The following is a 72,089-nucleotide window of genomic DNA, read 5'->3' on the forward strand; positions in this document are numbered from 1 at the left end:
CGGAGTCTTTGGCGGTGGGGCCGTGCCATGACAGGCATAAGAAGGGAGTGGTGGTTCTCCAGTATTAGGGGTGTCTTTCATAGATTCACATGCTTGAATATTCCCCGTCGTCGAGTTGGGAGTCCCACGGTACATAAAATAGCAATAATGCTAAATATATATATGTAAATATATGTGAAAACAACATAATAAAAGAAGAGGTAAATACAAATGAAAAAACCTCTAGAACAATATCTACATAGGAATGCATGGTAAAGAGAAAAACCACTTGTAACACATTAGTGTCATTATGTTAGTCCAAACTACAGCCAATCAGGCGCAAGCACCCTCTAGAACCTTCTCCTCCGAAGTCCAAGTCCTCAGATTTTCTACCGCACGTTGTGTGAAGGGAGTCTCCCTAAGCTCTACTTAGTTCTTTGCTTCTAATCTTCTGCTTCCAGTCTTCTCAACATGTCAATTAAGAAGTCTTTATTCAGACCTTGCTCTTCTTGTGGGAAGCTGCGTCTTTTTGATAAAGACCCCCACCAGAAGTGTATTTATTGTTTATACCCTGACCATGAAGTTGGCAGCTGCAAGTTCTGTAGAACTTTTTCTTCTAAAACTTTGAAGGACAGGGAAGGCCGGCTTCTCCTTTGGCTCCAGTGTCTTAAAGACAAGGACTCTGTTCTGTCAGATGCAGAAAGTTTTCACTCTGGTCCTTCTTCAGCAGCCTCTAAGCGTGGTAGTGTTCAGGATGTTCCTTCTCCTTTCCTCAAAAGAAAGAAACTGGCCTTGCCTCTGACCTCTGCGGTGTCTCCTACCACTTCTACTACCACTGCGCCCACGAGACCTGGCTCTCAGACGTCTTCTGCTGCCTCTAGGAGTGTTTCCACACCTCTTAAGGTTCCGTCATCGACGGGACCGTCTACGAGCGCCCCGACGACGAGAGCCGCAGTGTCTTAATCGTCGACGACGACGTTGACGACGACATCAGCTTCTGTTTCGTCGACGACGGTCTCGTCATCAGCCTTCACGTCGACGAGAGTTTCTTTGTCTTCTCAGCCTCTATCGTCGACGATCCCCATCACCTCGTCGACGAGGAAACATTCCTCGTCGACGAAAACAGTTCAGAAATCTTCGTCGTCGACTAAGATTCCGTCGACCAAGGCTTTGTCGACAAAGACTCCGTCGACCAAAGCCCCGTCGACGGGGGCTCCGTCTACGGAGATTCTGTCTGCGTCGACGACTGCACCGTCGATGGCTGTACCGTCAACGACAACGTCTACGATTCGCCCGTCGACGGTAACTCTGACGGCGACTCCGTCGACGGCTACACCGTCGACGATGGATTCTTCAAAATTGACTGTCAAATCAACACCGTTGACGATAGCGTCGACGGACCGGCTTCCTTTGCCTCGTTGCCTTTGGTGCCTTTGAAGTCTTCAAGATCCTCTGGAGCTGCTGATCATTCCCAACGTCGAAATAAGGCTCCATGCCACCAGTTATCTGCTCCAGAGCTTCAACCACCTTCTCCAATGTTTGCCTCTACCTCTGAGCATGACACTGATTCTGAGAATGAAGATGACACGTTTGGGGCAGCCCATAGTCCCTCTGATTTGATCAGCAAATGTCAGGAGTCTGACGCTGACAACGATGGCGGAGACCAGGAGTCTCAACCTGAAGAACAGTTTGTCCAAGTCCCTATGGCTACATTACCATTGTCATTGATTTCCACTCTCCAGCATATGCTGGATGATTACAACCGTTGTTTCTCAGCAACGCCGCAAGGTACTCCTGTGCAATCATCTGCTGCCGTTGCACTACCTCCACCGTCTCTTCCACCAATTTTAACGCCAACAAAGTCGTCTCAAGTTCAGACGTCCATCAGAATTCAAACGACTGTGTATCCGCATTATGTGGATGATGAGGTGGTGCCGGAGCGAGAGGATGGAGAGGTCACTGAGGATTCGGATGAGGATGCAGTCGAACCCAGTATGGCGGAGTGGGACGACTACCGAACGCAGGCGCCATCTCCTCAGCCTGGAGACTCTGGTGATTCACCTCCAGTTGATATCGCCAGTTTTCATCTTCTAATGGACAAAGCGGCTCAGCGTTTCAAGTTACCTAGAACACTTTGTGAGGAGGGCTGTTTCCTTTACGATTTAAAAACATACACCTCACAAACAGGTCCACACAATTCCAATCATCGATTTTGTTTGGAAGGAAGGACTTAAACTCATGCAGGCTCCAAACTCTTTGCCTGCTCAGATAACGCGCCTTGAGAAGAAATACAAGGCCCCAACCGGTTCTCCAGCATGCTTGATCTCTCACCCTAAGCCAGACTCAGTAGTGAGTCAAGCTGCGCAACGTAGAGCTCGGAATCCAGCGTCTCCAATCACCGCGCCTCCTGATAAAGATGGTCGGCGCCTAGATGCTATTGGCCGCAAGTTTTCTACCATGGCTTCCACTTCTGTTTGAGCAGCCAATGCCTTAGCCATTTTGGGGCGCTATGACCGACAAATGTGGTCGGACATCTCTGCGTTAGTGGATTTAGTACCGCAGGCCTCCAAGGCGGACGCTCAGCAGTTTCTTCAAGATGGGAAGAGAGCATCGGAAGAAATGATCGACTGTGCAGTCGATATTGCTGGTACAGGTTTCCGTCTGCTTGCAAGTAAAGCTGCCCTCTGACGCCAGGGTTGGTTAAAATCCACCTCCTTCCGGCAGGAAGTCCAATCCAGGATCCTTGACATGCCGTATGATGGCGAGTCGCTTTTCGGGTCTCACATAGATGACGCTCTGGAGTCCATTAAGAAGGACACCGATGCGGCCAAATCATTGGGCATGTTATAACAGTACCGCTCATACAATCAGGGCAACCAGCGTTACGCATCCAATCAGCAGCAGTCCAATCGTCAGCAGTCCTCCAGACCCTATAGGGGTAAATCCTCCTATCGCGGATCCACTCCGAAGCGCCAATGACTTTTATATTCCCCAAAGTGTTGGAGGTCGAATCTCTCTGTTTTATTCCCAGTGGTCCTTCATCACCTCGGACCGCTGGGTTATAGACATTGTACGAAGGGGTCATACCTTAGAATTCGTCGAGATTCCTCCTCGTACTCCACCATCTGACCCGCCTCCTCCACACCTCAAGGAGCTTTACCATCAAGTCAGTCTTCTTGTTCAAAAAGGGGCAGTCGAAGTGGTCCCTGTGCATCAAAGAGGAGAGGGATTTTACTCTCGATTCTTTCTCATACTCAAGAAGACTGGAGACTGGCGGCCCATTCTGGATTTGAGGGCTCTCAACCAATTCCTCAAGAGCCAGTCTTTCCGCATGCTGACATTACTAGAGATCCTGCGTCTTCTATCCAGCGGGGATTTCATGACCACCATAGACCTTCAAGACGCGTACTTTCATGTCCCGATTCTCCAACAGCATCGCCAGTACCTACGTTTCAAGGTGGGACAAACGCATTATCAGTTCAAGGTTTTGCCCTTCGGACTTCGATCAGCTCCTCGTGTGTTCACGAAGGTACTGGCTCCTGTAGTGGCTCACCTGAGTCTCCAAGGTGTTCAAATCTTCCCATACTTGGACGATTGCCTCCTCAAATCCAATCCCGCCATCAACTATGTCAGGACACTTGTCTTTGTCAGCAGGTATTTCAATCCCTGGGGTTAGCCATCAAAGTCGAAAAGTCACAGTTTGCGCCACTGCAAACCAGAAATTGATTGGGAGCTATCCTAGACACGAGACCATCAAAAGCGTTCGTCTCGCACGAGCGGCAGCAGAAGATCCTTCGTCTGGTCTCCCTCATCCGAAGAAAACAGTCCATTTCTGTTCGAACGTTAAAATCATTTTTGGGGATGTCATCATCTTGTATCGCACTGATCCCAAATTGCAGGTTGCGAACCCGTCCCATTCAGGGGGAACTAGACGGACAGTGGCGTCAGGTCTCCGGGTCCTTCAACGACCTAGTTGCAGTCACAGCCCGCATGAGAAGGAGTTTACATTGGTGGGCGCAGCCAACCAACCTGGAGATGGGGACGTCGTTCCTCGTTCACCCACCAGATCTCACGCTCACAACGGACGCCTCTCTGGAGGGCTGGGGCGCTCATCTACAGGGCCTATCCATCAAAGGCAAGTGGACTCCGCCCCAACGCAAGTGGCATATCAACAGGCTAGAGTTGATGGCGATCTTCCTAGCTCTCAAATCATTCCTACCTGTAGTTCACGGAGAGTCAGTGCTTATCCAAACGGACAATACCACCAGCATGCACTACGTGAACAAACAGGAAGGAACCAAGTCTCCACACCTGTCTCTGTTGGCCCAGTCAATCTGGGATTGGGATCTCCGTCATCAGATCACCTTGACGGCGGTCCATCTGCCGGGCGTGTCCAACATACTAGCGGACTCTCTAAGCAGGTCCACATCATCGACACACGAAAGGGAACTGCACCAGCCGACTCTGGATATTGTGTTCCACCGATGGGGTTGCCCAACTCTGGACCTCTTTGCAACGCCAGAGAATCGAAAATGCCCATCCTACGCAAGCTGGCATCCCCACCCCGGTTTGTGCGGGAATGCCCTTTTGATCGATTGGTGCGATCAATTCGCGTACGCTTTTCCGCTGATTCCGTTAGTACCGCGGGTGCTGTGGAAGATGCGGAGGCAACCTTGCCACATCCTACTGATCGCACCTCGTTGGCCCAGACAGGCATGGTTTTTGGAACTGCTTCTGCTGTCCCAGTGCGAGCCCATCCCTCTGCGTCCTCGTCCAGACCTCCTAACGATGGACAGAGGCCAAGTGTGCCATCCAGATCCCTCCACGCTACAGTTATCAGCATGGAACCTGAGCACCTTGAATTCGCACACTTAAACATATCTCAAGAATGCAGGGACATCCTTGCTCAATTGGAAAAGATTCTGTCATTGGTGCGTAGCAACAAATGTCCATCCAATCCATTCTACTCCGGAGCAACTTCTTCCGTTCTTCTTAAGTCTCGCTCAGTCTGGACTTTCATATGCCACCTTGAGAGTTTTCCTAGCTGCAATCTCTCGCTTCCGACACGATGGCTCTTCCTCCCTCTGTTCATCCAGAATCATACGCCAGTTCTTCAAAGGACTCTTCCGTAAGTTCCCACCTGTTCGGCGCCCTCCTCCACCATGGCACCTCAATGTTGTACTATCTCAACTTATGAAGGCACCATTTGAACCTATCCATAGGGCTGATATCAAGTTCCTCACCTGGAAGGTTGCTTTGCTGTTAGCCTTGACTTCATCTCGTCGCGTGAGCGACCTTCACGCTTTCACTATCAAGCCACCTTATCTACAATTCAAACCTGACGGCGTGGTGCTTAGCACCAATCCCACTTTCTTACCTAAAGTGCCTACAGATTTTCATCTGAATGAGCCTGTGTTCCTAAAGACTTTCTTTCCGGACCCAAAGTGTCCGGCGGAGCAGCGCTTACACTCTTTGGACATCAAATGATGCCTTAAATTTTACATTGCCAAGACTGCCTCCTTCCGCAAGTCCGACCAACTGTTCATTGCTCATGGGCGACTGCGTAAGGGCCATCCAGTTACCAAACCAACAATTGCCCGTTGGCTTTCTTCAGCCATTACCTTCTGTCATCAACAAGCAGGCAAACCATTGCAGTCTTCAGTGAAGGCTCATTCTACAAGGGCGATGTCTTCATCCACCGCCTTGTTTGGTGGTGTGCCACTTCATCAGATTTGCCGTGCAGCGACATGGTCCAGCAGGCACACCTTCACCAAGCATTACTGCTTGGATGCCATCAATGAAGCTGATACCGCAGTGGGGCTGGCAGTGCTTCATCATCTTTTCAAATAAGGTGAGCCTCTGTTCCCTCCTCCTTGTATTCTCCTGTGATTGCTATTATTGTTACATGACTGTATTATTACTGTCTTTGGTTTTTTCCATATGTGCCTAGCAATCTCAGCTCTACGGAGGTTACTGCTTTCTATTCTATTCAAACATGTGAATCTATGAAAGACACCCCTAATACTGGAGAAGAACAATTGTTAGTGGAGAAGTGTGGCTCAGGGGTTAGAGGCGGCAGACCCGGAAGCTGAGATCGGCCCTGGACCAGGGTTCAATTCCCCGCCCCGACGGGGGTTGGGCTCAATAATTCCACGGACTCGATAATTCTCACTCCGGTGCCTACTCGACTCACGGGTTCACACTCTGCGACTCTGGGCAATAGCTTGCTTAATCTCCACAACGGCCCCTCGCGGCGGGATGCCTGGCTTTCACCTTGTGGATACCCTGCCGGGGTATCTCACAGGGGAATACCAGGACGGGTTCCCTAAGCAAGCGCATAGATGCCTGCGATGTGGGCGATTTGCGCTGTATAAATACATGTACATTTACATTTTACATTTACTTACCTGTAAACAGGCGGTTCTCCAGTATTGGTGTCTTTCATATATTCACATGCGACCCACCCTTCCTCCCCTCCGAGGCTCTCTTTTCCTCATGCGCTCTTTATTACTTGTGCTACGAAAATCTGAGGACTTGGGCTTCTGAGGAGAAAGTTCTAGAGGGTGCTTGCGCCTGATTGGCTGTAGTTTGGACTAACATAATGGTACTAATGTGTTACAAGTGGTTTTTCTCTTTACCATGCATTCCTATGTAGGAATTGTTCTGGAGGTTTTTTCATTTGTATTTACCTCTTCTTTTATTATGTATTATGTTGTTTTCACATATATTTACATATATATATATATTTAGCATTATTGCTATTTTATGTACCGTGGGACTCCCACTTTGACGATGGGGAATATTCAAGCATGTGAATCTATGAAAGAACCCAATACTGGAGAACCACCTGTTTACAGGTAAGTAACAATTGTTCTTAGCACTGCTGTCAGTGCGCATGATGGTTGGACAGGCCATCTTAGGACAGCCAAATCGCCATGCACATCGCCATCTCTCCAACCTGAGCTACATTGCCGGGGGCAGAGAACAGCCAGCGTAGACTCTCAGTCCCCTTTGGAGCCAAAAACGAGCCATTCAGGCCAATCCCAGTACTTCTGTCATGCTGGCCAGCATTAAAGAAGCTCTGGGATTGGCCGTACGGAGTCTGGGAGCTTCAGCACATACTATTCAGTTCAAGGAAAGAGAGGCACACCTGGTCATCTACATTTCATTTAAGTCTTTATCATTTTGTTGGTGGTCGCGGCGTGCATACACCTGCTTAGCGCTTCGTCTCAGTGCGCTGTATAACAGACTTTACACAAGAAATCTCCAATTCCGATTCAGTCAGGTTGCACGGCCATGTTTTACATTGAATCCAGTGAATCCATATTTTCTCCGCTTTTCTCTTGTTACTGCATCATTATTTCAACCATTTTAGTTCATTTCATCTCAAGTGTTAATCGATTCATTTTACTCAATTGTGAACGAAACTGTTTCAAAAAGGCTCGGGAGTCCAAAGTGGGTTCCACATCCCGTACTGTTTATTAAAATGGCCCAATGCATTTCGGAAAGTACATTTCCTTCTTCAGGGGCATCATGTTTAGTGCATCTCGTAAATGTTTAAAATCGCGTCTACCTTCATGTTTTCACAGCGTGTGCAATACACTTCTGGACTCTTCTCTGAAGCTTTCTGCGGCAGCATCATGCCAGCCAGGCATATGTTAACGAAGGCCTACTGTGCAGGTACAACAATAACCATAACAATATCTGCAGTGTTTAAAGAGCTTTAGAAATGATTTTAATATTTGTATATTGGAACCGCCGAAAACCCATCGACCATTCACCCCGCCAGCCCTTGAGTTGTACGCTGAAAGCCGTCTTGTTGTTGCGATGCTCACATTGACCTCAAACAGACTTGTGGTCATTCTGTAGTCTTTGTGCTGCCTTTCATCCCTTCCACCCCTATCTCATCCACATCAGTAAACAACAATTCTCCTGGTATTATTTGAAAATCTCTAGTTCCATTTGAAATTTAAATCCTATACACAACAAGTCGCAGTCAAACCGAAAGCAAATTATTCCTGTCACCATTTCTGTTCCTCTGCGTTTGTACTGTTTTTAAAGGAAATTTGTGAAACGCATCTCTCAGGGAGTTGTCATAGGAGAGTCTGGCTTCCTTATCGCTGGAATGTCTGATTACAGAATACCGCTTTCCTGCGACGAGCCAACAGCGCACTCAGGCCATCCAGGGCATTGCATCTCTTACCCACACATCTACCCATCCTCTCACCCACTCATCTAAGCACCATCTTACCCACTCATATCACCATCCTCTCATCCATTTATCCATCCTTTCACCCACTTATTCAACCATCCTCTCACTCATTCATTATTCTATCCACCCAACCATCCACCTTTCACCCACCCACATATGCATCCTTCTAGCCACCCATTCATCTTTCACCCACTCAGTGTTCATCCTTTCACCCAGCCATCCATCTTTTCACCCACTGATACACCCATCCTCTCACAAATGTATCCATGATTTTATGCACCCACTCATCCATATATCCTTTTATCAACCCATTCTTTCACCAGCTCATCCATCCATCCTTTTTCCCCTTTTTTTACTACTAGCCCATCTTTTTTCTTCTTTATTGTGTTAAAGTTGCCCGTTTATCTGCCAAGTTGCAGACAGAAGAGGTATATATAGAGCCCTACCCAGTTCTAGCTGCTAAAGTGGGGGGTTCACAATGCCAATGCAATAGATCTATGATCTGTGGCTCGGAAGCTGGGGTGTGGCATTTGGGGATGCTGCCCACCAGTTATTCGCAGCTGTCTCTCCCGTCTCCTTGTAACCCTGCCCCTCCTTTCACCAGAGGCTCTCTGTTTCTAACCCGGTCACTTATTTCATCTCAGCCTTTCAGTCTATCCTTGTGGCACTTCCCACCACCCCTCTAGGCTGTCTCTGCACTCTCCGAGTCACCCTGCCCCTTCCTTCACTAGAGTCTCTGCTTCTTACCTGTCTCCTCCATTCACTTCACCCCTTCAGTCTCTCCTAATTGCCCTCCCCATGGGCTGTCTCTCCCTCTCTGAGTCACTCCGTTCCTCCTTTCACCAGAAGCTCTCGACTTCTGAGTGGACTCCTCCTGCCACGGTCTTCTAGTGGTACTGCCATCCTGTACTACACAGGCTATCTCTCCCCTCGTCATTCTGTCCCTCCTTTCAGCAGAGGCTGTCCTTTTCTCAACCATTCACTCATTTCATCTGTCTTTCAGTCTCTCATGGTGATGATGGGGATGGAAGAAAGACTTGAGGGGACACCAGGGAGGAATAAAGTGATAACATTTGTGAACCTACATCATTCCTGTGCATAGAAGCAAGGTGACTGTCCGCCTTCACCAGCTGGCATCTCATCGTGCCAGTGCAACGAGGCAGGGTGACTGGCTGCCTTCAGCAAATGGCATCTCATTGTGCCAGTGCTGTGAAGCAGAGTGACTAGCTCCCTTCAGCAGCTGGTGCAGGGTGGCTGGCTGCCTCACACACACAAACACAACCACCACACACACACACACGCAACCACCCAACCACACACACACAACCACACACACACAACCACAAACACACACAACCACCTCAACAACACACACACACACAACCACACACAATCAAAACCACACACAATCAAAACCACACACAACCAAAACCACACACAACCAAAACCACACACACACAACCACACACAAGCAACCACAACCACACACATGCAACCACAACCACACACACACATACAACCACACACACATACAACCACGCACACACATACAACCACGCACACAACCACACACACCCACACACACACAACCACAACCACACACACAACCACGCACACACACACACACACACACACACAACCACAGTCAGTGCACACTTTCACCAGGCACAGACACCACCAGCCATCAGTGCATGCTTTCACCGGCGCAAACACCACCAGTGCACGCTTTCACGGGGCACAAACACCACCAGCCATCAGTGCATGCTTCCACCAGGCACACACCACCAGACGTCAGTGCACGCTTTCACCAGGGGCACACACACCACCAGCCGTCCATGCACGCTTTCACTAGGCACACACAAACACCACTAGTCGTCAGTGCATTCTTTCACCAGTCACACACCACCAGCCTTCAGTGTACACTTTCACCAGGCACACACGCCACCAGCCGCCAGTGCACGCTTTCACCAGGCACACACACCACCAGCCTGCAGTGCACACTTCCACCCACACACACAACCATGCACACACACAACCACGCACGCACACAACCACGCACGCACACACACAACCACACACAAACACAACCACAGTCAGTGCACACTTTCACCAGGCACAGACTCCACCAGCCGTCAGTGCACGCTTTCACCGGGCACAAACACCACCAGCCATCAGTGCACGCTTCCACCAGTCATACACAACCAGACGTCAGTGCACGCTTTCACCAGGCACACACATACACCACCAGCCGTCAGTGCATTCTTTCACCAGGCACACACCACCAGCCGTCAGTGCACGCTTCCACCAGGCACACACACCACTAGCTGGCAGTGCACACTTCCACCAGACACACACCACCAGCCATCAGTGCACAACTTCTACAGGCACACACACCACCAGCCATCAGTGCACACATCAATTGTTAACGCATCCACAATTAACTGTTGTAGCAATCGCGGTATGGCGCACTTTACTTTTAAACATATTCATCTAAAGTGCAGCATGCCAACATTGCCAAAAAAATAAACGCAAATTTTTTTTGGCCTACAATTTATAGACTTTTGTTGCAATTGGTGTTGCAATATTTAGCAATGCCAATAGCTCAAACTTAATTAATGTGAGACCTATTGCATTGCAAATGCTTGTTTTTGTTTATTATGTCATCCGTCCGTCTCCTCTCGCCCCATACCCCTCCCTGCCACTCTGCAGGGAGACCAGCAACTAGTGTGGATAAACACTTCTCTTGGCTTGGGCCTCACCATTAAACATTCTCATCTGTCCCTCCCACTTGCGGGCTCGCCGCGGGACTACAAGGTGACTGACCGCAAGCCAGACCTCACACACTGCTCTGTAGAGCAGAAACGCAGTGAGATAACATATCATCACAGTAGCAAACCCCCAGATTAAAATAAACTCTAATCCTATAAATACCAGCAGATCTCACAGGATTACACGGAACTACTTCTCATGGTTTTGTCTGTTCTCTTCAAGTCCATCAAATGTACGTGAACCATTTTGTGCTTCTTCTTTTACAACAGTTTTGTGTTAGTAGCAGTACCATGGGCCTGTGGGCTTAATAACGCCTTCTACAACATGCAAAACTATAAAGAACAAATGTATATTTTAAAGAAATATATGTATAACCCGGTTTGTTTTTTCTGTACACTGCCTCAAAAATAACTTTACGTTTCTAAAATTGCTTGCTTCGGTGTTGTGCAAAAAAGATTGCGTTGAAGAAGACACAATCTGGTTGGATCCTACCGCTCTGTTTTGTACATCCTTGTACATGATTAGGGTGCAAAGATACTATTCATATATTAAAAGTTATGCATTCTCTAACTTATACTTCCGCCATGCTAGAAAAACTCTAATCGGGTGATATTTCTACACGTGAGCAAGGGACTCACGTCTGAGCATACCCTGCCACACTTATGGCAGCCAAAAGCGGTACAAAAGGGAGTGGTGATGCACGGAGCATCTGAATCAATCAAACACTCACACCCAGTCAAAAGATCTGGGTTTAATCCATCACCGTTCTTTAGCCCACTCTGCCACCCCAGTTCAGACATGGCTATATGCAAATCAGTCTGACCCTGTGCCTCATGGGAACAGTACAGCCCGAACTGCCAAGCCATGTCTTCCCTGGACCGGAAACAAGCTTCTGAGGAACCTTTTGTACCGCTTTTGGCCGCCATAAGTGTGGCAGGGTATGCTCAGACGTGAGTCCCTTGCTCACTTTGCCACTGGATTCAAGCAAGCCGGGCTGAAGATGGCTGGAATGCCAGAAACCGGTCCTCGGAAGCTTGTTTCCGGTCCAGGGAAGACATGGCTTGGCAGTTCGGGCTGGACTGTTCCCATGAGGCACAGGGTTAGACTGATTTGCATATATCCATGTCTGAACTGGGGTGGCAGAGTGGGCTAAAGAACGGTGATGGATTAAACCCCGATCTTTTGACTGGGTGTGAGTGTTTGATTGATTCAGATGCTCCGTCCATCACCACCCCCTTTTGTACCGCGTAAGGGGAATTGGCACGTTGACAAACAGATATAGAAACTTCGCCAATATTGCCATTTTCATCAGCGCTATCTTCCCAGCAATGGCCAAGGGCACTTTAGACCAAAGTTCAACTTTACCCTCCAGCCACATGTATGCCATGCCAACATTTAAGTTCCAGATCTCCTGCAGGTTTCGGCTTCGCCACACCCCCAGATATTTGACTGCCTCAGCTCCCATCTCAGTGGGAATTCAGATGTCACTATGGGAGTACCATCAATCAGTGGAAAAATTACAGATTTCCTCCAATTAATGGAGACACCCGCTATCCCTCCAAATCTGATAAATTCTCTAAGGACCGGATCCAGATTTTCTTCTGGGTTGAGAATGTACAGGGTCACATCATACGCATAAAGCGAAATCAGGAGGCTCCGGGTACTGAAACCAATACCCCGTGCTGTATGATGTTGCCGGATTCTGGCAGCCAGGGGTTCCATGGCGATGGCAAAGAGCAGGGGCGAAAAGGGGCATCCCTGTCTTGTGCCATGCGATGTATGGAATGGGTTAGATAGCAAACCATTGACCCTGATCCGAGCCAGCGGCATAGTATACAATAACCTTATACGATTTATAAACTTGGGGCTTAATCCCATGTATTGTGAACAAATATGGCCACTCCAGCTTATCAAACGCTTTTGTTGCGTCTAAAAAAAATGGCAGCGGCGTCTACGTCTGAGTGAAGGTAATGTAACACCGAGAACAATGTACGCAAGTTGTGTGACGTCGAGGGATAAACCCTGATTGGTCCGGGAGTGCAATCATTGGAATGAGCCGCTGCAATCTATTTGCCAACAGTTTGGCATAGATTTTTACATATACGTTAATCAAAGAATGTGGCCTGTAGGAGTCAACCTCTGTTTCTGCCTTCTCAGGCTTCAACAGCGTTATGATTATGGCTTCCCTCACTGATGGTGGCAGAGCGCCCGATTCCAATGCCTCCTCATCCACTGCAAGCAATCTGGTGCCCCGTTCTTCCACATATGTCTTGAAAAAAGCAGTAGTCAGGCCATCTGGCCCAGGGGCTTTATCAAGCGGTAAACTTTTAATGACCTGGGTTATGTCTTCCACCGTGATGGGGAGGTCCATATAAACTCTGTGTATTGTTAAACCACACCAAGGCAATGAAGTCTAAAAAATCCTGCAGGCCTTCTGGGCTGGAAACCTGGGTGGCAGTGTACAGGGAAGAGTAAAAGCTGGAGAACTCGTTAAGAATCTCTGATTGGCCCCTAATAGTGTCTCCACTAGTGGTGTGGATCTCATGTACAAATGCTGTGGACCTGGATGGACGAATCATGCCTGCCAGCGCACGGCCCGGTCTGTCGCCTTCGTGTGGAAGAGGTGTGGTGCAGCGGCCGGGGCGACTGACGCTCGACGCGGGAGATCACGGTTCGATCCCCGGCTCCAGTGGCAGGGGTCTGCCCAGCACCATGTGACTCTGGGCAATAGCTCGCTTAATCTTCCCGACTGCCCCCAGCACCTTGTCACCTTCGGGTAATATTTGCGCTTAAAAAATACTGGACATTTACATTTACATTCTTGCCTCGGCATATTTGCCCAAAAATTTGACCTCTCGCTGCGATTCCTCAGCAAACACCAGTAGTTTTGCCTTTAGAAGTGCAGCTGTAGTGGAGTCGATCATAGAATAGAATTGTTTCTCTAGTTCCCTTACCTGTCCCTCCAAGGCAGCAATAGTACCCCTGATGGCCTTCAGCACCCCGGCCTGCCTTGCGAAGCATTGACCTCTTATGACGACTTTGAAGGCCTCCCAGAGCGAGGCTTCGGTGTTTACTGACCCAGTATTGAGAGTAAAATACTCAGAAATGTCGGATCGGATTTCCTCTTTGAAGTCTTCGTCTAGAAGCGCCTGGGGGGTAATCGCCAAGTGAAAGCACACGGGGGCACATTCGGCAAGTGCAGTTTGAGCAAACAAGGGGCATGGTCTGACAGCGAGCATGCCAGGTGGACCACTTCCAGCATCCAGGTAGCAACGTCACGCAAGACCAACCAGTAGTCCAAGCGGGACCAGGCACTATGATGGCTAGAGATGCATGTCCGCTCCTTGAGCCCCGGATGACGAACCCGCCAAATATCCAGCAAATCCCTGTCTGACATAATATCTTTTAGTGCTGCGCTAGCCTGCGGATGTAAGGTTCGAGCTGAGCCCTGTCTATCAATTTCAACGTTCAGTATGGCATTAAAGTCTCCACCCCAAATTACTGTATAGCAGCCAGTTGCTCTAATCCGTGACTAGAGATCGCGGAAGAACTCCGGGGAGTCGACATTTGGACCATACACGGCCACTAGTACACACCCAGCCTCCCATGTAAGATTATACACCACCCCCCTGGATCAATATATACAGTATCTTCTCGCCAGTCCACCCCTTTCCGAATCAACACCGCCACTCCCGGTGCGTAGTTGGAATAAATAGATGTGTGTTTCTCCCCATCTACTGTGGTGCAATCGGTGTGATGGTTTCACATTTAGATGCGTTTCCTGCTTGAAGCATTTGTCAATGTTGTGTCTAGCTAGATACGCATGCACAAGTCTGGCCTTCCTACCATCGTTCAACCCCCTAATGTTCCATGTAAGAATATTCAATGTGCTAGCGTGTGGTCATTCTTTAATCGCGTGCACCCATCCCTTACATCTAAACCATGCAGCTGTCTCCTACACCAGTGTAACACTCCAAAGTTCCCTGTAGAGGCATGCTGGCATAGAACCAAATAACCAAGCCCCAACCTCCACCCTCTACCCCCGCCAACCCCGCAATCAGGTTGTAGCATACCCCGCCCAATTCTAACCTGTGAAAGCATCTAACATAATAAAGGGAGACTTCCCATGAGGGCGAGGTAAAGCCGACGATCTACCCTGTCTGCACAGGGGGGTGGCCGGGAGTAATGCAGAAAGGCATTCAGCGGTAACCAATAAACATGAGGGATCAGTCATACATGTGCCCCAGGGCTGTCAGACCCCAACAACCGGTTATGTTGAGCTAATAGAGTGCAGAGCATAACAAGAAATCCGCTTTGTTCTGCAAAATGGAACATCTGCACATCATGCTAACTCCTCAACAAATAAGCTAAGCAGAAATCAAATAATAAATCAATCATTGTCACTAAGACGGCCTCCCGAATTTCCTTCAGCAGCACCAGTGTTCTTAGATATCTTTCCGCCGACATGTTTGGCAAACTTCAGAGCAGATTTCACATCTGTAAAGTAGTGGGCAGTGCCATCGTGCGAGACCTTTAGTTTAGCTGGGTAGAGCAGGACTGCCGGTCAGTAAAGTCAGGTTAGAAGGAGATAGTATTACATTTGTGAGTTATTTGTCCCTTTTCCCTCCCCAGGCGCAAAATGAGGTCCCTGTCCTGATAGTTCAGTAGTTTAGCCAGGATTGGCCTCGGCGTCCCACCAACAGGAGGTTTCGGGCCCAGGGACCTGTGAGCCCTTTCAATCACGAAGATTGGGGATAAGTGAGAGTCAAACAGCTCATGCAAGAGATCCGAAACAAAGACCTCCATTTTGGAAATAGCAGTTGTCTCCGGAATTCCGGTAATTCGGAGGTTACTTCTTCTAGACCTCGCCTCTAAATCACCGTTCTTGGCCCTAATAACGCCCAGCAGTTTATTCATATGTAGCAATTGTTCCCTAGTTTCCAACTGGAATTCATGGAATTCTGTGTGTCTATTCTCAAGACTGTCCAATCTGGTCTCCTGGGTAGTCACCTGGTTCTTCACAAAGTCTAACTACGCGGTCAAGGTATCCAACTTTGTGTCGATGTTTCACAAGCTGGAGCGCATTTCCAGCATTAGTGTCCGCAAGTCTTCCCCCTGATCATCTGCCTGAGAGCCTTGGTGCGAGTCGCTCTGTGTGTCAGGGTCAGGGTCTGTGTGTCTCATAGAGTGTTTGTTCTCAAAGTTCAGCTTGGGCTGCTTTGCATCAGGTTTCCCATGTCGCCGGTAACCAGCATGCAGCACAGGGCCCGCAATCCCACTCCTGTATTACTACCCACCACATAGTCAGCCGTAGATCAGCAGGCCAAACCCAGCTCCAAAATTCAGGACACCTCCACTGCAGCTGCGCACTTCGTATTGCCTAATCGTACCCCGCTGACGAACAAGTTGCAGCAGATCAACTGGCGGGCACAACTCAGGCAGGGCCTCACCTTAAGCAGCGCCAGCGCCCCATGCGCTATATGTCTTCAGCATGGGCAATAGAGCAGGCCGTGCATAGACCAGGCCGGGGCTCCAATCTGGCACCTACTCTCCGCCGCCTGGGCACCTCGTCATTCACATTCAGGGGTACACAGTGGCGTAGCAAACTTCCCATCCTGCGTGCCTCTTGGCATCACCAAGCACAACGACTTAATCCTCCGCAATTATTCTCAGACGTGTGCACACATCCCCCGATGCAGTATAATGAATGACACAGTCTCCCAGGGTCAGTGCAGGCAGTGTGGCCCCATCTACCGTGGTAGAGCTGTGCGTAACCTATATCTGCACTCATCTGACCCGTGCTCTTATGTGCTATGCGGGCCTTACGATCATATCAGCCGCCTCTGATCTCTTCCTCGCCGGGCTCCAGCTCCGATCGTGACCTTCTCAGTCTCGCCCCTCTGAGCCTTCCTGGTGAGCTGCTTCACGATGGCGCCACTTAGCCCCTCGTACCTGCAGGGATTGTTGTTTAGGCGGTGGCTACCACCCTCAGCCACCAGCTCTGCCCTCTGCCGCCACTCAAATCGCCCCAGGCGCCTGGCCGCCGTAGGGGTCGGGCTCCGATGTGCCAGCCACCGCTCGGCACGACCTCCAGTAACCTCGGCCAGGGCCGGTTCTAGGATCTGCAAGGCCCTGGGCTAAAAGGGAACCTGCGAGGCCCCCTCTAATTTAGATAAGTGGCCCCCTGCAAAGAGACCATTCACAGACACTGTGGGGGGCCCATTGTCCAGCATTTTGGCGCCCCCCACAGTTTTAACTTTTACTCCACAAGCATTTCTCACACCTTCAGTCCGCTAGGTGTGAGAATTGATTGTGGTCTAAAAGTTAAAACTGTGGGGGCGCCAAAATGCTGGACAATGGGGCCCCCACAGTGTCTGTGAATGGTCTCCTTGCAATTGAGGGAGCGTCTCAGTCTCCCTCCCCTATGCCACCGGTCACCATCCATGAGAGGCCCAGGGAGGGGGCCCCTTCCAATGGACCTTAATTGCAGGTGACACCTTTCTTTGTAATAGATCGCCAGGGAAACAACAGGACACATAACTGGTGCGTGGCCCCATGCTGGTGGGCTGAGTGCGAGGCCCTGTGCAGCCGCCCACACTGCCCATGCCTAGCGCCGGCCCTGACCTCGGCAGTCGGTGCGCTCCGCTCATGAAAGTAACAGCAACGTGGGAGTTGGTGTCCCCACAGCCCGAGGGGGTATTTTTGCACCATTACAGCCCTCCATGTGCAGGATTTTATCAGGATTTTCTCCCGGCCGGTGGAGCACGCTTACAAAGAGGTCATTCTGCGGCTCGGCTAGCCACGGCCCCACTACATAAATAATTAGTCCAATTTCTCCCCTAATGCCTTTTTAAGATCCAATGCGGCATTCCCCCTACAAACCCCAAAAGTTTGAAGGTGCTAAAGGTGGTAAAGATTTGTCCATACACATGGCTAGGTTTTGGAATCAACTGGAAAACCTTTGCTCTCATGCAGGTTTTAGAATCGGCTGTCAGCAGAGATTAAAAAATGTGAAAAGTGCTTAAAGTCTGACTCTTTAGTAAGCAATTCATTGTGATCTTGTCTTCAACACTAGGGTATGGTAATTCTTTCTCTTTGTTTGACCTTTTTCTAAAATATACGTCAAATACTAGCATTTCCTTCAAGGCCACTGATGCACCATACAAGTTTCCTAAATAAATAAAAGTGATCTTACTCCCCAAATATGAAGAAGCCCCAATATATACTTGAGCAATGGAAGCTGTACTTGGTTACATTTTGTACTTCAAAAGGATCACTACAGTACTGCAGACAGCAAGCAGCTGCCAGGATCAGCACTCTGTTGCGGTCACCATTGAGCTTAAAAGCAACCCTACCCAGCATTGAGAAGAGGAGGCTATGAGTGTCCCTGCCACTGGTCAGCTGTGAATGATCTTCATGGAGGGCTGACTCGAGGGAGAGCCAGCCTAGAAAGCCAAGAAGATCTGAAGTCCAGCTGCCTGGAACTGAAGAAACCCTCTCAAATGATGAAAGGCTTAAGGGTGTGCAGGTAAACCTAGATACAGTAGTTAGCTTCTGCTTCCTTGCATTAGCCCAGGGACTGACCTGTAGATGCTGTCTCCCCAAAGTGAGTCTGGAGTAGGACTTTAAAGATATTTAACTCCTCTCACATCTCTGCCAACACATATAGTGTATAATGAAAAAACCTTAAAGTATCAGACAGACTGGAATGGTAGGTCCTGACCCCTTATGAGCATGGCCTTGTGCGAGTCTTTCATTGGAAAAGCCTGAGGAAGCTGAGTTTCAGAGGTCAATAATAATTCAGCTACAACCTAGTGCTCTTAATGCATATTGATAGTTAAAGGTCAAGATATCATCATGGCATTAAACTAAGTTCTCTGACAGCCTGGCTGATGCCCCTGGTCTCTTGGTTAATTCAAACACCAGACCTATTGACTGCAAATTTGTAAGAGTGGGGATGCAGGCATAACATGGCTTAGAAGAGCAGATACATTATACCCTTATAGCCCGCCGTAGAGGGCTATACCAGCTATTAAAGGCCCTCTCCAGCGTTATAGGTCCCGAGCCAAAGGCGAGGGCCTTTAACAAGGGAGAGGGACTTTAATAGCGTATAGCCCATCTACGAAGGGCTATGAGGCTATTAGAACATTCTGTCACTAGAGGGCAGATGTTCTAACAAAAAAAACAAAGCCTTTTTGGGAGCGTCAGGGGATTGGAATCCCCTCAGGTTCCCTGAAGCCTTTGTTCACAGCCAGAGCTGTGAACAAAGAAACATTGGAATGTTGGAGCTCCAGGCTTATACCAGCCATTATAAGCCCAGAGCACTCCATTGTTTTCAATGGAGCTCCGAACACTCCAATGTTCTAATAGGACTTACGCTGAATGGAGTCTGGGAACCAAAATAGTAGGGTTCGTCAAAGACATAGCAGTGCCCTCAGGGCTCCAATAAGAGTGCAGAGGATATTCTCCATTCCAAAACACTTGCAGATCATGCTATCAAAAGAATATGTTACTTACATCTAGGGGGAAAGGCAGTTATCACCCCCTGATTCCTAGATTCCAGAAGTGGCAGGATGTTTGTGCTCATCAAACTGCATATATGTTTTTGATTGTTAATAAAGTCACATTGCTTTTAAAGCGCATCACTGCCTGGCAAATTACCATTATTGTGCCATAATTTAGTATGACTAAAACTTTTATCACATCTTACCAGTACAAACAGAGATCCTGTGAGATAATCACTAACTAACAAGGAACTTGATGGAAAGGCCTAACAGAAGGTAAGTAGTTCATCCGGTTAGCTGATTACTAAAACCTCAGCAAAATAGCATTCCCATTCTACATAAATCAAGGCGTTTAGCTCAAATGGATGAAAGCAAAATAGTAATGGGGAAAAAACAGCGAAAGGGAAACAATAAAAGAGTTAACATGGATTATGTGGGAGAAAACATTTACACAGTGCTCATTGAGTGGAGAATAAAGTGCCTCGTTATTAGTACACGTTTGCCCTTCAGATAAAATGACAACATTTTTCTTGACTTTTTTCTCTAGTATGGCAATTCATCTTTATAGTAAGCTCTCTGCTGAGTGCAACAATGCCTCCCAGGCAAATATACGCTGTAAAAGGGAAAACTTCGAGCAACATTGCTGACGCCCTGACAATCAGTGGGCTATTTATTTTGGCTGAAGTTATCTGCCAGCATGAGTCTGGTGTTGTGTCTATAGAAAAGAAATACAGACACAGTAATACAAACATTAAAGACGAAGAGACATGTAGGAGATACTCATAGTTTCTCATGATTTGACTTGATCATATGCTCCTTTGTTTCACATTTCAGACCAGACTTGTTACATAATGCTGCACTGAGCAGAGCGTTCCTTACTAAAATCTTATCATGTGCTCTATCCAGGCATGCCACTCACAACTTTCCATTTCTATAACTAAGGAGCGGGGTGTTATACAATCCTCATCACTATGTCCTCGTGGTCACATACTCGCATTCTGCCGCTGGCCGCGCGACACAGAGGGGAGCATGGGCGAGACAGCGTCTTAGTACCACACGACGCGCAAGAGGAGCCTACAGCGCACTAACCCCCCCTCCTCGCTAATGGCCAATGGGAGGGTGCTCCTAGGCAGGGGGCGTTCCCGGGGGGTTTTATAACTGTTTGCACACACTTCCAAATCTTTAAGACAGATTAAAAATTTCAGTGATCCCCGGAGGTGATTTCAAGGTTAATGTTGATGACAGCAAGCAGGCGTAATATATGGGCTTTATTGGTGTCTATTTTCATGAACATCTGGATGGTTTTCATTATGAATGGTCTATAAGACAGAGGGGCGCTCCAATAAACCAAACATATTTGGGGTCCAAGAGTCTAACCATCCTGATTACAGACCCAATTCATGGTACTTTATAAAACTTACAGAGCAGGTCCAAAGGACTTTAAAAGAAAGTTTAGGCTGTAGTTGTGTCAAATGGAAGTCAACAGATCCTTAACACCAGGTCGTTAGGCTGATGTGCACATTTATGGGCATTAAAACAAAATGGGCTACACCAGAAAAGTCAGAGCTGGGGTCAAAGTGCGATCTGGGAAATTACTACAGCTAAGAAATTGAAAAAAGGGTAGGTCCGAAGGTTTAGGTTAAGAGATAAAACATTCAAATTAGTTTATCTAAATGACAGACAAAATGAAATGGGCAAATCTACACCACAAAGCACCAAAACGGCAAATGTTTTAAAGGAAACCCAAAGAAAGCACATACTGCCTACGTGCATTTAACATGTTCCTGTGATACAACAGACTGTGACGATACTGCATAAACAACCCCTGCACCCCCAGCATGTTTAAAATATGTCATACTGCAATATTAGCAATAACATACTAGTTTTTGCTGCATTTAAAATACATCTGTCAGTACATTGTGTAGAATGGAGTTGGGGGTTCGGGCGGGAGATGGTAGGTGCAACTCCATACCCCCAGCTATTTGAGCGAGTGGTAAGGGCCAAAGAGGGCAAATCTGGGATTGGTATAAGGTGGAGATAGAGCCAGGGCTGTGAACGACCCCTTTCTTTTACGCACGTGTCATGAGCCGTACATACAGTAGCTGTTGCCAAGTTAGTGTACCCGAACACCCGATGTTTGAGGATATTATGGGGAAGGGTTGGTTCTTGGTGTGCATAACTTGTTCATGTTGGTTAATATTCATTAGGTTTGCATTTGATGAGACAGGTGCGTACAAGTGAAGAGTTCTGCACTCTCACTGATGAACAGGTGCGCTGTGGGGGGGGCAGATGGGAAGTTTGAGGACTCGTAACGTTACTGGTCAGGTGATCAGCTAGGGGGAGAGAGCAGACGTGGAAGCCTGGGCAAGTTGTGAAATAGTATGGAGAGGTTAGACATCACTTTGGTTAAAAGGTGTTGTACAGGTGGCTTGGAGCAAGGAAGTTGTTGGGTAGAGGCGATTATGGACAAGGGACCAATGGACGGTTTTTCACTAATGTTTAGTAAGGCCAAAATATCCTGTAAGGTGTGTGCCAGGGTTGTATACAGTGAAATACATACCTATTTAACTAAAGCAGCCTTTTTTAAACTGCATTAGGTGTCTTTCTTGGTTTGCACAAAGCTTATTGTGGCTCCTGCATTTTCATAAGCAATGTAGGAGCAAGAATGGAGTTTCACAACAGCAAATAAACCTATACGTGCAAAACACAACAAAAGTGCTACACTGCACATGCAGAAGCGACAAGATTAGCTGATGGGGTGATAAGCATTATAGCTTCTATTTAAGACAGTGCAAGCATTTCCAAAATACAACATTACATGAACCCCTCCCCAAAGTTTGAAGTAAGATTTGTAGCAGCACTTTTTATATTTCCCGAGTTGCACTTTAATTGTAAAAAAATATTTTAACACAAATTAACAGGGAAACAAAAAGTTTGCTCTTTCTGCTATTAAGCCTCTCTCCAAACTGCCCCAGTTGTGTGTCAAGCTTTGTTTCCATGTAGAATGGACAACATGCCCTCATGTGTCTTCCAAAAAGTCACTGACACCGGCAGCGTGCTCGCAATGCAATGCCTCTTTACCTCTGCTGAAGTCCCACCAACCCCAGGGTGATGACATGGGGCACATCTAGTTGAGTTGGCCACTCTCCAGCGGCGATGCAACCGAACACTCTGCATTCCTCCCTGATGCCCAGCTCTTCAAACTCCATGCTGCTGCTGTACTCCCACACCTGTGTGCACACACTAGAGCGAGAACTTTAAGAGACACGGCTTAACCTACGCTGGACTGCCTTCATTTAGTGGTGTTAATGCCAAAAAACAAAAATTGCCGACTAGGCTTACCATTCACTACTCAAAACATTTTTGGCCAATCATTGAGAAATTTGAAATATTATTTAAGGTGTCAAAAAAAAGTGTACTTTAAAGTCCTACGGTGTATGATTTATTCTACAATAAAATGCCTGTTTAAATAAAATGTCTAACATGACTAACTATTTAAAATTATGAATTTATTTTGGAAAGACAGAATGAACGTTTTAGGTTTAACCATGAATCGTCAGTTGTCTGGTAAACAAACTAACAACAAGAAGCAGCGATGTGGTAGAACAGTCCATGCGTGACCAAATGATGAGTGTTTATCTCTGTATGCGTCTCATCTTTTTTATTTTAAAAGCCAGGCGAACTTGTCAGAAGTGTAAGTTTTCTTCCGTGTTGCAAACGCCATCACCCTGTTTCTGTTGGGCTTGGTTGGTAACAATTTTCTATTAACAAGCATTGGCCGGAAGATTGCAGCTTTGCATGCACGTTCACACGCGCGTAACCGACAGCTGGTGGCCGGCAACAGCCTTTGGAAGCACTTCCAAAAGCCACTGACTAAATGCCTCTCCTACCAGCGCATGTGCTGACTCAGCGAGACTTAGTGAATAAAGCATTAGAATGAACAACCATTTAGATATACTTTATGTATGCTTAACTAGAACATAATTGATTTATTTGTTCCAGCACATCCGACTAGCCTTTGTATTCACAACTGATACTAAACGCAGCTTTTAGCTTAAGTAAGAAGGTTCTCATGAGAACTTTGCTCCATGTTGCTAACACTCAAAACAGTGTTTTGTTATGTATCGGTGTGAAGGTTTACCGTGAGAATCAGGAGAAGAAGCAACGGATGTTGACAACACCATCGGATGAGTGGTTTTCATTGGATGAGAGAATCGGACACCCACTAAGTTTCAATACATTAGTGTATGTTTTTATATTAATGAGTGTTCCGAATTAATTAGGAGGAGATACTGCATTACCCTTTATGACTCTGCTACAGGAGAGTCACTCTATTGAATCCTTACCCTCATCTTTTTTTACCGGCAGCTATTGCTAAAGGTGACTTTATTTTACCCGTACTCCGATATTCTCTGATCAATGCTACTGCAACAATCATTTCGCTAAAACCGGTATTCTGACTGTTGCTACTGCAGCTGTGGGGAACTCAACTGAGTTTCCAGAACAACTCTTTATGGGAAGATCTACTCTACTGCTCTGAAGTCTTGCTCTTTTCTGAAAAAGGAACTGTTCATGGGTTTCTCTGCGTGGGGTAGATTAGGCTCTTCAAGTAGATATTGACTATTTCCTTTATGGAACACTCTGTATTGATTTATGTTGTCACTAACCAACCTTTTACTTGAAATTTCTATACACTGAACTAATCTGAATAAAGATGACAAAACCATACTAATCCTTTAACACCTTCCGTGCGTGCATCGGCCAACGGCCGTCGCGAGCACTAACTCGGTAGTGCTGCGCACGTCTGTTGGCCGACGCAGCCCCACCGGCGCATTCGAACGCCTGCACCACGGCGGAATTGCCGCTGCGGTAAACGGGTTAAGATAAATAAAAGTTTAGAAAACTTCTTCAACCTTTCACCATTGAAGGAACATGCCAAACCCTTCAGAGATAGCGCATATTATCAGTCCTATTCTAAGAGCAGACTCAATTAGTTTGTACCAACTTTCTGTGACAGTGATAAATCCTCTGGTCTGTACCTTTATGACATGAAACATTGCAGGTCTAAAGGCAAAAAAAGATGATAAACAATGGCTAACGGTAATAAAGGTGGGTCACATTATTGCACATCAAGAAACCTGGCACACTTCTGACTCTTTTGTAATGGATGGTTTTGCCTCATTTTTTAAACCAGCATCCCCTTCAACGGTAGGAAGAGCAAAGGGTGGCTTGCTTACCCTAATATTGTTAAAATTATCATGCACCAACAAGGGTCTCCCTAGCCTCTCTCCACATTTATTAGCCGTAGAATAGCAGTGGAATTAATATTTCCAGGCAGTGTTACTTTGGTGATAGTAAACTTTTACAATTCATTTTGTAGGGATCATCAGAGTGAATACCGAACTGCTCTTTTAAAGCTTTATAGAGGATTTTGCACAGGAGAGAAAAGCTCCGTACAAAATAGTTATAATGGGGGATTTCAATATACATAGTTGCAAATTGAAATGCTTGTCAGACGGAGAGCTTTATGAAGATTTACCACCCATGGCCCATTTTGAACACTCTATCCAAAGTGCCCAGCTAGAAAGTTTATTAGCAAGCACTGATCTATACTGTTTAGAGTCGGGGGAAAAAGCAGAGGTGATACCATCTTTCTTTGGGAGACGATGCAGTTCTACTATAGATTATGTTGTAATATCTGCCCCTTTATACCAATATATACGGCAAGGTAGGGCGGCCCAAACCGGTTTTAGTGACCATAATCCCATAATTGCAGAGTCCAAAGGTCTTATGGTTTTTCGGGGTGCGGAGTTAAAAACCTTCGCTAATGGGGATTTTCGACCCTCGGACCAGGATCGAAAATAAGATGGGAGAAAATTGTCCCTGAATTCTTTTTAGTAGAGTTATACATGGAAGGCAGAGAGAACATTGAGCAAAGCCTTAATGAACATAGTAAGCCCACAGAAGTACTGGAGGCCTATGATTAACTAACTAAGCTAATTGGTAAAAAGTTAACCGGTAAAAAGATCCTGGTAGGCACTAAGGAGGTTAAGTGGTTTAATGCTGACTGCTCTAAAGCCCACGAAGCGCTTATGGTTGCAATAAAAAGCTTACCCAGAAATCCCGACCTAATTAAAACCCGAAGGAAAGCATATGATTTAACCTTAAAATTAAGGAAGGCTGCTTTAAGGGATCAGGCATGGGAAGACCTTACACAGGTGTGCGCACAAGCTGATCGTACAAAATTATGGAGGGTAGTAAATAGCTCCTTTTTTAAAGATAATACTACAAGAACAGAGTGTGTAATTCCAGCTGAATGGTGGGTTAGTCACTTTGGACAGATTTATGCAGAGGTTGTCACTAAACAAACTGGGTCCCCCATGGGAACTGAGTGCCTTATCACTCGCTTTAAGATTTGAGGTAAGAGAAGTTCAAAACGTGATTGAGGGCATGTCTGCACGATAAAGCCCCTGGGCCCGATGGAAAACCTAGAGACCTCTATAAGTCAGACTTGGGCACATGGGCGAAAATTTTAACCGGGGTGTTCAATGCTGCTATAAGGATAGGCCAGCCCCACTCATGGTCAACGGTGGTGATTTTGTCAATCTACAAAAAAGGTGCTAGGGACGATCCCTTCTGTTATAGTCCAATTTCCTTGTTGGACTCAGCAGCGAAAATAATGGGCAAAGTAATCTTAGATCACCTAAGAACCTGGTTGGAAGAAAGGGATGTATTGTCAGAATTACAATTTGGTTTTCATAAGAACAGAGGTACAGTGGAACAATTTATGAACCTACTCATGATTACTAGTAAATATACCCTAGCCAAAAAAGGACGTATGTTTTTGGCTTTTATGGATTTGACGTCCGCTTTTGACAGGGTAAACAGGTCTAAGTAATGGCAACTGTTGCTGGAAATAGGGATGGATAGGAATTTAGTATGTTTCCTGCACTGGTCCCATCTTAATTTGTACGTCTCTGTAAGGTATAACGAGAATGGCTCCCTAACCAATGCCTGGAAGGTAAAAAGAGGAGTGAAGCAGGGGTGCATTCTTGCTCCGGTTTTATTCACACACGATATAAATAAGTTGGGAGCAGTGCTACCTAACTCCTGTTTAGACACCCCTCGAGCAGGTTCCAAATCGATTTCAGCACTTTTAAATGTAGATTATGCAGTTTTACTTGCCAGGACCCCGATCGCTTTGATATCTTTAGTTAATTTTTTTATTGATTTTATGGTACCTCTTGACCTTGTAGTCCATTTTACTAAATCTCACATAATGTCACTTGGTAACTTAAAACGAGGGAAAGAATCCCTTCCATGTAAGGAGGAGTGCTAACCAATGTTCCAAAATACCTGTATTTGGGTGTGTTATTCGATGAAAACGGCACTTGGGTAGCAGAGCGTGTGCTAAAGAAAAACAGTTTGGCAAGAGCAGATGGAGCTTTTTTTATGACAAAAAACAACCTAGGCAACTAATATTTAACAATGTAGTATACAGAAGGACAATTGGCTACACATTATTGTAAAAGTACATGTTTTTATTATAGATTGTTGAACATATGAAAAAGCATAAATAAAAACAGGGGGACAATAAACACAATTGGAATCATACAATATCAATAAAAATCCATACGTTATTAACATTTCATGTAAACAAGATATAGAAAACTTAAAACAATTATTATAAGTGGCGGAATGAGTCTCTACGCGCGTTTCGGCGAACCAGCGCCTTCTTCTGGAGTTAGCCACACAAAGCTAAATAGAAAATGAAAATACACCGAAAGTTGATAGATAATTGGTTTAATGCCAGGGTATTTTCTAGGTTGATGAAGGATTGTAGAACCTGTTTCGATACAGCTTTTCAATGCAATTCCCGCCAGCCGGAAAATCGTCGTAAAGTAATCGTTTTTTGATTATTTGGTTGCGTCTTCTTCTGTGTAACAAATTTATCTTTGGATATATAAGAAAGACGTTCCAAGATTTGTGAGCAGTGAATGTATGGCGGCTGATTTAAAAGATCTCCCTGCCCGAGGATTTCGGCAGAGCTCCTTCTAAACAGTGGATATAAAACGGCTTATTTAAAAGATCTCCCTGCCCGAGTGTGTCGGCAGAGCTCTTTCTATTAATGGTTAAAGAGCTCTCACGGAACCTACGATCAAGTCGCACCGTTTCCGACGTCCCGCCGCCGGACTTTTTTGAGCCCTGCCGAACATCTTCAGGCAGGGAGACCTTTTTAACCATTAATAGAAAGAGCTCTGCCGACACACTCGGGCAGGGAGATCTTTTAAATAAGCTGTTTTATATCCACTGTTTATAAGGAGCTCTGCCGAAATCCTCGGGCAGGGAGATCTTTTAAATCAGCCGCCATACATTCACTGCTCACAAATCTTGGAATGTCTTTCTTATATATCCAAAGATAAATTTGTTACACAGAAGAAGACGCAACCAAATAATCAAAAAACGATTACTTTACGACGATTTTCCGGCTGGCGGGAATTGCATTGAAAAGCTGTATCGAAACAGGTTCTACAATCCTTCATCAACCTAGAAAATACCCTGGCATTAAACCAATTATCTATCAACTTTCGGTGTATTTTCATTTTCTATTTAGCTTTGTGTGGCTAACTCCAGAAGAAGGCGCTGGTTCGCCGAAACGCGCGTAGAGACTCATTCCGCCACTTATAATAATTGTTTTAAGTTTTCTATATCTTGTTTACATGAAATGTTAATAACGTATGGATTTTTATTGATATTGTATGATTCCAATTGTGTTTATTGTCCCCCTGTTTTTATTTATGCTTTTTCATATGTTCAACAATCTATAATAAAAACATGTACTTTTACAATAATGTGTAGCCAATTGTCCTTCTGTATACTACATTGTTAAATATTAGTTGCCTAGGTTGTTTTTTGTCATAAATTCTGCTTTCCCTGACCTAGGAACCACTGTATCCATAACCTCAGGGGGTCCTTGTTGAATACACACCAAGAGCAGATGGAGCTTCACTGAATCTTGCTAGAAGATTTGGGAGTAAACCCATACAACCACTTCTGAAAATTTACAATGAGAAATGTGTCGCTATGACCGTGTACGGTAGTGTGTTGTGGGGTTATAAGGATTGTAATGAACTCCAAGGAGTCGAAAATAAATATGTACGTAAACTCTTAGCTGCTCCTTCTAGCACTCCAGCTTTTATGGCACATGAGGAATTAGGGCAGGGCTACAAAACAGATAAAATTGCTGTAGCACCCCTGATATGGTGGCTAAAAAGATAAGCCACACCTAAACCAAACTATTTTGGAGCACTGCATGATGTTAGGCAGAGTAGATATTCCCTGGTTAAAATATGTCTCCCAGCAGCTTTCTGCTCTCGGGCAACCGGAGCTATTTAACCGACCAAGACAGCTGCATCCTGAAGCCGTAAAAATTATAAAAACACAATTTTTAATGAAGAGGCAATTGGATAGGGAAAAAATGAACTGAAGAAACCTACATGTAGATATTTTATGACTATAAATCCTGGAATTTTAACTCAACCGTTTTGGTCTTTTGCAATATCAATTTCTTTTATCGAGATTTAGATGTAATTGTATCCACTGGCTCCTAACTGTACCTAAGGGTTTTTCAAAACCAGGTACCCTGCAACCATGTGCATGTGATCATTTTTCTGACCAAGACCTGTTGCACTGTACGTTTTTTGTGATTTTTATACTGAGTTGCGAGCAAAATACACCCTACCACTTTTAAGAGACTTGTAAGACCAGCATTGATCTATTTACAAATGCTTTCTTCCCAACTCGTATTTTATGGACTTCCATGTTTTTTATCAGGGGCAATCAGTAAAATAAAAAAATCTGGTGTGCTAACTATAATGTTTTAGGCTGTTTGAATATGTTTGTTTTAATGTGAATGTATTTTAATTGAGTTTTTAATTTCATATGTGGTGTAGTTTTAACCCAAAATATAAATGTGTCCCGTTTTGTAAAATACTTTTATGGCCAGAATGTGGCAGAATAAAGTTTTAATTGACTTGATTGGACATTAAGGATCTGGAAATTGATGATAAATGCATGACTTGTGTTTTGTTCCAGCTCCATTCGTACGGCGGTTGCAAAGGCCCATCAGATCTGTCAAGCGCCATCAGGATTTCCAACGGTCAAGATCTGTAAGTTGGGGTGTTTAGTCCTTTGTTTAAAAAAAATATTTTTCTAGATTTTATCCCATTTCTTACACAGGCTTATACTATAAATCAGGTCATGTCAAATTCATCATACAAAAGAGAAGACAGAATACAGAAAATGCGGTCTGTTTGGGTGCATAACATCACATATTGATGGGCTGTAATATTCTATTATTTTACCCCAGGGGCCTCCTCCCCCTCATTTCCACCAAAAACAGCACAACTCCTGTTGAAACGCCAATTCTCAGACTCCGCGCATGATTTGAACGAGATCGTGTATGTTTACACAGCATCTGGAAGACATTTTCCTGTATCACAGACGTCTCTATCCAAAATCAAGAATAGTAAAGTTCTTTTCCTATATCACAGGATTTTAACCACAGCAGTGACCATAGATTAAGCACTTGGCACTAGGCTGTCTTCGCTACTTTTCAAAAGAGTCTTCTTTCTCCGCTTCAATTTTCGTCCTGAAGATGGTCTGATGGACTACAGCCGAAAAGACCGAAACGTCGACCTTATCCTCTATTCCTAAATGATTTTGGCACTAGAGCAATACATATTCTCATTATGAGATTTTTTGCCCATGATTTAATTAGAATAGTTGTTTAGTCATGTACTGTTAGATTAATTTTATTTTACTTCTTTCCATGATTTTATTTGGAGTGATTTCAAATGTTTGTACTCCTTTTGATATTTACTCAATATATAAAAATATATATTTCCTTACTACTAGGTTCTCACGTGTTATTCATGCCAAGATATTGCATTGCTTGATGTTGTCTAATGACACTTTGGTGTTTGTTCCGTTAGGACTAACCCTCTGATTAATCTTTCATTAACAAAAGTTCGCTGCAAATCAAATCCCTTGTAGGCTCCTATATGTCTATATCAGCCATCCACCAGCCCATGTTCTCTAATTATACCTTGGGGAGCTTTGAATACTTTTGCTTTTCTCCCATGATATGGAGATTTACTAGTTATATCAAAATCATTGTCTATATGAATATTGAATTCTCCAAACAAAATTAAAGGATGCGTCCATAGTGCTAATTCAATGCTCAAAAAATTCAATACACCTGGATCATCTAAATTAGACCCATAAACAGAACAGACTGACATAGGAGAGCCATAGATCATTATTTCTGCCATGACCCAGCGTCTTAAGACCTCTTCCTTAACATGTTTACAAACTCCAAAACCTCGTTTTGTGAGAATGGCTTCCCCTTTATTCATGTTACCTTGTCTAGTACAAGATAGTATCTCAAGTCCCAAATCTCTCAACCAGCCACATTTGTCCCAAAAAATATGAGCCTCTTGCAAACATAGTAGATCAATCTGCATAAATTTACATTTTTTAGCTGTAAGACCCCTTCTTTGCCTGTCGTTCACGCCGCATATATTCCATGAACACAAACAAATTCTACCCATCATCCCTGTATCGAAACTACTCAAACTCCAATCTTGCCAGCCCAGACCAAACACAAAAGTCAATACTATTCATAAATTCATTTTTTCTTATATAGAAAAATATGCCATGACCTAAGATCACACGAAACAGCAGTGCCGCCCTCTCTACACCCCCCTCCACCCAATGATCATTCCCCTCCCTCCCAAATGAGGCATCTCAGGACCTAGGTCCTCTGTAATGGAAAGCAGTTGGCGAGGATTTCCGAGATGAAAAATTGCGTCCAACCCTTAACTATTATTTTCAACTTGGCAGGGTTCAACAAAAAATCTGGGCCCCCTTCCCCTGGACTAGAGGAATCAACTGCCTAAGGTGTCATCTTCTCTCCACTGTGGCCTGACAAAAGTCAGGTTGTACAAAAAATGTGCATCCCTTTCCTGCTCTCTTCCGGTCTCGTCTGGCTAAATCATATATTGCTTCTCGTGCCAAGAAATTGAGGCAGAACTAAATGGCTCTCGGTCTTTCAGGGGATCCCCCCCATTTTTTTCCGCTGATTAAAAGGAAAACGATGAGCCCTTTGGAGTTCAACTTTCCTGTCCCATTGGGAAAGTTCAAGAAATGCTTCTGATAAAAGTTCGACCACATAGTGCCTGATGTCATTTCCCTCCACCCCTTCAAGAACCCCCAAATTCCGCAAGATATTTCTTCTCAAGCGATTTTCCAACTCAGTCAATTTCCAAATAGTGTCATCTTTCTGAGCCTTCAGGGATTCAGTGATAGATTTTGCTGTGCTAACTCATCCTCCAGTGATGAGATTCTAGCTTTCGCCTCTCCAAATCTAGTCGCAAATTCTGAGCAAGTCTTAGCAACTCTGCGCACTGAATTCTGCAATTTCTTAACTGCATCCTGAGTTCCTGAACCTTCTGCCCTGGTCTCCTCTCTATGGGCCATTATAATCTGATATATGGTAAGAGTAATTTCATCTTGTGACTTTGTATTCAGCCCAGCAGTTTCCATGCAGATTCCTCCTTGCCCGGCTTGATTTACGGTCAATTCCGGGGAAAAAGAATAGTCCAAGACCAGTGAACCAGCTGGACTCAGAGCTTTATTTACTAGAGTTGCAAGTTGCTCCCTATGTTTCATGACAGTTGCAATATTTAACGTCCTGTTAAATGACGCTCCCTCGAGCGTAAGCTGCTCGTGTCACTGTCTTCCTCAGCTAAATCTTTCCCAAGGCTTTCATCCTCCAAAGAGTTAGAGGGGTCCGATATGGAATAAAACTTATCCCCAGAGTCCCCTTCTTTAGCCTGATGCATGACTGCCTGGACTGTATTTGGTAGAACCAAAACCTCTTCTGCTCCTCTTTCATTGTTAGGTGTTGCAAAGTTTTGTCTAATAACTTCTTGTTCCTGCTTATTTCTTTGACCCTTGTAGACTTCAGGCATGATTGTTTGGTCCTCATCCAGAGTACCTAGGATGCAGGTCGCTGTAATGACCGGCGCTCCCTCAATTACAGACGGGTTGTTATGGTCAAGAGGACTAGTAGCTCCCTTCAAGATCTCTTTCGACCCTTTCGAGCCAGATAAGCTGAATCAGTACCTTGTGGGAGTATTTCCTGGGGAGGCACAGGGGCTTCTGCTGCAACATTGTTTCGTCTCGTCTGAGCGTCCGAAACATCTGCTACATTCTTCCCTTTGCCGGCTTGATTTTTAAACAATGCAGGAACCATGAGGCGGCCACGGGTAGAAGCGCCTCCCTTTCCCGCTGAAGCTGGGGCCAGACCATCCATGTTCCGCCGTCGGCTGCTTTGCCGCTGCTTGTCTTTGCGGGGCTTCCGGCCGCAGGTACAGGTAGCCCTCGGGTCTTAGTGCCCTTGGCGGCATTCTTCGGAGGCCTCGTGATGTTCAAACGAGTACCTGCAGTTGTATATCGCCAGCAAAGAGGTCCTGCCCAATTCGATCTTGAGAGCAACGGGCACACCAAACGCCAATAAATAGACCTCCAAATCATGCCTTTCTATGCTCGATTCGCATCCACACTTCTTCAGCAAAACACCAGACCAGAAACAATGGGAGGGGGGGGAGGGTCAGGAGTACGCCGACGACCAGCTCACTCAGCCGAGCCCCCATCCGCCATCTTGCCTTCGCCTCTCACTTCTGTTTGTCTGGGGGTATTTAGTCCTAAATACAATTTGGCCAAACCTTTGGGTGCCAACATCCTAACCGTAAAAACATCACATTGTTGTTTTTAGTGGGTAAAGGCTGGTGGCCCCAATTGCCGAGAACAGGGTTACAGGCTGATGACTAAGCTGTGCTAACTTCTGAATGGGACTGCTAAAAGTTTTACTTCAAAGTATAAAAATAATCCGCACATTACATCCAACTTGATGGGCATGTCGAAGTTACTATAACTTTGGAGTAAATGCAATTTTTAGAAAGTTGCCACTCTGTTGCCCAAGCTTTCCAGTGGCCAGTCATAGGTGCTGGCCACAAGGTAGCCTTATGCTCTCATGGGTAGAAGTGGGAATGACTCCCAGGAAAGGAAACAATAGACACCTGCTTTTGGAACAAGAGTCACCTCTCCCTGGCAGAAAGCCACACAAGGGGTGAGCCCAATAAGGCAAGCTTCAATGGGGAAGCCACTTTTGAAGGGTAAATCATGGAAACACACGAGACGGACTGCTCTTTTGTTCTGGTAGACAGCTGGTGTCTGGGACGGAGAAGGGAAAACAGTTGCCAAACCAAATTTTCCATGGGCATGTAGCCCTCCGGTAGCCATACCTTAAGGGTGGGCTACCAAGCTCCACACACTCAGACAGAGTTCAGTGGGCAATATAGTGCACTCTGGGATGCGACATTTCTTCTGGAAGTTGTAATGAGGCAAGAGAGGACATGGAACCCATTGGCTAGTAAGCGCCGCCTCCCCCAAGAGCACTTTCTGGGCATAAACCTCAGAGATCACATCTGGATTAAAGAGAAGACTGAAGAACGACTGCCCTACTGTCCCGTGGACCTGGCAAGAGAGGTTGAACCAACAACTGGACTGCACCCTTGAGCTAGCAAAGAAAGGACTGTGACTGTGGTGCCTGGTTTAAGGAAAAGCCGCCCACGCCAAAGACAGAAAAGGTGAACTCCAAGTCAGTTGGCTGACTTCCTGTTACACCTCCAAGGCCACAAAAGCTGAAGAAGCCCTCTTTGCCTTGTTAGTAACCACAACCACTTGATTACCACTAACTGCTGATATACAGCTGGGCAGACGAAGTCTCAACACTCACAAGTTGCACCAGTCTGGCCGACCTGGGAGAGTTGTCGGAGTGCAGTTGGGTCATCCAAGGAAGACACTAGCCTTCACCAAAGGGAAAGATGGGTTTTGTTGTGACAGGAGACCAATAGTCTAGTGACAACTGGACTTTTTTTTTGCTTTTGCTTTGATGACAAAGACACTGTTCTACAAATCCTTACTGGCCCCTATGGCCCTGCTGGAGTTGGTTGCCCAAAGTGTACCCGGAGTACTCAAACAAAACTTTACAAAGGTTTCACAAATTTTTTGCTAACGTGATAGTTACCAATGCTTGTTTACAGTTTGAATGAAAAGCAGTGATGTATGTTTTAATTAAAAGTCCAGATCTCTGTAACCCTCCTGGTGGATTTTATTACTTTTGGTGTCTAAAAATTCTTAAACATAAGATCTATTTTTATAAATTCGTGTCAGATTTCTTTCGTGTTGTATGACTTTATTTCGTTTTTTTTAATATTTCGAAATAGTTTATGCTAGCTCCTTTCTCTAAGCCCGACTGCTCGAAGCCACAGCTACCCTGGGTTGAGCTAAAGGTTTTACAAATTAACCTAACTGGACTCAAGATGGTATTGTGAGTGTATTACATGGCGAGGTGTCACAACAACACCATATAATACACCACTTTTCTCACACTTTCCCTTTATAGACTGCATTGCTAAATCAGATTCCAAAGCCTAACTATACAAACACTGGCAAATCCAAGGATCTGGTGTCAGCTGCCAGCCTTATGGCAATGCTTGTTTTGTTTTCTCATGGTTTTTCCAAACGTATTTGTTGGGGGACTGCAAGCCATCGCTGCTGATATAATAAAAGAAAAACATTAGTTAAAAACAAAATCATGTATTTGTTCTCAAAAAGCACTCCTTGCCAAAGTAACCTCTGGTACTGAAAGCAACGAACCTACGTGTGGATGTCTCTATGTGCAAACATGAACACCATCACTAACAGTGAAGTAACCCAATGACTGAAATTGGCTGACCTAATGCCACACGCAAGAGAAAATGTGAACGACACAACAACCGACAAATAGATGAAGAGGGCTGGCTGAAAACAGCTATAAAACTATCAAATGTATAATGTTAATACAGTAAAAACACCTTGGCTTACGCCGGACCCAAAAATTAGTGATCTAGTATGAGCTTCTAAATTTGGCCTTGGTCTTCTGGTTACATATGGCCAAATTCCTTAGCCTTGACATCATAATGTAGCATCCTCGCATTCTGCGTTACATGTTGTTATTCTCTGCATCGCACCATATTATGCATAGCCAGATGCATCTGATTCCTGCTGTACAATGTCTGATGTTCATTCCGCTGCCTCACAAACTGCGCAAATCCATTGAGTCCTAAGAGGGGATGTGCAATTAATTGTGCCACTTGATGGAACGAAAAGTGCTGATGCTCATGTTGTGATTCTGGTGCTCTGTGGACACAAGCAATTTTTATGCGCAGTGGCTGGATATATTAGCCACCATTTCCCACTGGTACATGGCGCACAGCCAGAGGCAGGCCATTAATATGGCAGACATGAAAAATGCATTCTAAATCCCTGCAGGAGCTGATGTCCAGGACTTCCCCTTGGCAGATTCTCATTAATGGCCAGCCTATGCAGATCCTCGGTTTACAAGCTACAATCTTGCCGCAAACAATAGCGACACGTGCGCAGCATCTGGTGCATTGTACACCCAGCATTCATCCATTCTGCCTTCATGGCGGTTGTCATCTTCAGTCTGGTCCGCCGCCTGAGCTGCTTCTTCCACGCTGCCAGCCGATGTTTCTGATTCCACTGGCTTTATTTGAATTTGCGACTTGTGGGTGGCTAGCCGACGTGTCAGGATCCATTGAGGTAAGCCAAAGACCACAGCAATGGGCAAAAACAGAAAGACCCATCTCCTCCCCAATGGGCCCCGAGCCTCTGATTACGCCATCACATCACCCCCTTTACAGATTCTGAACCATATCCCTCTGCCATGCTGGCAGAAATGATAGCTCTAACACCTGTGCACAGCACATCAGGATGATGGTGCGCCGCAGATACGAACTTTACACGATTGCCATGCCAGCAATAAATGATAGCGCAACTCCCTCCCCCTGTGCAGGCCCGGTGACAGCACTGTCATATATTTCCGCCGATACAAGTCTCACATCCGCCTGACCACCTGCGTGGACTGATAGCCCGAGCTCCTGTGCATGTTCGGCGACAACAACACGACGGCAGTCGGCAAATGAATGCACCGTGTCAAGACACGCTGTGAGGAAATGATGGCTTTCTACCCCCATGCCGCTCCAGTGGCGGGAGGACGGTCGCGCGGCTGGACGCAGAGCGCGCCTACGTCACCGCCGCCTGCGACGTGCGCAGTAAATGATGCAGGGAAGGAGACATTTTTCATGGCCGGGGAGTAGCGACTGAAAAACAAAGTCAATTGCACATTTTATTGTCCCTACATTTCAAATGACCTTTCGGCATAAGGTCAGGGCACTCAGGAGGGCCATCCAATCATGGCTGGGTGCAGTGAATTACAGGGAAGGCCGAGATGAGACTTTGGATATATATAAGGCTGTAAAAATGTCCCTGTAACAGATGTATAGCACGGCCCCTGTCTCTTTTCTTGCCCTTCCACGGAGAGGGAAACCTAGCCAGGGATTGCTTTTGGAGGGACCCAACTCATCGATGAAGAGCAGGACCCGATCATAGCTCAAAAGCAGGAAATGTGGCTAGCCATTAAATGAAGCAGCGCCCACAAGAAAACCCTAGACTAAGAAAATGGCCCCAACGAAGAAAATGCCTGGCAGGCATAGTGGTGTGACTGTGGGTAAAATTACTCCTCAATGCATACAGAAGGGCCATAATGCTGATTATGTATTGCATTGAGGCGACAAGATGTAAACCGAGACATAAGTTAAGATGTATAAATGGTGCAAGATGGCTCAGAGTTCCTGCTTGCTATACCATCGGCAATGATTTCAGTGAATATACAACAAGTGATGGATTGAATGTTTGAATTAATCTCAGCCACTAGTAATTACTCGGGAACGCACATCCAGCTCATCATTATTTTGCATACCCTACCGCATCCATTAGCCACCTAAGTTTAAAACAGAAGGGTGAGCGACGACAGGAGGAAGGTCCTTCTCCTACCTGGCCGCCAAGACCTGGAACTCCCTCCCTCCCGACCTGCGCCTGACCAAAGACCACCTCGCCTTCAGGAAGAAGCTCAAGACCTGGCTGTTCGAGCAGTAGCATCACCCCCCCCCCCAGCGCCTTGAGACCCTCCGGGTAAGTAGTGCGCTCTACAAATGCCTATGATTGATTGATTGAGCCGCCAGAGACCCCGTTGGTAAATCAGGCAGTATCTCGTAGACGTTTCGTAAAAGTCCACTTTTGAGCAGACTCCTTGTTAGCTTGTCTTTATTGACATTATATTTACAATATGATAACTAAAATCTCAGTTGGGTTCTAGGTTCTAAAGTGAGTCAGGGAGCACATTTACTTTTTGGACAGGATAAACTGGCCCTCTAAGCAATGTTCACCATGTCTTGGAGGCTGTGATCCAACTAACTGCTCGAGCGGATAGGTTTTAATTTTTTTCCCGGGAAGGTAGGTATTCGAGTTTTAGGCAAAGAAAGTCATTCAATTCCATCATTAAACATTTGGAAATACTTTAATTAGGGCACAAGTCTTTAAAAAAGAAGTGGGGGGGATGCTGACATCATGACAGAAGTGACGTCACGAAAGGTGGCTTGCACCATCAGAATCATTGCCTCCCCTCGCTCACCCCTTAGATGCGATTGCATCAGAGAAGCCAGCTCGTGAGCAGCGTTCTGAATGGGCTCCGATCTCGCCCCAGAGAGGTCAAAGGGTGAATGTGTGGCTCCATTTGCTCCAGTTATCGAGCTCCCGGTTAAATAAGTGGGGGGACGCCATCCAGCGGTGTGGACGCTGACTCGAGCCCTGACTTTAATGCTCATATATTTGAAAGTAAATTCATTTAATTATTTAAAAAAAGGGAGTTGGGTGAGCTTCCAGGGGATGTTGTCCTCGCTTTTTTTTCACATCTGAGAACAAAATGGAAGGACGGGCAGCCAATGGGATTTGTAAGAGTCTCATAAAGTGTGCAGAAAAAAAGAGGGAGCTGCTCAAGGGGAAGTGATCAATCAGTCTGTTTAAGAGTATTCTGAGCCTTTTTTTACACAGGAGGAAGGTTTGTTTTGAACACACTGCAAGCTAAGCTAGCCTTTGACGACTTTACTAGCATTTTAGAGATTTTAAGATTTTTTTCTGGCCTTATAAGCTACTAAAATTGTTTAACTGAAACATTGGAAGGAAAACAAGTTCCTTTCCTGCCACTGACTCACACCTCTGCCTCCCACTGCATGCCCAGGCACAACGACTTGAGGCATGACTTGGGGGCGCGATAGGCGCATCAGTGTGGTCACTCACACATGACACTAATAGAATTTCTACATGAACTTCACTGCAATCATAACTAGGCTAGGCACTCCCTATGGAGTAGCTCGCTATGTTTCAACCAATGAGCTTCTACTCCTTCTCAAGCTCTGAAGCACTATATAAATGCAACACATTGCTATATAGTACCACAATCCAGAAGGTACTGCACAAAATTAGGGTCCTTACAAAGGAAGAATACAAGCAGCACTTCATTCAAATTTAACAGAATCCATGGCCTTTCGTACAACCTGGTGTCAGAAACACCGGAATACAAAGCGTTAATATCCCCGTCATATGCAAAATAGGTTTAATTAATCCTGTTCATCAGTTAAAAAACATACCTTCTGAACTCTATTAAAAACATGAATATGCAAATGTAGACCTTTTTTGTTCTCATTTGCAAGGCGTCTTGAGTCAGGCTTGATTATTCAACATGCGCTAACAGCCTGTAAACCGGGTGCAAAATTGAATTTCCATTTTCAGTTACAAATGCAAGTCTGCCGGTAATGAAGCTAATTACAGCGTTACTCTAACGAGGAGACAAATTGAGAGTGCATGGTGGTTTCTTAAATTTAGCATTGGGCTTGGGGTCTCCATACTCCCCGAGCTGGGAATGGGCTGGTGACTAATCTGCGAAGCTCGCTGTGTGCTCAGGAAGGCAAGCTGGATTCTGAGTTCCTCATCAGAGCTGAGAGTCTCAGCCCTTTAAAAATGGCTGATGCATGCACTCCATGAAGGCAAACTGCAGAGAAGGGAATTAAGTAAATATTGCATATATGTTCACTTGTATCTTATTCTTTCGACCGTACAGTGATGAATTCGAACCAGAAGAGTTTTGGCCAACCTGGGCAAAGTACGTGGCGTTGTTTAGCTTGTGTTCTCCACACTACTGTGGTGTATTGTGATTGTCTTTGTATAGTGCTTCATACCCCACCATGTGGTGCATAAGGATGTCAGCGGACATCTAGCACAGTACACTGAGGGAAAGATCTTGATTGGAAGGATGTGGTACTTGCTGTGGGCTTACGCGGGAAGCATTTTTCTGTAGTGTGTGAGTGCCTACAATCCTGTTATCATTTCTTGGGTCACAGTACTTCGTAGTGTGATGAAGGAGGGTGAGGTAGAGATAGCACACTCAGGTTACATTAGCTGGCTTCTATAAGTTACACTGTGGGTCCTCTGTTGGGCGCTTACAGAAAACGTCCAAACTGCCTCGTGCGCTAGGTACAGCCATAGGACAACCACTCTGTAAATCTTGTGGGATTAGAGAGGAGATGGAGGACAGAAATGCACCAGGATGGTATGTGTTACCGCCATCTCTTAAATTTGTTGTTGTTCTCATGAGTTTTAGTAGTGTAGAGTGTCCAGTTTGAAACCGGTGAAGGCCCGGAGTGGGATCGGCAGGGGTGGAGTGAATCACAGTCTTCAAAGAATCCAGCCATATGTGGCTGATTGAGTAGGGCATTGAGGCCAGGCCTCTTCAGTATCGAGTGGCTTTTTTAGGTGTATTTATAATTGTCTCCTGCAATTATGGGCATGTGCTATGGGTTTAGATTGCAGGTTGCCCGGTCACGATTATTCTACAAGTCCATTGAACAGTAAGGATCGAAGTGTTTTATAAGGAGATCCAAGGGTACAAAGGTCTGTTAGTACCATACTCTATGGGATATACACAAGATCATAGACATTTATCATGCATATTAGTTAGTTTATCATGCCGTTTATCACATAGGGCCCGATTTCGATGTCGGGCGGAAAGCCACCCGACAGTCTGTTGGAGACTTTCTGCCCGACATCCAGGGTTTTCCTCCAACCTCCTTATTATGATGCCAGCAGTCAGAGGGAAACCCACGGGGGTATTCCGCTTCTCTTCTGACGGGCTCACGGAGCCCGTTGGAAGAGGAGTGGAATTGTAATCCCTTGAATGACGGCGGAGCCAACCTCAGCTCTGCCGTCAGGATTACCATGACTGTTTTCCTACAGCCTTTCCATGTCGGCCTTTTCAACATGGAAAGGCTGTTGGAAAGTGTGACTTAGGGGGCCCTAGCAGGGCCCCCTTCCCCCCTGGTCCTCCACTATGGAGCCTGGGGGGCACCTGTGGTGCCCCCCCTAAACCTCCCTGCACTGTGTGGCAGGTATCGCATGGTGTCAGCCACACGGTGCAGGGTTATTCACAAACATCCCTCATTTTTATATGATAGCTTGTGCGGTGGGCCGTTTCCACCCGCCGCCCAAGTTTCCATTGAAAAATGGATGTTTGCAACTGCCCCAGTCGCATCCTAATCCTGCGTTCAGAACCGCTGACCTAAGGTCGGGTGGTTCCAAACCGCAACAGTGTTGTCTGCCCGACATCGTAATGGGGCCCTAAGCTGTTACACTGTCTGTGAGCAGTTGCCCTGCAATATGTCATATACTCTTTTAAATAGAGGTTATACATGTCTCACAAACTGTCCTGCAAACTGCTATTCAAAATGCTTTTTGTGTTTATGCATCGGTCATTAAGGTGATTGCGCATGTGATTGTTATGTAATCATGCAAGTTGCCATGAAGGGCCCATGCAAGCAGCATAAAGGGGTTAAGCAAGTTGATACCGACCTTCTGGCACTAGTAGGATCAGTGAAATAGTACACAGAGGGAAACTAGGATTGTCATAAATGCAGCCATATGTTAGGCCATCCAGAAGTACTATGTGGAGTCAACTCAGGAGCAGGAGAGGAGTAAACCACTGATTGCACTGTTATACCACCAAGCAACATTATATGGAGTTTACTAGGGATCGAGAGAGGAGCAACCCATTGATAGCTCTGTTGAGCCACTCTGGAGTACTACGGGGAGTCAACCCTGGAGGAGTACAGAAGCAACTCACTGACTGCACTGTTAGACGACCCTGCAACATTATATGGAGTTTACCAAGGATCGACAGAGTAACAAACCACTGATAGCACTGTTGAATGACTGGAGTACTAAATGGATTCTACCCAGAGTAACAAAGCACCACTCTCTGGTCGCATAGTTAACTTACCAGGGAAACATTATATGGAGGAAGAGAAGTGGAGATTCTGAAATACAATCCCTTCTAAAATATTGCAATACTTTTGTGGCCTGCCGGGTGACAAAAGAGGGAGTGGTGGGGGGAAGGAAGAGGAAGAGATTGTTTTATATAGAGGCAGGGCCGCCATTAGGCAAATGAGAGCTACCATTATGCCAAGAACAAACGCAAGAGTTTATGGGTGGGCACCATTACGCCATTTAGATTCTGCATGTTGTTAAGAATGGGCACAGTATGTCGAGCATTGGCAATATTATGCCACAGATAGGCACAGTATGTGAAGAATCGGCAGTTCTTCTTCTTTTTTTTTTTTGATAATCAAGTTTATTGATTTTACAAATTGCAGCAAAGGAAAACAATACCTGCTCTTAGTACAGGGGTCATTGCAGAACGGTGACAAAAAATAAATAATACCCCAGCATACACTATTCAACATATGAGTAGCAAGCAACATTGTCCGCACCCAAGTCCATAGGTGATTATCAGGAATGTTCAGTCTTTTACCACCCTGACCCATTTGCCCCACACGTTCGAAACTTTTTAGGACAGCCTCGGAACGCATACATTGTTCGCTCCTGCGTTGCGCACCAATCTACCCATCTGCGCCATCGCGCCATGGAAGGAGCTGTCGGGTCCAACCAGAGAGCTGCCTTATCCTGTTTAGCCACCATCAATGCCATATTTAAACAAAGCTTCTCGGCTCTGGTCCCATCCAATCCCTTGGTAACACCCAGAAGTATGGTCATCGGACTCAAGGGAACCTCCCAACCCAGGACCTCCGTAAGTTCCCTTGTCACTAACTCCCAGTAGCACGTGATTGTAGGACAGAGCCATACCATAATATGATAAAAGTCAGCCTGGGGGCAACAACAGCGGGGACAGGAAGCATCAGGTCGGAGCCCAGCGCGATGAAGACGCAATGGCGTGAGGTAGGCCAAGTGTAAGTAGTATATTTGAACTAACTGGAGCCGCGCTGAAGCTGTAACTTTTTTGGGGGCCATCAGCTCATCCCTCCAATCAGCATTGTCCAGGGAGCCAAGCCAACCCTCCAACTTATCCCAGAGATGGGAGAGGGAGTTGGGGGTGTTATTCGTGAGGGAACAATAGATGCAGGAATCCCCCCTTTCCCCAGATTGACAGTCATGACCTGGGCTTCAGGTGGGCCATATTCGGGTAAGGAGGTCCCCTCTGAGATGTGGGTGTGGAGGGCATGGCGCAGCTGTAGGTAACTGTAAAACTGGGGGTGTGGAGGGGGAACCGGGCCTGCAGATCTGGGAAATCGCGTATCTGGCTCCCGCCCCAGACATCCCCAAGTTGTGAAATCCCAATGAGATCCCAGGCTCTGAAACGAGAAAGAGCGGCGACGTCCTTGAACCATGTTCCGCACCACAAATGGGTATAGCAGGTTAATTTGCCCGACCAGTGGTTGTGGTGCTGGGAGGCCTGCCTAGCCAAAAGCACCCCGCGTGTGACCTCAGGCAGAGCGTGGCAGATAGCGGTTCGGTAGAGCATCACCTGAATATTCGAGAAACGCAAGTTATGCAGCTCTAGGCGGTACGCCGGGTGAGGAGCTGAGTCGCCAAATAATATAAATAAAGGTTCATCATTCCCAACCCACCATCAAAGGGCAGTATCCTGCACTAGGCGAGGGCCAACCTCGGTCTCTGACCTCCCCACAGGAATTTAGTGGCCAAACCATCCATCTCCCGTAACCAGGACCGTGAGAAAGAGAAGGGTGTGCTCTGAAGCATATAGAGAAATCTGGGCAGAACCATCATCTTAAAAGGGGCTATTCAGCCCATAGGGTTTAGTGGCAGCGTTTGCCATTTAAGGAGGTCGGCACAAACCTGTTTCACCAGAGGAGTGATGTTGAGAGACCAGGCGAGATCTGTAAGGAGTGCAACCCAGATCCCCAAATACTTGAACGAATGGCGCCAAAGAGGAATCGAGGACTGCCAATCAAAGTTCTCTCTCAATAGATGGAGGGGGACCAGGACCGATTTGGCTGCGTTCAATCGGAGGCCGGAGACTCGCTCAAAGAGGCTCGGAGACATCAAGGCCCTGATCGAACTGGGTCTGACAAAAAGATCAGAATGTCATCAGCGTAGAGGGTAATCTTGTCCTCTGCCAGACCAGGCAATTGCCATCCCGTGAGAAGTGGATTGGTGCGGATAAGAGAAGCAAAGGGCTCCATCGCTAACGCAAAAAGGTGGGGTGAAAGGAGTTAATACTGCATCGTGCCCCTCCTAGTGGGGAAGGGACGTTAAATTGGCGCCACTGACCATCACCTGGGCTCGCAGCTTGCAGTAAAGTGTCCTGACCAAGTTACGAATGGGGGTCCCAAATCCCATCTCCAACAACACTGCCTCCAGATATTTTCAATCAACTGAATCAAATGCTTTCTCAAAGTCCACGAGGAGCAAAGAGAGATAGGGGGCCAGTTGTTGTCGTTTCGCCAAAGCGAGGTGGAGCCGTCTGAGGCAGTGCCTGGTTCCCCGGGAGGGCATGAATCCACATTGGTCCATCTGTACCAGCTTATCCAAGTAAGGACCGAGTCAAATATTTTGAGCTCCGAATTAATGAGAGAGATGGGGCGATAATCGGAGCAGTGGGCCTAGGGAGGCTGAGACTTGAGAATCACTACGATAGTGCCCAGGTCTGTTTCAGGACAGAAGGAGCCATGGTCAGCTGCCTCATGATACATTACTAGGAGGTGGGGAACCAGCATGTCCCGGTAGGACACACAAATTCCTGTGGGAGTCCGTCCGGTCCCGGTGTCTTACCCGCAGCCATGCAGGAGATAGCATTGTTAATTTCTTCCGGAGTAATCGGAGATCCAGGTCCTCTGCCTCAGTGTCACTGAGCCGCGGGACGGGGAACCTTTCACGCCCGAGGAGCTCTGAGAGCGTGAGGTCTGGAGGCTGGGCAGAGTATAGAGAGGCTTAGAACAAGGCAAAGTACTGGGCCACCGCCGTGGGGGTCTGATGGATCTCCCCGTGGGAGTCAGCCACTTCAGGGATAATACGTTTAGCCATAGGATAAGTGGCTAAGCGATGCAGGATCTTCCTATTTTTAACTCCCCATCCATACACTCGCGCACAGAGGACATCCATAGCAGCTTAGCAGACTCCATGGAGGACTGTTTGATCTCATCCCTCAAAAACGTAAGTTTCCGATCCTGGGCCTCTGTTCTCTCTCCTGGCGGGTGGGCTTCCAGCTTAGCAGCCTGGGCTCCAGAAGTGTGAGCCTCCTGTTTTGTGCGTTGAAGTTCGAGTTGGCCCTTGGCAAAGCCACGGATGGTGACCTTACTGACCTCCCATAATGTACCAGGAGCTAATAACGAGCCATGATTAGTGACGAAGTATTGACGCAGTTCGTCCCCTATGTGTTTCCGGAAGTCTTTGTCCTGGAGAAACCAGCTGTTTAGTCGCCAAATCTGGCCTGAAGACGCCGGGAGGCTGCCCATCGGCATAGAGACTGGGGAGTGATCCGATAGGCTCCTGGGAAGGATGGTGATGGCCAGGATTAACCGACAGTCCAGGGCCGGAAGGAAGAGATAGTCCAGTCTGGCATGCGTGTGGTGGGAGGCTGATGTGTGCGTGAACATACGAGTAGTCGGGTGCCAGAGTCTCCAGGCATCCCCGAGGCCCAGAGTCGCAGCCCAGTTTGAAATGAGCACGGATTGGGAAACCCGAGAGGCACAAGGGGCCGCGGCAGAGTCAAGGCTCTTCTTCTTATTGTTATTATTTTTATTAGTTAGCATTTCTAAAGTGCGTAGCTACCCAGAGGCATCCCAGCGCTAGCGGCACACTAGTGAGAGTGGTGTGTTTACCAGCGGAGATTTTGAAATAGCCATGTTTTCAGTGCTTTCGGAAGGTGAGGAGGTGGGCCTCTGAGCGTAGATGCAAGGGAAGTGTATTCCACAGCCTGGCTATACAATACGCGAAAGAGCTGCCCCCACTACGTATCCTATGAATTTTGGGGATAGCGGCCAGACTCATGCTTGAGGAGCGGAGTAGTTTCATGGTATGGGAGAAGGTATAGAGGGAGTTAAAATGGTAGGACCTTTACCCATCAGTGTTTTATAAGCTATGCAGAGGGATTTGAATGTAATTATTTCCCGAATGGGTAGCCAATGTAAGGCTTTCAGGCATGGCTTCGCCTATTGAGTTCTTGGCACTCCCAGCAGCATTCTGATGGCGCAGTTCTGGGCCACTTGGAGTTTCCTGATGGTTGACTTGAGCGCTCCCAGGTAAAAGGAGTTCCTGTAGTCCAGGCGCGGAAGAGAACCAGGGCCTGGACCTCCGTTCTTCATGCCCCACTAGGAAGAAGGGGAAGAATTTTTGTCAGCATTCTGAGGATGCCGTAACAAGTACCGGCCACTTCCACAGCTTGCTGATCAATCTTTAACAATTTGTCAAGCCACACTACCAGGCTTTTGATCTTAGGTTTGGGTGTGGGTGCTTGTCCCAGAGAGGTTGGCCATTGCAGTTTGAGTAAATTACCCAAATACATGATTTCGCATTTGTCGCCATTAAGCCTTAAGGCAGGAATTTTGCATCCATGTAGCCACCCTCTCCAAGCAGGTTTCCAAGTGAGAGGGGGCATTGTTGCAGGTGTTTTAGAGAGACCACTAGCTGGGTGTCATCTGCATAGGTGACAATTTTTATCCCGAAGGGAAGAACTATATCCGCTAGTGGCCTCATATATACCTTGAATAAGGTCGGACGCAGGAATGATCCCTGAGGGACTCCATACCTAAGCGGCTAACACCTGGAGGTAGCTTCTCCTGAAAAGACGTGAAAAGTTAAGGTACAATTGTATCCATGCTATAGCAACCCCCAAAACTCCTACGCTCCCAAGCCGGTTCAAGAGGATATCAAAATTGACTGTGTCGAACGCGGCACTTAGGTCGAGGAGAATGATGGCTACTGCTCCTCCTCGAACCATAATCTTTTTAGATACTTCCACTACGGAGATGGGGGTATGTTCTGTTCCCAAAAGGGGTCAGAAGCCAGTCTGAGACTGGTGTAAAAGGATGTGAGACTCTAAAAGGGCTGAGAGGCTGGAGTTGACATGTTTTTCCAAAATCTTACAGACCATGGGAAGCAGCGTTATCGGTCTGTAAGTACTCAAGACATCTGGGTTTAAGGTTGGTTTCTTCAGTAGCGCTCTCACCATGGCGTGTTTCCAGGAAGGTGGCACCTGTCATTGGTAATGGAGAAATTTAGGATTTCTAATATTGCTGGTAGTATCACTTCTTTGACCTAGTCCAAATCATGGGGGGTAGCTGAGTCACATGGCAAACCTGATTTTATCTTCCCAAAGATGTTTAAACGTGTGACTTGGTCGAAAAGTGGGAATTTCTCCAAGGGGTACCACCTATCCTCTGAGAGACTAGAGATCACATCCAAGTTCATGGGAGGAGTTGGAACAGGAACAGGCGGGTCAGTAGGCTCTGGGGCGACAGGGAATGTGTTATACATAGACTGAATTTTTTCTTGAAAGTAGTCTGCAAATTTGTTGCACCGATCGGAAGAGATAGTGGTTTTGGGAACTGGGAGTTCTGTCAGGGTCTTTGCTATGCGGAACATTTCTCCTGGAGTGTTAGCCACAGAGGAGATTTTTGCTTCATAATATAGTGCATGGTTTTTTTTATAGTTCCGCTTGATAGGTTTCTATAGCCAGTTTGTAGTCCGATTTCTACTCTCATCGTAGTCCTTTCTGCATTTCCTTTCCTGAAGTTTACAGGCCTGTTTGAGTAGTCTAAGCTGGGGCGAGTACCACTGCGTTGTCCTTTCTCTTACCCTCTGTGAATCTTTTTGACTGGTAGAGCTTTGTCCGAGAGGATTCAATCCATTGAGATCGTTTTCCAGCTGCAACAGTGATGTTGGAATCAGGGGCGGCCTTAGGCATGTGCAAGCTGTGCACCTGCACAGGGCCACCAAACCCCAGGGGCCACCACACCAATATATATCCTTAATATAACAATCCTCTGAGGATGGATACATATTTACGTGGCGGTCACTGGCAGGGATTTGGCGGCCTCCGGATCTGTTCCACTTCCAAACACCCTGACCCCCCACTCTTCACTGGCCTCCGCGCTCCGCCCCGACCCCCTCTTCCGGGGCCCCCTACCTACGCTCCCTGCCCAGGGCCGCCATGAGCCTAGAGTCGCCCCGTTGGAATCTAGAATAGGTTTGGAACTTTCCAATGAACTGGCCTATGATACTATTGACAATTTGGCCCAGGGCCGGTCTTTCTTTATCCTCACTTCGTTATGCTATGGATAATCAACTGCTGTTAAGAATGTCCATAATCAGTTAAGGAGGGCTATTCTCAGCGTAGGGGTGGCAGAAAAATCAGTAACAATTACCACAATATTGCAAAGATGGGCTGTTGTTTTGGCACATATAGCCATAACTAGGAATACACATAATATGACAAGAATTGGCCACTGTTACGTCAGAGATAGGGGCAGCCTTACATGGGTGCCATGTAGCGTTATTGAATATTTATTGCAGCTTGTAAACTCTGACATTCCAGAGTTCAGAATTTACTCCATCTGATAAATAGCACTTATTCCAAATGTCTCCCCAGTAATTAGGACCGCATGCATATTTTGGTGTGTAATGTACCAAAAACTTTAATTTTCCAGTAATTACTAGGCTTTCCACAATCCCTTTAAATTCTGTCATGTTGGAATTGTCAAAATGTAATAAGAGATGCAGCCTTATCATTCCTAGAAATTACCAGATGCGAAAATGTCAGTTAAATGCATAATTTCAACCCCTGCGCAAATAGGGGTTTGAGCATGCGGGGAAATTATTCAGATGGTCACAATCCGTACTAGAATGTCGTCAATAATATACACAGTACTTCAGTTGTAGGCAACATTCGGCCATGGTGGGCCCCCATAGCCCTGACTATAGCCCCACTCCACCAGGTCCCTGATTACCGTTCTCCCACAAACGCATTCATTCATCCATCCATCCATGCACTCGCCCAAATAAAAGTACTCATGTGCTTGCATACACAGATTTTCTTCGCTTTCCACATAACTTAAATTCCGGGCCTGGTGGCATTAGAACTAGAAGCCCAGGAAATGGGAGCAATGATGGGGAAGGAGTGTTATCATAGTTGCCAAATTCTGCTTGTCCCACCCTGGTCCCTGCCTCTCTTGTGTCAGCAAAGGAGGAAGGGTTTATGGCAGGTCTTTGTCTGAACAAAGGCTGGTGCCCGCACCACCCCTTGCTAGCCATAGGTGCAGGGGGATTTATAGGTGCAGGGGGATTTGTGTGCATGCAAACAGGGGGCAACCTCTCAGCTGTCCTCTATCTGCTGGCAATGTGCATGTGCACTGGGGTTATTCACTCAGCTAATGACTATCTCCAGGTCCTCTAACATGCTAATCATTCCCTAGAGTGCTAGCTGGGAAGTGGGGGGGGGGGGGGGGGGAGGCGGAAACTGGCCATCATGCCCTGCTGTTTGGGCGTCCACTGCACCACATTAGAGTTCAAAAACAGAAATAAAATTGCATGTACTTTTTGATTTTTTTTTTTAGTCTATTTCCCCCTCTGATAAAAGCCATTCGCCCAATACTCCCATGGAATATGAAATGTTTCCTTGTCTTACGACCCTGAATACACATTTACTTCTGTATTTGTAGCAGTTTATCATTTGTTTTTAGGATGACCAGCCAAATGTTTGTGAATACCCACAAATTCTTGCCCGGCTAGCGTTGCACTCTACTAATATTTACACAAATGTATAAACTTGCAGGTATGTGGGTGATAACTGCATTTTATCTGGTCGCCCTCTTAAATGACTTTTTACCCCTAAACTTTGTTTGCAGACCATCTGTGGTACTAGACGTTTATCCGTGCCACTAAGATCTGCAGGTATCCCTTTGAAACTGAAAATAAGTTTCAACATGCCTGCATTCAGGGAGCACGCTTTGGTGTACTTAAGGGTAACTTGGAGGCACAAAAATGTATGGAATAGGCCATAAATAGGCAGGCATGTGTTCTGGGGTTGCGCCATATGGCATCTAGTGGCAGCTGCAGCACAATGAAAGTGTGGGAGGGGGCAAGGGGGTAGACAGGATGGGGAATCGAGGGTAAAAAGAATATTAAAAAAAAAAACGTAACTCTCAGTGCTTCATTCTCGGCAGTCTCTGGGAAGGCACAGACACCCCAACCAATCCAAAGACTGGTCTCATGCTATGAGAGCAGCACCAGGATTGGTCTGAGCAGCCTGGTCTACCTCTCAGACACTGCCTGGGAGCCTGCAGCATTTCTCCAATCCAGCTGTGAACACAACTGGGTTGGAGAAATAGTAGTGCGCATGTCTGTTTGGCCAGCCTAATATGCGCACTTCTAATGCCCACCACTCCTGACTGTCATGGCCCGCCCGCACGCACTGTCTCCCAGAGCCCCTCACAGAAAATGTATTTATAATATTGTTTTAATAGGCATTTTATTTTTCTGTGACTGACTCTGACCAGTGGGGCGACGCTCCTCCGCCATTACGGAGGAGCCACCCGTGATCACATCTTGTTGGGGTTTTTTTTTGTTGCCAGTTTATAGTGCATTCTTCATGACTTAGCTGGAATGCACTCTGTCCACCTCTGCCACCCTGATCTGCACCAGATGTTTACAATTTGGGCTGCAATCGAGGGAATCTCCTGCCTGCGTTTGGCCCGAAACAGTTCACAGAGACCTATGTCGACATGAACTGCCAGCTAAAATCAGCCCTGCAAAATATTTTAATATTGGTATGTATTTCATAGAACAAAATGGAGCATATCAATAGGGACTTGTGAAATTACGTGGAATGCAAATCTGGCATTTTAGCACGAAATACGTTGTCAAGTCCTTTTAGGATGAGAGGATGCAATTTACACTAAAAATTGTGCAAAAAGCACAAGAGGCACGAACAGCAGCAGCCCATGTTCTATTCTTTCATGCAGCTTCCGTGCTCCGCAAGTGGATGTCCTTGAAGCTATGCGACATAGTGCAATTGCATCAGTTTGGACATTTCTCTTATCAAACTTGCAGCAAAATGTCAGAAGTTACTTTAGATGACGCTGGCATAAAGAACATTTCACCCGGGCCTCCATGTCAACTGATTCCTGCTGTTTCTAGTAAGGTTTTGGGGCTTTCCCAACCCCTAAAAATGTTTATGAAAAATGGAACTCAGACAATTAACTTTACAGCAGAGTTTGCTAAATACTTTGACTAAAATAGAATAAGATTCATAGGCAGCTGTGAAGCAAAAATAAAATCAGGATATCCTGCAATATATCAAGGCTGGGCACAAAACCATGAGTATTTTCCACAGCACCTAGTAATTGATATACCTATAAGAAGATGGTACCCTAGTATTGCTTTCAAGGGCTCTCTTCCCATCCAGCCTGCAAGTAATTCCTTGTTCTCCTGCCTTTTGGGAGGTTAAGGTGTGGAAGGCAGAGAGTGGTTCCCTGTGTCCTGTAGTCTGTAGTTTTCAGATTCTTAATAAACCTTGAACAAAAACCAGGTAATCTTGCAGCTTCTCAAACTTACATTGCCTAACCTTGAAACTGCAGGTTGGGCGTGGAATACAGAGAGAAGTAGAGACCAGTATACAGTGGGTAACTAAGGATGTATGTCAGAAGCAAGAATCTGTGGAAGCAGGGAATTCAAAGACGCTGTATGAAAGGAGTACTCTTTGGAAAGGTAGAGGAAAATCCAGGAAAGCACAAGGTAATAAACCTTTAATAAAACTAGAATACAAGTGACGTAGACATGTATCACACTGCACAAGCAATACATAGGGGCTATTCAGTAGAGAGGGAATACAAATCTGAATAAGATAGAGCTCAGGAGAAGCTGTAAGGGTACCATATCCAAAGAGATAGGTATTATGAACCAACATAGAACATGTGAGAGTCATGTTCTGTCAAGACGTGGTGCAGGTAGCATTGTACTACTGTCTTTAGAAAACCCCCTACAGTGCTTGGGACACCAAAAAGTATCAAAAACATTTCAGTCTTTGCATGCATGCATTATTGAAAGGCTTACAAGGGGAAGGGCTGAATTTCAGTACAAGACAATGATAAACTGACAGACACACAGCTCCTATAAGGACTCCAAAGATTGATTGAGGTTTTTCTTTTCAGAACCAGGGCTATGTGTGTCTTCCCAGATACCTGATTGGACCAGAGTCGAAGCAGAGTTCTAGGCTGTGCACATGTCTGGAGTTCTACTGCCCATGGCTCTATGTAGCACTGGTTTAAAAGGATATGCAATGGCAGAGCTCATAGGGCCTATATCTCCAGATCATGCTTATATCCGTTCTAGATACTCTTAAACCTCTCAGCAATCTAGATCTTAAATTAAAAGGGCAAAGTGTATCAGAAAACACATATGTTCTATCCTCTTCTGGACCATTCTTTGAAAGTGATAGAAAAGCACACCCATAATTCAGTATCCAGATGTCATAAATACAGGAGAAGAAAAAACCCCAAAACATTTGGATGCTGTAGCAGTGTAAAGTTTGTCTGGGCATGTAAAGGAGCAAGGAGTGAATAGTGGAACAATTTGGTCTGATTATGTTTGCGCTATCTGTTGTGACAAGATCCAATGTTCTCTATGTAGAGTAAGGAACACGTGACTACTTACCGACGAGTAGACTGTAAACATTTATCAGCTTAACTCTCAGATGTTTTACCAAAAAAAAGCCTAACTCAGAATCCTAGATGGAGATTCTGGAAAGAAGATCCAGGAAGAACGATAAACCTCGTATTGGTTGGTTAGACACCAGCTACCTCATCTTTTCTACCCGCTGGTGATTTATGTGCACTGGAGATTGGGAAGTAGCTCCTTTGTTGGACCTTTTTTTCAACTTTTGGATTTGAAATGTAAGGAAAGTGGGATGTAACTGGAAAAGAAGATGGAACTGTGTCTATGGCATTTGTATGGTGCGAACCGCCCCAAAAAGCCGGGTAGCGCTGTACAGGGTCAATGGCAAAGGTTGTCAGTGACTGGTTGGAGCGATCGCTGGTTTCTCAGATCAGAGTCCATTGTTATGACGTGATATATGCAGGCAGCAAGCCTAAGACGCATCAATGTAATACAGTCAACCCTTGCCTTTTATGTTCAGATTAACAGTGTCCATTATGCAATATACAATGCTCTCAATTCAGGTGGTTGCATTTTATTTTTCCCATAGTGCAGTGAGCCATATCCCTGAGGATGGGTCTATATATCCAGTCGCAAGCTTGGTAGACTCTCTTTGAAAATGGTATTCCACATTAATATCCATTCCAGAATATAGTGCTACCAGGCAAGTGTAGGTTTACTTTACATAACTCCACATGTACGTACTTTGACAACATATATATCTTTAACATACATAGAGGTTAGAATTGTACCTCTATACTTACCAATATGCTCATACTTTCTCAACATTTTGTTCCGCGATACTTTGTTCACAATATTTTGGCAGCACAATGTTTGTCGTTGATATTTCAACATACAACCAAAATATGGCCCATAATGTGTCCAAAAATAATTGGCAGAACTAGGAAAACTCAGGAAGTGAAGCAACTGAATTGTCAATTCTGACCCAAACCTTAAGGAAAATAATGGCTCATCTATTTCTCAGCACCTCTTTTATCAGATTCAAGAAGTCTTCCCAGACATATTTAGGCTCTGAAACAGTTACTGGTATGGGGCCTCTGCTCAGCATAGTTTCCACCCAGTCTCCTACCTCTTCCTCTGTACCAATTTTGAGAGGGGTCAGAAAGTTTAGGATTGGTCACATCTCTACTATGAAATTACTTGAATTCCAAAACATGATGTGTATGCAGTAAGAGACCTTGAATGGCAGTTATCAGCTTGTCCTTTCTTTTCTCATGGATTATGCCTCCTGCTTTTAACATAATTTACCTTTTTGATGTTTGTTCATTCCCAGCCTTAGGGGCCCTATGTGAATGTTTGAAGTGGGCATCTCAGCAGGGAGTAACATTGTCCTTCTTGTGTTTGCATTTGGTTTCAATTTTCTTCAGTGTGGAGATGCTGGAGTCCTAGATGGATGGCTTGAGGTAGTCAGCCTGTGTGGGTGTAATAATGATAAAATATTATTTAAGATGTAGACCTGTATTCTGATAGAAATCAGAAACTTACCTATTCTAAGTACATCACATTCTATTTTTCTTTTCTTACGACTGTACTCCGTGTCCTCAAAGTCCCCATCTTCCCCATTTGCTTGGGTTACCTAGAAAAGTTTGAGTAATTCTAATTGTTGAGAGATTCAAGTTAATGCTGGAAATCTTTTATTTGGAATGGGGGACCTTTTTCAATTCTCAGACTGCTAGAATTATTCCGAACTTGTGCATTACACATTCTGCCCCCAGGACTGAAGTTGATTATTTCAATTTGCAGGTACCTTGGCTACAGGTTGATCATGACTAGCTATTTAAGATCATCATGGGCTGCTTCAGAAATCCGTGCTGTCCCTTCTAGTGATCTCTGCACTGTTCCACTGTGAGGCAGGTTATTCTTGCTTTCCAGTAGCCTGGCAAATGACATGTCAAGTCCCCACATCACAGACAAAGATTGACAAGTAATGGATAAGCATGAAGTTGCCATTTCCATCAATTTGCCCTCCCATAGCAGCTTGCTCCTTTGGACACGCACATTGGTGCAGATTTACAAGCCCCTTGCAACACTTTTGTGCCGCCGTTGCATCACTTTTTGTGACGCAGAGGCAGCATAAACAATGCGCCACATTGCGGCCCACTTACAACATGATGCATCTAAGGAGATGCATCACGTTACAAAGCCCTGTCACATTATACCTGCGCCAGGTATAATTTAGGCAGGGTGGGCATTCCCATGCAGAAAAGCCTCGTAGGAGTGATGCAGTGAAATCTACAAGATTTCACTGCGCCACTTCTAGGACACCACTGCGTAAAAATCCTATGCATGCTTGGAGCAGGCGTAAGGAGTGACGCAGTGTATTGGGAATAGGCCTCCCCGTGCATTGCTGGAGTTGCGTTGTGCTTGTGACACGACTCCAGCCATGCGTGACTTTTGCGGTAACAGATGCATCAGAATTTCTGACATATCTGTCAATCCTTGCGCCATGGTGCGCCCTATTGTAAATACGGCGCATCCATGGTGGTGCAAGGGTAATGCAGGATGGCGCATGGAAACGGACGCATCAATACAGATGCGTCAGTTTCTTGTAAATCTGCCCCACGATTGACACTCATTGACACATTGTACAGTTTCCTGAAAGGGGAAATAGCCAGAAGTACTGCCTCAGGCTTTTCCCATAAACTTTATGCAAATGTATGTCAGAATATCACCTACATAAATATTGTCTGACATGGATCTTGTGTCCAAAATATAATTTACAAAATATTGTCCCATTGTATGTAGAGTTTCTGTTATTAACTCAAATGGGGAACTTTTTTTGTAAACAATATTATGGATGTTAGGATATTTACGACAGATGTTATTCTGACAATGATATTCTAGCACTATGTCCCCTGGCCCACCACAAAAGGAAGCATCTGCATGACAGCAACCTCACTTCGTGGACCCAGCAAGACAAAAATGCCATGCATAAAGCTGCCTGCTCTGCAGGCTAGGCAGGAGCATCAACATCCACTGACACATGAGGGAGCTTCCGAAATTTCCATTTAATGCCTCTAACATGCCCCTTACCTGACTGTTACGGGGGCTCTGCCGGACACGGGCTGGGTGAGGACTTTAACGAATGTTCCTTTCCACCCCGTCCACAGGACACGTACGGCCCCTTTAATGCGGCTTGGGCTTCCCCGGGGGCGGAGGCATCACCTCTGACGTCGTCATCATTCAGCCAATCTGACACGAAGGAGGCGGACAGAACACTGCAGGCGGAAGACAGAAGCGGGAAAGCCGGAGGACGAGTTGGCGTTGGGAAACCGGAGCGGAACAAGGACCTCGTCGAACCGAGAAGGAAGACAGAGGACGGAGCCGAAGACCCAGGGACCAGGAGGACCGAGGGACCAGGAGGCCAACGATACCGTGATTTGTTCCGCCACACTTCTGGAGAAGGGTAGCTGGACAAGCTACGGGACCGCATACTGCGCTTTGCATTTTCACAGGAAGGAACCGGGTAAAACCAGTCTGGGGAGGTCACGGGTCTGTGCGTGTTGTTTTTCTTCTTTTGCACACTCCCGCCTTATTCTTACTATTGCCGTTTTGTTTTTGTATCAAGAAGCTTGATGGTAGTCCCTGGTGAACCCCCACACCCTGCCCCCTCTTACAATATTGGACGTGTGGACCCGAATAGTAAAACCTGTGGCATCTTGTCTTTTGTTTTTTTCCGGAGAGATATCGGGGACCCTGTGCCTGAAGCACTGAAGCCTCTTAAAGCCAGACCCAGGCAGGAACATCTTCCCTCCCGGACATCCGGATCAAGCAGCTTATCAACCGTAAAACATCGGGCTGATGTTTATTTCTTTTCTGTTCATCAATAAAAAGAACTCATTGTTGTGAATGTATCTAGGACCCTAATTAAATATTCCTGATTCATGCCCTTATGCGGTTATGATAAATCATGTCCTAATGAAGGCATACGAATCTTACCCATATTCAGTCATAGCCCACGCAGCCCAAATACGGCAATGCTACTTCCTTAGATTCCTAGAGAGCACAACAAGTTCTTTCGACACACCAAACCTTCAGCAACCTGGGAATTCCCCATGTCTTTGTTTTGATTTGTCATTGAACTCCTGCGAGCACTAAAGGAACAGTCAGTTCTTAGTGACATCTTTTATTGACGTCTTATGTCCAACCTTACGTCAAACACGGCACCTTCCAGGTATAAATAAACCAACACTTGCCTTAAACAACACACAGTGGTGTGGAGCAGAGCGGCTATCTACTTATCCGAAGCCCAGCTGATGCGAGAGCCGAAGGAAGCCGCCCTTCCCCTTTGACACACTGGAGAAGCTGACTTTTCTCACGCCGATAAATCCAGCTCTGGTGTTTTCCAGTCATCCTTGCGGGTTACTGGGAGATCGAGTCCTGAGAAACGAGATACAAGACCTCCTTCATTCTATAACCAAGGCACGGAGCTGATTCAAACCTTAGAGAGAATTCTTGATTCAGATTCTTGGCAAAAACCTAACTTAACTTAAAACTGCAACTTACTTACTCCTTCCCGCGTATTAGGCTTAGGTCAGGTACACCGGGGTAGGCGTATCTTAGAAGCACCAGTTGAGTTCGTTAGTCAATGTTTTTATGTATGTAAATATTTAATCCGTTTTAAAGTATCATATGGCTAAGAAACCATATCAATGCTTTTACAGTATTATTTTATAATACTCCTTTTACTGTACGCACTTTACTTCATGATAAGTATTGCAATTGTGGCAATTCATTTCTCTTGCATGAGAAAGAAGACTGCTCAATAAAATAACACCTTTTATTGAAAACGCCCGTCTCTCTATTTCTCTGCTCCCTGGTGAAATTAAGCATGCACGATTGACTGAGTGAAATAGATGTTTATTGTTTTCACACGACTCTGGAGATACACTCCTTATTCTGGGGGAGCAAAGTTGTCATGTTATATGGTTGTCAGAAGCTAATCCCTTCTTGTCTAAATCAGGGAAGTTAAACCCCTACCAATTCATTCGAGAAAGTTTCTAGTGACCTCTGAGCTAACTGGCAAAACTAATTAAGTCTAACATAGTCAGTAGAGACCTAGATGACCTCAGTCTACACTGCTGTTTATGTTATTCCAATGCGCAGAGCCTATTGGGAATATAGGAACTACACTACATCATAAAGACTTCCTTTGTTCCAGAACTCATTTGCCTCCCCAACCCAATCCCTCACCTATACATGGGTGACACTGACATAAAAACGATTAAAGCTACAGCCTTGGCACTAAGCCCACCATAATGGTCTGCCACCTTTTCCACTGGATAGCTCATTTGAGATAGCACAGAATTGTAAGTCAGGGGATTGATGCCTCCAAATACCAGCATGCAATGGCCTAGACGTCAGCCAAATCTACAAGTCATGTCTAATGTAGACTACTCCTCGCTTCCCCATTTTTGAGATGCTAGAGACGTGAGTCAGAGTCAGAGTCAAAAACACTTTATTCGATTAAATTAAAATCACAAAAGTATGCTATACAATCATAGTTGATTATTGAAGTATATAGAGGAAAAAAGCTTAAAAACAAGACACATTATATACAAATACAAAATTTCCTATTTACAAATTTCATTTTACAAAAGTTATAGAAAAGTTAAAATGTTTATCCTCGTACTGCACTGTCTGTGGTTTGCTACTCAATTTCATTTATACATTATGTGGAATGGAGTTGAGTTTGTTCAATAATATATTTACAATAATATTTACAAACCTATAATACAATCCTATTAACAGTGCTACCCCTACTGGGCATACAGTTTTTAACAAAGGCTAGGACAATTGATCGATGCCTTCGCTCTGTTTCGACGCGACCTGATGGACATAGTGAGAAAGTTTGCCACCCCGTACATGATTAGGGGTGTTTCCATTAACTGTAAAAACAGAAAGGCCGGTTTCACTTGGGTAAACTTGTTATCCTTTAATATGGGCTTAATGTATTTCTCTCTTGCAATTCTGAAAAAAGGACAAAAAAAGAAGAAGTGAAGAGAATCCTGGTCTGAGAAATCGTCACACTTACAGGGGGCGTTCTCATGTGGTTTACACCATTTATTGTATTCACCCAACAAGAAGTGAGACTGATCAAAGCGAAATTTAGTGAGAAGCCACCGGTGGAAAGGTTTATTTACTACCGCCAGGTATGGTTCGATAGCTAAGGATGTTATTGTCAGAAAATGGGACCTCACGGTTGGCTTCATAATCTCGCGAGTTTCTCTATCCGCTTCTCTTTTCTTTATATATTCCAATTTTGCCCAACTAATATCATCTTTTTGTAGGCCTTCAGGATTGGTATACAACTCAGGGCGGCCCAGATATTGTGCTATTTTCTTAATATAAGAAAGCCACTCGATCTCAGCCACACGATCCCGCCCCATACAGTCTTTTATAATCGTGTGGTTCAAGGTTAAATTGGGATTAAGCCAGGTTTTAATCCATGCCCTCAGCGGTGCAAGAGACAACATATCTTCAATGTAACCCACCCCTAGTTCCATATGTACTGAGTGAGCAGGTGTGGAGTTAGGTAAGCCCAGAACATTTCGCAGAAAAATGTTCTCTGCCCTTTGGATTTGGGTTGTGTTCTTATGTCCCCATATGGAGGCTCCATATCTTGCTATTGCCAGGGTTTTGGCTTTGTATATGGATAATATAGCCTCAGGTGGTTTGCCGCCTAAACGTTTTGCGAATCCCAATATGGCAGCAGAAGATCTTTTTACTGCTGCAGTCTTGTTCTGGATTTGTGGTGCCCATGTCCCTTTCTCGTCGAACACCACACCTAGATATGTGAAGGTTTTTACCTTAGTAAGTACGGCACCGTTACAGGTCAGGGTTCTGATATTACTTTTTGAGTTACCCACAGCCATGACGTGCGATTTTCCTGCGTTAATCACTAAATCCAGGTCTTGCATAAAAGCCCCAAAGGTGTTAAGGAGAAGTTGAAGGCCCCTCGGGGTCCTTGACATCAGCACCGTGTCGTCGGCATATAAGAGTACCGGCGTCACGGAACCACCCATGCAGGGCACATCTGCAGAGGCTGTTTTCAGCGAGTCACCAAGGGAGTTAATATAAAGGGAGAAGAGCATAGGTGCCAAAATGCACCCTTGGCGCACTCCCCTACCCGATTTAAAAAAGGAGGTACAGTTCCCTTCTTGGGTCATGCGGATAGTTGCCTTTAGATCACTGTGGAGTCGCGCCAAAAAATCCACAAGAGCCCGATCCAGTCCCAATTCTAGGAGTATTGTCCACAGCTTAGACCTATTAACTAGATCAAAAGCTGTGGACAAGTCCATGAAGGCCAGGTATAACATCCCCCTTGATGCTACAGTGTATTTGCTAAGTATAAGGTGCAAATTGAGGCATTGGTCTTCTGTACCTCTTGCAGATCTAAACCCATACTGTGCATCACACAAGATGTTTTTGTCGGTTGACCAGGCTGAGATTCTCTCTAGTATTATTTTACCCAAGATTTTAAAAGAGGAATCTAGCAGGGATATGGGTCTGTAGCATCTAGGGTCCCCCCTTTGGCCCTTCTTGAATATGGGGATGATGACAGCTTGTGACCAAGTAGTTGGAGGTCTTATCTTATCTATACCAACTACGTTGAAAACATTAGTGAGAACAACTGACCACATTGCTGTATTTGTTTTGTACATATCTGCGGGTACGCCATCTGGCCCAGGGGCCTTCTGTGATGACATGCCTTCGATAGCACTCTGTACCTCTTTAATGGTAAAACTTAAAAGAGGGGCTTGAATGTCGATTGGCGTTAAATTAACAGAACCTAAGTCAATATTGCTGCCATAAATTTTTTGGAAATGGTCCAGCCATTCCTTCTCAGAGATATTTAGTTCCAATGGCGCATTTTCTTTCCCATTGAACAACGGTCTATTAACAATGGTCCAGAAGACGTAAAGGCTGCGAGGGAAGCTGTAACTATCGAAGCTGCCGAATTCAGGCAAGTCTGCATCGTGCGCTTATTTTTAAACCAGAGACTGCTGTAACGGTGCCCTGACTTATATATGCTGATACAACACCCATTACTATTCCGAACAAGCATTTACAATGCAATGGTCTCGGCTTTGTTAAAGTTAGAGCTATTGGCATTGCAAATGGCTTTTTTTGTTTTGTAAACAGAAATAAATGGTATTGTCATTTACAATGGCAATAGGTGAGCATTAGAGAATAGTAGAGAGTATTAGTGGACACAGAGCCACACACACACACAGAGCCACACACAGACACAGAGCCACACACACACAGAGCCACACACACACACACGTAGCCACACACACACACACACACAGCCACACACACAGACAGAGCCACACACACACACACACACACACCTACACATACACACAGCCACACACACACACAGCCACACACACACACACAGAGCCACAGACACACACACAGAGTCACAGACACACACACAGAGTCACAGACACACACCCAGAGCCACACACATACACCCAGAGCCACACACACAGACAGAGCCACACACACAGTCACACACAGAGCCACACATACACACAGAAAGCCACACACACACAGAGCCACACACAGACACACACACAGACAGAGCCACACACACAGACAGAGCCACACAGACAGAGCCACACACACAGACAGAGCCACACACACAGACAGAGCCACACACGCACACAGAGCCACACACACAGACAGAGCCACACACACACACAGACAGAGCCACACACACACAGACAGAGCCACACACACACAGACAGAACCACACACACACACACAGACAGACAGAGCCACACGCACACACACAGAGCCACACGCACACAGACACACACACACACACAGAGACACACACACAGAGAGACACACACACAGACACATAGACAGAGCCACACACACACACACAGACAGAGCCAGCCACACAGAGACACACACACACACACACAGACACACGCACAGACAGAGCCACACACACACACAGAGAGACACACACACAGACACATAGACAGAGCCACACACACACACACACACAGACAGAGCCAGCCACACAGAGAGACACACACACACACAGACACACGCACAGACAGAGCCACACACACACAGACAGAGCCACACACAGCCCCACACACACACACACACACAGACAGAGCCACACACAGAGCCACACACACACACAGAGCCACACACACACACAGACAGAGCCACACACAGAGCCACACACACACACACACAGACAGAGCCACACACAGCCAGACAGAGCCACACACAGCCAGACAGAGCCACACACACACACAGACACACACACAGACACAACAAAGACATACACACACACACAGAGACACACACACACAGACAGAGCCACACACAGACACACACACTCAGAGACAGAGAGCCACACACACAGAGAGCCACACACACACAGAGCTCTCTGCCCAGTAACGCCCTAGGGAACAGAGGCACAAAAACCGGATCACAAGCAGGGAACAGAGGCACAAAAACCGGATCACAAGCAGGGAACAGAGGCACACACAGGGAACAGTAAAGAAGGCAGAGCAGCTCCAAATAGCTGGGTACGCCTGCAAACAGCACATGCCCAATCAGGTAGTACCTAGCCAGCCTCACCTGGGCAAATCTGCATAGGCCGCGCCCCTGGGGGGGACTGTATGGAGTACTCATCTTGTGGCACCCCATCCCCCCCTCAGTGAGTCAGTCCGGTTGTGCTAGTGCACTTTTAAATGGGTCCTCATCCTAGGCATGAAGGATTGGAGGGGATTTGTGAGGGGAGGAAGACAGGAACGAGGGGCGGGAAGGGATGGCGGAAGAGGGAATGAGGGAGGAAAGAGAGACTGGAGGTGGGGGGTGAGGGGAGGAAGGAAGAATGGAGCAAAAGAAAGGGTGAGTGGAGGGAGGTCTGATGAAGATAACAGACAGAAGAGGAGTATTCCGAGAGAGGGGGAAGGAAGAGAAATACACTAAAGTAGAAAGAAGGGAGAGAAAGAAGAGGAGAGGGAAGGAAGAAGGGGACACGAAGGAACAAAAGGAAAAGGGATAGAGGAAGGTAATGGAAGAAGCGGGGCAGAAGCTGAAACATGGAGGGAATGAAGAAAGGAGGTAGTTAAGGAGAGAATGAGGAAACAGAGAAGTGGGAGCAGAGAGGACTGCTGGGCAGAGAAGAGAGCAGCATTAGTGGAAAGCCAGTCAAGACGCCAGAGAGATAAAGACACAATATAGAAAGTGAAAAGCGATCGAGAAAAACCAGAAAGGGCGAAGGAAGCGACAAGGGCCAGCGCCTCCCTGAGTGTCATGACAGTGGTTATTACGCTGCCTCAGAGCCCTCCAAAGAACCCCCCTACGGCCCTACCCCACACCAACACACACACTTCCCTCAGCTCAAGTGCACACTAAGAACCCGCCCGACAGGAGTACCCCTTTCCTGGAAAGCAAAAGTATTGTGTTCCACAGACCATACCTGGCCGTCCCCTCCCGGAAACTAGAGCCCCGGAAGGTTCCTTTTACTAGGCTAGCGCCAACACCTCACATTTAACCACTTTCTCGACAATAGGCTCTTTGTCGGTGAACATGCTGTGGCTAATGCACCTGCTGCAGTGATCTGTGTTGTAACATGCACTTCACATATTCTAATCACAGAAGGGCTTGTGCTAGGCTGGACGGGTGCACTGGAGGCGTCCTGACTCAGTCAAGCGCCTGGAAGGCTCGGAAGAGCCCAGACAGGTGCAGGGGAGTGGTTGTGCCTCAGGTTAGCGGATTGAACGCTAGGGGAGGTAGTGCAGATGCACAGAAGTGTGGACCAAGGCTCATGAGATGCAGCGCAAGAGGTACGGGAGCGTTTGTAGCTCAGGGCAGCGCCTCGATTTCTCTGGGCAGTCTGTACAGATGCTCTGTATGCGGCGGCTAAGGCCAATCAATATGCATTATTCAGTGGCATGGGGACGCTGCGCATGTGCATGAGGGTGGAGACAGAAATGTCCGGCTCCTGATTGGGCGCGGCTCCTACTCATGGTGATGGTAGCTCAACTGGGTGCCGCCTCCCCTCATATAGTGCTAGTGGAGCCAGAGGAGACACCCCGGAGATGTCTTACCAGGTGTCCGTGTGGCAGAAGCCGTGCTCCAACGCCTCAAGTCTGTATGGCGCTCCCGGGGAGCTACGCATCTCCACCTCCCGCCTTAGTTCCCTCTGGGCCAACATGGACGCCTCCCTGCCCGGGCTTACTGAATCAGGGCGAGCGAGCTTCAAACCACTCCCCCCGCCAGCAGCCAGCCCCTTTCTTCCATGTGAAGCCCGGGCTGCTGGCTCAGAGGCCTGGCGGTGGAGGAGAGAGCAGGAGGGCGTGCAGGGGAGGTCGGAGGACCCCGGACCGAGAATCCCCGGCGCCCGCCCTGCAGCAGCAGCACTGAGGAGAAGCGCCCCCTTACCTGTGCTAAGACATCGCCGGGTCTGCGGAGCGCCCGCGAGGCGCCGATCAGGGGGATCCCGGACTGCAGCAAGCTCCGACGAGGGGAAGGGGAGGGAGGGAGGAAAGTGGAGGCACCAGAGGGAAAGAGAAGAGGTGGGAAAAGACGGGGCAGGAGGAGGACACCAGGAGAGGGATCGTGAAGAGAAGCGCTTGCATTGCATTTAAGCCCTGTCCTTTTCAGACTGGGGGCGTGTTTTTTCATGATGATGTCACAGCGAGAAAGAAACAAAAAAACACGCCCCCCAATCCGAAAAAGACGGGGCTTAAACGGAGTGACGCCCCTCTTCTCCAATGGATTGCCTCCGTTTGGAGAAGAGGGGCGGATTAAAGCCCCCATACAAAGAAACATTAAATCTCGGAGCGAGACTGCGCAAGCGCAGCCTACGGTCCGAGACCTGAAAAGGATCTGCTCCATCGGAACGTGAATCGACCCACTGCGTGCTTTCAACAGTGCCCCGGATTGAAAAGTGAGTCTCGACAACAAAGCTTTTTTACCAAAATTGCTAACACGACATGCTGCTACCAACATAAGCATTCGCACGTCTTCATATATTGTATCACATAGGTTGTCCAACATTGTACGAGTCACCAACAGCCTCCCTCCTCCTGAAGTGCTTGAAAACTGAAAACAAATTTTGAGTAACAGCTATTAATTTGTCTTAAAGCAATGTTTGCTGATTCACCAATTGACACAGTATTCGGCACTGATATAGTAACGCGCTGCTTGCACATAAGCGCTGACACAATGTTAAACGTTGTATTACACAGGCCGGTCAAAATAGTACCCATCACGAACAACTCCACTCCTTCAGAGGTGTCCGAAACCTAAAGACGACAAGTGAGTGATAGTCACCATTCTTTTACGCGATGCTTGCTTCATTCGCCATTTTGCTCAGTAGTGGATCTGATGCTTTAATTTATCATGTAGATCTCCGCTGCCAAAGAAATTACACACGGCCGACGGTGTCTCTATCAGCCGCACGAGGCAAGTCAAATGTTGATATTTTACCGGACATAAGACTGTATCGACACATACATGTTGTTGCGCTGTGTTTACAGAGCTTTTCAAGTCATTTTTGAGTTTTATCCAAAATATAGGCCTTATGTCTCACAGCTTGTTAAAGTTTTCAATTCTTTTCTACCTTTCCAGAACTTTCGTTAACGAAGCGGTCTTAAGTGCCATTAATTGGTCACCATCACCGTGCTCACCTTACACTTTTGAATGGTAAGGACACACCCTCTATTGTAAACAAGGCAAGTAGGGTTGTTATACTTTTGGGACATTAATCTGATATACCTTTACGTATTTTCATATATGTTTTAGTGCTCAACCTAGACCTGGTCCTGAGGAGAACCCTAAAAGAAAGAGAGGGTCCAAACCGCATCGACCTAACCCAGCTAGTCACAATCCCCACTTGAGCCACAGAGTAACACAGTGTGCAAACAGGGCAATCTGCCGGTTGTGGTCATATTATATATGACTAGCTGTCATTGGCAGGTTGCAGGCTTGAGGTTTATAAATAACCTGTGCTGCCATAGTTTCTTGTGCAATATAGGAACTGGTCATTTTTTTGTATTTTCATGTGTTGTCATTTAAGTAGTTTTGAATTTGTCAAATCTGCTGTTGCCATTTATGTTGTGTTCAATTTCTTTATTGATTGTTCTTCTTGGTTTTGACATGATCTAAATGTTGAACGTTTATGCTAAAAAGTTTTTGAATTATGAAGGTGTAATAAAAACACCAAATCACTTTAGTTGTCAAAGTGGTTTTTGCTTAATTGTTACTAATCTGAGTCACACAATGAAACATCTTGTTGTACAAAACCATTGTTGAGGCCTAGTTTGGGTATGGTATTAGGCCCAACCCCTTTTTGTTTAAAAAAAGTGCCAAATTGTAGCACAGAGGAGGAACCACAACGAAGGGGCCGATTAAGATGTCGGGCGGAAACTTTCCACCTGACACCGACTCTGAATCGGAACTGACCGACTCGGGGTCGGCGGTCCACCCGCCCGATTACGATGCGTCCAAACACTGTTTGGTCGGGTTCACATTGTTTCCTATGGGAGCTTGCGTTCCGCCCGACAACCGGCTGTAACACAGGTTCCTATGGGGAAATGGGGTGTGTGTGTACAAATCCCTGCACCCTGTGGCAGGCACCGTGGGGTGTAGGGTTTTACAGGAGTGTCCCTTCGACCCCCAACCGGACGCCGCAAGATGAGGAGGCCCTGCTAGGGGCCCCTAAAGTCACTTTCAGACAGCCTTTTCGTGTCGGACAGGCTACACAGAAAGACAGTTTGAAATCAACATCGTAATCTCAAGGTCGGAAATGCTGTCAATATGGGTGTGCAATGCGGTTCCGACTGACACGAATCCTCCGAGAGCCGATCAGAACTGATTCAGAATGACCGTGCAGTTTACCTTCCGACCGCGAACATCGTAATCAATCGGGCGGATTGTAAACCGACCAAGTAGGTCGGAAGGGCTCCAGATCGGTCGAGGAGAATCCAACTGTTGGTAGAAGGCTTTCCGCCCGACATCGTAATCGGCCCCTAAGTATCCCGTTAGCGCTATCATCAATTGCAGTGGGGATAACATTCTAGAAAAATGTCATCGCTTTTACAAGCTTGACTTGTGTATAAGACAAATACCTGCAACTGTACATGGGCAAATCACAATAACATGTTGTCTGATGGTCAAGGAGCTGAGTAGAGACAAAGCTACAGGCATCATTCTATAGATAAAAAGCCTTATCAAATCTATATTCCCTCTTCTGATCACCAAAATGGTGAGGTAACTTAGGTGGGTGAGAATGTATTTTAAAAAGTACCTAAGCTTGATGCTACCCAACTAGACCATTAACAATGAGCATCACATCACCGCAACCATTCAACCATTGTTGAATGGGACCAATAAGTTCTTTCTATTGGGCCTGCACTTGGTAAATCGTCAACTACATCTTTATGACAAGTTGTGGTACATCACAACCTTCTCCACACGCATGAGATAAGAAAATACAAAATACTTATCTTTTCGGCAATAGGGGTAACTGAGGTATTTCAAAACATAGCCAGCTGGTTTTTCCAGAGTTCTAATTTTTTGTGGTAATATTCTCATATATGTCCATTCTGAGACAGAGCATTGTAAACAAGTAATGTATGTGCTAAAGCAATGTCATGAAACTTGAATCACTCTACGCCAAGAAAACATGGAATTCATGAAGTTCAGTCTGAATGCTTTGAGCACACCTTCTCGTTTTCTGGAGTAATAGCGGACCCAAAGATGCTGCATAGCTTTAAATCAAGTAACAGTAAGAACACCAGAAGTGAGGAGCCTTCGGGGCATGCTGGTGTAATGTGGGATGCTCTTCTGAATTGTCAAAATTCTCCTTGTTTTTCTACAGAATTTCTGAAACATCACACTTTGATCTCCTAGGAGACGCACTGTGAAGAAAGTTGTCAAGTGCCATAATATCCTCTGTTGGTGAGTGTGATGGTGATACAAGAGGGCATATTTATGGCTTTTGTGGCACAGGACAGCTCATCAAGTCACCTTGCTGCACTGCATCACAGGGAAAGGGCAGGCATGTGCCGTATTTATTCAATATGGCACATTCTTATTCTTTTCTCTTGTGTCGTTTTGGCAGACGAGCGCAACGCAGGCCCCACCCTTGCACCATGGTGCCTGTGTTGCAAAGGGACTCAGAAATATGCCATAGGTACTAAACAGGACTGGTCATGGATACCAGCTAGTGGTGTTAAAGTTTGTCTCTTACAAACTTCTGTAATGCTTGTGAGTACTAGAATTAATACCCATAGCTCGCAAAGTTTTCTGCATGTGCATGTTGAAATTAAAGTGTTTCAAGGAAAGAACAATAGCCAACATGCGCCTGTTGCCAATTTGCAGTGGAAATCTATGTGAATGCTTAGAGATAGGTAAATAGGAAAACTCAAAAAAATCCTACAAGTAGCCCACTATTTAGGATGTCCCAGAGAAGAAGCTTATTTAACAAAAACTTCAACCACCCCCATTAACTTCCTTTGCGGTATGAGTGGTAGTAGCATGAAAAGATGATCATGGGTGGCTGTTGCAGGTAACTTATGCATGTGATCTTTGACCACCCTGGGCAGCCCACTCTAATGTGGTGATATTGCTATTGTTTGGGGATAATGTTAGATTTGGGGGTCTCTAGTTGGCACAGGTAGTTACTTGTGACAAATAGGGACCCTCGCCTCTAGTCAGGATAAGGGCATTACACTCCTAAAATAACCACTGATCACCCCCTTGGTAGCTTGGCACGAGCAGACAGGCTTTATCTCAGAGGCATTGTGTTAAGCATTTGTGACCACATACAGTAACCCAGTGACAACACTACAAATGGACACCACACAGGTTTTATATAAAAAATAAGTATACTTTATATGGAGTTACCACAAGACTATAAACGAAAAAAGTACACAATACTGTTACTTTAAAATGGTAGGTTAAGCTTAGTTCAGTTCAGTTCTTAGATGCAACACTTTGCGTCACTGTACCTTAGGTTGCGTTGCGCTTCCACGACAAGCAATGTCGCAGTGATGGGAATGCGGCAAAGTTCAGATACAAAGAAATAAACACGTGAAGATCTTCCAGATGCGGTACGCTTCTCCGGGGATGCGAGAAGTTCTCGGTTCGATGTGTGGACTGCAGCGGCAACACCCTTGTTTCCGCGATGCGACGGTAGCAGCTCCAGCGGCGACACTCTTCTCCCACGATGCGTGAAGCTTAAGCACGATGCGATAACTACAGCGGAGACATCTGCGATGTGACTGCAGCATTTCCGATGGCAGCCGCTTCTCAGGGATGCGAGATGCTCTTCTTCGATGCGGTGCGACAGTTCCGGCGGCAACACCCTCCTTCGGAGTTGCTGCGGCAGGCACAGCGACGGCTACACGCTCCGACCTCGTTGCAAGTTCCTTCTCTTGATCCGGTTCAATGCGACCGCTACATCGGCGACACCCTCCTTCGGAGTCGCAACGGCAGCGACGGCGACACGCTGCTTCTCGTTGAGTCGCGCTTCCAGCTCCTTGAGACACGCAGTTCCTTAGAAGACCCAAACCAGCAGCAGGCACTTCCAAAAGAACTCTGGGGAGCTGGGGGTTGAAGTCTGTTGTCCCTGCGACTTCAGCAGGAGGCAAGCTCTTTTCCCAGCCCTTGGAGATCCTTCACAAGTTGAAAGCAAAGTACACAAAGTTCCTTTCTCCTTCCTTTGGCAGTAAGGCAACCACTGCAGGCCAATCCCTCAAGCAGCACTTCAGCTTGGAAATAGTCTCTCCTCAGTTTCTTCAGGTTCCTCTCCTCAGTAAAGGTTTCTTCTTGTAGTCCAAAGAGATCTAATTTCATGGGATCAGGGTCCCAATATTTATACCCCAAAATCCTTTGTTCTCAGAGGGGAGAGGGGCCCTTGCCCAATCCAAACCAGTTCGGAAGCACTGTTTACCAGACTTCTCCTTTCCTTTCACAGTGCAGGGCAGGCACATCAGGCGCCCCACAGGAGGTGGAGCCAGTGTTGTGGAAGGCAAGTACAGCCCTGGAGCACTTTGTTTACAGGACTCCTTCTCTTCTTTCAGTGTGCAGGGCAGAGACATCAGCCGCTCCCCAGGAGGTGGAGCCAGCATTGTGGAAGGCAGGCACAGCCCTATTCAAGGTTCAGGTGCAACTCCTCCCTCCCATCTAGATGCAGATCTCTCTATTCACCACTGGGTGACTCATCATGTCTCTTGGAATCCCCCAGCCCTGTCACTCACAAAACCAGACAAGGAATACACAACCTAGCAGAGGCAGGCTTGAAAGGTTAGGCAAGCAAATACCTACTTTCTAAAAGTGGTATTTGCAAACACAGACTGTTAAAACCAACTTCACTAAAATATGTATTTTATCATTCTGAGTTCAGGCATACTAAACTCGAATTTCTACCATATCCTCTGAGACAGTTAAGATTATAAACATGTAATAATCTACAGACCATTCTGGTCTATGGAGAACAGGTAGCCTTGCAATAGTGAAAAACAAAAATGGCTGTAATTCACTATTAGGACATGCCACACATATCAGGGCTTGTCCTACTTACAATGCACCCTGCCCTTCGGCCTACCATAGGGGTGACTGATATGAAGAAAAGGGAAGGTTTAGGGACTGGCAAGTGGGTGCACTTGCCCAGTCAGCAATGGCAGACCTCAGACACATTTTACAAGGCTGCTTTTGTGGGTGGTACAACCAGTGCTGCAAGCCCACCAGCAGTATTTGGATTTACACGCCCTGGGCACACTCAGTGCACTAGACTAGGGTCTGACAAGTAAACTAAATAGCCAAACATGGAACCACTGATTAATACATCAATTTACAATAGGGAGCCCTTGCACTGTGGCACTGGATAGCAGTGGCACAGTGCCCAAAGCATCTAACACCAGCAAAAATACATGAGGCAACAGTAAAAATGGAAGGGAGACCCACACCAGTGGTGCCAGGTCTAACAGATAATATCACTTCAACACCTTATCAGGGGTAGTAAGTGCTATATAAATACAATTTACTTATAAATATACATCACAACACATTAATTCAAGGTATTTATAGACCACATGATCGTGCACCTGTTTCAATGGTTGGCACCAAACTCACCCACAGGGACTATGAAGTAAATTATCCAGCTGAAAGACTACCAACTCACAGATTTCCATCCAAGGGGGCAATAGTCATGAGGCTGTCTGGCATGTCACCCTGGTACAACAACTCTGGCAGCAATAGGAAGAGCTCAAAAAACAGAATAAAATCCAAATCTATTAGTTGAAGAGCCCTTCCCGCAATCGGACTAAAATATGTGGGTTTAGCCATGGCAGGAGAGAAGTGCCTTCAGGTGAAACTGCCCATGCATTGGGAGAAGCAGAGGAACCTACTCAAAGTCATCAGGCATTGCAATCTGGTTATTAGAAAAGGGTTAGCTGACTTCATGAACAATCAGAGCTGGAATGGCCATTTATTTCATGTAGAATCTCTTTCTGGGAACTAGAGTCACAGGAGATCAGGTTCGAAGGTCCAAGACCACTGATGGCACCTCTGTCACTTTCCCAACTCCCTAAAATGAATTGCACCAGCCACAGAGGGGGGCTGTAGGAGAGAGCAAACTAGAGGACGAGAGAGAGATGTCATTTTTACCCCAGAACACAGGCTTGTTATTGGACCTCATCCTGAATAGAAGGTAGGATCCCAACTTAGACAGGATGTATACCACTGCCAACAAGAGACCACCAATTCTAACACTTGTGAAGAAGAAAGTGGAAAAAACAGAGCGAGCAACAGAGAGGGCTACAGGGAAAAGAAAAGAGAAATTGAATAGTGCCAGAAAATGAATGATTGAAAAAAGACAAAAGAGAGAAGGGACAAGGAGAAGAAGGGATTGGGGCTAGTTGGGATGCAATTGGTCCCCAGTCGACCCGTGAAGAACATTTGGAACAAACTGATAATGTTACTCGAAAGACGTACTGCAGAGCAACACATCAAAACACTGTGGAGTATATTTACAAGAATTGCTGCTAAGCCGTTTTCATGCTGTTTAGCAGCAATTTTTTTACCGCTGCTGATCGCCAAATTCTAACGCTATGCTTGTGACGTATTTATCTGGCGTTAGGATCAGTTAGCGGGTGAAAAAATTGCTGGCTGGCCAGTTAGCAGTTAAAAAGTTCCCGCTAGTCAGCCCAGGGTCTCTTTTCAGCATCTACAAATACACCTCTAAGGGAAAAGAAGAAAATAAAAATACCAGAATGCAGAATGGAGCAGCTAGGACCCAGTTCAGCACAGGCCAACAACCCCCAACCTCCCCAACATCCAAAATGCCCAGCCAGAGTCCCAGGGGGAAGAGGAAATGCAGTTTCAGGGCCTCATTTATGAAAAGTGGTGCACCTCTGGGGAAAAACAGTGATTTGTCACTTTTCATTGTGCCATCCTTGCGACACCATGAATGCGCCGTATTTACAACAATAAATAATGCGGTGATAGACTTAGGAATGAGGATAAGAAAGTGTTTACCATGGATGTGGGTAGGGAGGGAGGGC

Source organism: Lissotriton vulgaris, chromosome 10 (assembly GCF_964263255.1).
Source record: "Lissotriton vulgaris chromosome 10, aLisVul1.2, whole genome shotgun sequence".
NCBI lineage: Eukaryota > Metazoa > Chordata > Amphibia > Caudata > Salamandridae > Lissotriton > Lissotriton vulgaris.